This window comes from Odocoileus virginianus, chromosome 7 (genome assembly GCF_023699985.2).
Source record: "Odocoileus virginianus isolate 20LAN1187 ecotype Illinois chromosome 7, Ovbor_1.2, whole genome shotgun sequence".
In the NCBI taxonomy this organism is placed as follows: domain Eukaryota; kingdom Metazoa; phylum Chordata; class Mammalia; order Artiodactyla; family Cervidae; genus Odocoileus; species Odocoileus virginianus.
This window is the reverse complement of record NC_069680.1, coordinates 27,049,688-27,120,737: the sequence shown is the minus strand read 5'-3', so window position 1 is coordinate 27,120,737 and position 71,050 is coordinate 27,049,688. Positions and strand designations below refer to the sequence as shown.

The following is a 71,050-nucleotide window of genomic DNA, read 5'->3' as shown; positions in this document are numbered from 1 at the left end:
CCATCGCGTCGGCAATGCCATCCAACCGTCTTATCCTCTGTCACTCACTTCTCCTGCCACTTAGTGACATACTTCTCAGAACCCCCAGATGAGGAGGTATGTCAGCCAGGGTCCAGCAGAGAGAACGGTAGGGGGTATGATCAGGAGACTTGGTGCAAGGAATCGCCTTGCGCAACTGTGGGGGCTGGCGAGGAAAGGCTGGAATCCACGGTGCGAGCCAACGGGAAGGGCAGGCCGGGCTCGGGCACGACCTGCAGCTGTGGCCACAGTGGAATTCCTTCTTCCTCGAGGAGACCTCAGTTCTGCTCTTTAGGCCTTCCATTGCCTGAAACAGGCCTTCCCTGATGACCTAGGATCATCTCTTTTACTAAAAGCCAATGAATGGTGAGTGGATCAGCTCTCCAGAGTGCCTGCCCAGCAACACCGAGGTTAGCATTTCTGAATAAATGGGGAAAGCAAGCCCGGCCAAGTTGACACCTAAGAGTGAGCATCCCCGGAAGGGGGATTTCTGATTTCTATGGGGGACGAAAGGTGAGTAACTTCAGGAAATGATAGACACGACGCTGCTGTTTCCCCAAGTCTCCCGGCTCTCCAGCTAACTGCTAGAAAGCAGCAGTAATTGAACTTGGCTTCATAATTATTATTAGTTCACCCAGAATTGCTTGCTTAGATACAAAGCAATTCACTTGGAACCAAAGTGTCCTAAGATATCCCATAGATGTTATAAGTTTCCAGAAATATGTTCAGTGATTATTTATTAGTAATGGCTCCCAGAGTTAACACATTTCTGCTCCAAACAATATACTCTTTGACTATTATCAACCACTGTATATTAATTAAGTAACTGGTAGTTTAATGCTACTTACGGGATGTAATTTGCGTTTCCAGCAGTTTGTTCTGCAGGTCTTCGGCGGCATTTGTTTTGAGACCTTTGGGATGGTTATAATGTGCTTTTTCCTCCTTTGATACAAGAGGAATTTAATGTTTATTGTAAAAATAAAATTGGATGATACAGAAAGAGGTAGAGAAGAAAATAATCACCCTAACCTAGCAGCAAAAATATTCTTTCATATATATGTAAATATAAAATGTATAAGATCACACGTTATGCAATTTTGTATCCTGCCTTTTTAAACTTAACATTATTTTGTGATTAAATAAGCCATGTAATTAAGTTGTTTATGGATATTTTAGTGATTTTTTGTAGATGTGTACCATGATCTACTTAGCCATTCTCTCCTTGTTGGACATTTACATTATCTCTAATTATTTGCAATTATAAAACATACCAGGATACAAACTTGCAGCTAAGTCTTGAGGATCTAATGAATAATGTGGTGATTGTAATCAACAATATTGTATTATCAACTTCAAAGCTGCCAAGAGACTAGATCTTAATTGTTTTTACCACAGAAGAGACATGATAATTTTATGAAGTGATAGAGGTGTTAGCTAATGTTACAGCAGTAATTGTATCGCAACATATAAATGTATTAAATCACACTGTACACCTTAAACTTGCCCGATGTTACATGTCTGTTAAAAAAAAGAATACCAGGATGTTAATCTTTGCACACATTTATGAGTATCACCTTAGAATTTATTCTAAAAGTGAAATTATAGGAAGAAAGGGTATGAAATATGTATGTCTTTTGATATATATCAACAAACTTTTCCAGATTTCTTAAAAATTTTTGAAAGATTATCTCTCGATACTTGACCACATTGTAAAACATATGAGAAGAGTCAATATAATGATTCCCTAAAGAGCTTATAACCAAATGAGTAGATTTATCTAGAAATGAAAGTAATTATTCGTTTTTTTAAAAGATACTCATTTCTCTTACTTATTATTGATTCAACCCAGAATTTGCATCACTTCTCTTCTGTGAGTTTCCAGTATTCAGCTAGGATACTGCCTTTCCCTAGTGGCTTTAATCTGCCTTTTCAAGTGATATCAAGTGCTGGCCTGCTGTCCACGGGCCTTATCGGTGACAGGGTCTTCAGAAGAACAAGCTCATAAACGCCAAGTCATTGTAGGTGTGGGAGAGGCCAGCCAAGCTGCCGCTGATTACCTGCGCCCCACGCCCGCCCGCCCAGCCGCTGACCCTGCTCAGAAAGAGCCTTGGAGATCGAGTTAGGATCCCCTCTCCCAGCCCTCTCACAGCACCCTGTAAGGACTGCCAGGCCATAATGAAGGTTCTTTTGCTGAAAGACCCCAAGGAGGACGACTGTGGCCAGGACCCCTACGTCAGGGTAAGTGCTTGGCACGCCCGGTCCCAGAACGCCTGGCCCTGCCTCGTGTTGAAGTCAATCAAGGGTGGGGTGATCTGCTAACAGTTGAGGAGTGGGCACAGTATAAGTTGTGAAATAGGCCCATTTTCCTTATTTCCCCCCCAAAACCCTGCCAGCTCAAAGCTGTATCCTTTCATTTGCAGGAGCTGGGATTATATGGGCTCGAAGCCACTTTGATCCCTGTTTTATCGTTTGAGTTTCTATCTCTCCCCAGTCTGTCGGAGAAGGTAAGTTTTTCAGCCTCTGAGCACCATGGTTTTCCAATGAGACACCTTTGGTTTCCTTGCATCCTTGCCAACCCGAGTGAGAAGGACCCATTGATGAGCACTTGTCTCACTGGCGGTGTTAACTCACCTGCATCTTCAGCCCAAGCTTCTAGCAGCCCCTCCAGAAAGCCACCTGACCCAGAGGCGGGCCCACGGCGAGGCCCTGCCTGCCTGCTCTCCGCCCCGCAGACCCTTCCCCTTCCTCCTCTCCTGCAGGCCGCCCCCCCCCCCCCCTCAGCTGTTGTTTCTCCCCAGGCCGGGCACCTTGGCCGGGTCCCCCAGCAGATAAGAGGGAGGGTTGGGGCTCCTGCCCCCGGGTTGGGGTGATAGATTACTGGCGGGGACGGCCCCAGGGAAGCGCCATGGGAACAGTTCCAGCTAAAGATTCCGTGCCCAGCCGCCTCCATCACTGCACGTGCCACCAGATGACCTCTCCAGGGGCTGGATTCTGGACTCGTGGGCTGCGAGCCGGGGGCTTCATGGGATGGGTGTGCCCACCCCTGCCTACTGGGCTCCCGAGCCACTGTGAACTCCAGGCCCCCCACCCCAACCCTCATGCTCTGCATATTGGAGTCCGCCCGTCACTCACGGAGCACCTCTCTGCTTTCTCCCTTCCATTCGAGCTGAATGTTGAATTATTCGTTCAACAATTGTCATCTGCCCTGACTGTGTGTTGTAAGGACTATGTAAGGGACCCCCATTGGCACCTCTACCATAAGCAGCTTTTACGGAAGCAGAGCTCATCATCTGAGCTCATTGCTAGAACCCCAGTGGTCAGGAAAATGCTCGAAGCAGGGGCTTCTCCGTCACCCCCAGCTAGTCTGTTTCCTGAGGAGGTGTCTGAGCTCCGTCTGAAGCGCTGGTGGTGCGGTGAGTGAGTGCTCAGATCTCAGTTCCGCCCCTCACCTGGGCTGCTTCCTCATCCTCGCCAAGCCTCTTTGTCTTAATCCGAGCAGTTCGAGTCTTTCCACGCATCACAGGGTACCATCACGTGTTCGGTGCAGGAGTGTGTGTAAGAGCCGCTGTGTGGCTCAGAATCCATGGTCAATAGATTTTGTCCCCATTTTTACCCTCAAAAACCAGGGCCTCAGCATGGATATCACTCCTTGAATATTCCAGTTTATTACAGATGCAGGTCAAGTCTGCGGTCCTGCCTACACCCCAGCCACGCCCAGGCTGAGTCACATCCCCTCTCCCTTGTGCCTGCCACCCCGCCTCACACTGACCCGTCCCTCCCCAAAACTGTGCGGTGCCTGAGGGAAGTGCTATGAATTTACCTGTGTGTCCTTAAAGACCTGGAGTAGATCCAGGCATGTAGGGAGCTCTCATGTTTTGAGTGGGTGGATGGATGGGTGGATTTAGTTTGCCTACCACTTTTGTGAAGATGTGGAATCCTGGGCAGCGTTGAACTTGGCCATCGTGTAAAATGCCTCTGCCGTTGTTTGGTGTGCAGCTGTCTCATCCCGAAGGTTACGGGGGACTCATTTTCACCAGCCCCAGAGCGGTGGAAGCCGTGGAGCGGTGTTTGCAGAAAGACGCTAAAGCCGAAGGTGAGGGCGGGGTCTGCTGAGAATCCCTCTGGATGTCACTCTGGTTTATCCCATCAGTGATGCTCAGTCTGGAAAGAGCTAGACCTGGGTTTGAAACAGCGCGGTGACTTTTAGTTCAAAAAGTATTTAGGTCCCAACTTCCTCTGTGCCTGTGTTACCTTTGGAGGGAGCAGAAGATGAGATTCCCTCTTAGTGTCCCACGCAGAATAGCGTCACCTGGGAGCCTTCTGATGGGAGCGAGCACTTCGAGGTGCCGAGGCCCAGGAAACGGGACCGTGCTGCCTCCCAAGCGCCCAGATGGGTGTCACATCTTAGGAAGGAAAAGCTGGTGTTTCCTTATCTCCTAAAAGTGTGTTGAATGCCAAGTGGACTTATGATACTTTTCTTTTTTTCAGTATTACTTTAACCCATATTTTAAAATGTTTACTTTTGTCACAAAATGATAATGTCCTCTATAAAATTGTGTTTGTTTCTAAACCTGAGATGTATTATCTCTACTTTGACCTAATGGATAAATGAGCCTTCCTATCTGAGATGATAGTTTGTTGACTGCTTTGGTTTATGGCCCAGAAAAAAATCAGTTGTATCAGACGGCAGAGGATGGGGTGGTTAGATAGCATCCCCAACTCAGTGGACATGAATCTGAGCAAATTCCAAGAGATAGTGAAGGACAGAGGAGCCTGGCGTGCTGCAGTCCATGGGGTCGCAAAGAATCGGACACAACTTAGCGAGTAAACAGCAGTTGCCTTATTAGAGATTTAAATTGCCTCTTTCTCATAAGCAGTAACTTTTGTCTCTAAAAGTCTAATCTTGGGGGGAATTCCCTGGTTGTCCAGCGGTTAGGACTCAGTGCTTTTACTCCCGTGGCCGTGGGTTCAATCCCTGGTCTGGGAGCCAAGATCCCACAAGTCTCATGGCGTGGCCAAAGGAAAAAGGGTAGATTTTTACATTTTAATATCACCGAACAAATTAATTTTTCACTATGTTTGTTTACTAGTATTCATTAAAAATGCTTCCAATGCCAGCTGTGGAAATGACTTAATATTTCAAGCAAGGCATACTGAAACGTTTGGCTAAAGTGATTTGTAAAAACTTGCCTGTAGACTATGAATAGAATATAAAAATGGATTTTAGTTTGAGATGCTGTTCTTTATATCTGGTCATTAATAGTTTGCCTTGCTCACAAGTCTTTTAGGATGAACAAACAGCCGCAGGCAGCAGTCCAAATGGCCACCGTGGTATTTGCAACTCACATCGAATTTCATGTCTTACAGTCTGGAAAAAGTCTCTGAAAGAAAAATGGAACGCTAAGTCGGTGTATGTGGTGGGAAATGCTACTGCTTCTCTAGGTAAGCAGTCAAGGCCCAAATAAAACACCAAAGAATGACTGTGATATTGTGATTATAATGAAAAATGTATATTTGGTCTTTATCCCTATTCCTGGCCCAGGCCTCCTAAAACCCTTGGAATTTCCTAAGTGATAAGAAAAAAAAAAAGAGGTGTCTTTCGTTATTCCTAACAGACCTCTTTCAACTCCATCTGAGTTGACTTCACTGCAGTGACTTTTGGGAAGCCCTTAAACTGGGGGCTACTTGCCATGGGAACCAATCCCATGATTCCAGGGGGAACTTTCAGATCCTGACCTCCCTGCCCCCCACCTCCAGGGAGAAGAATGGTGGGGTGCCCAGAGGTTGAATTAATCACCAGTGACCATTGATTAGTCGATTGTGCCCGTGTAATGAAGCCGCCATAAAAATCCAAAGGGCAGTTTCACCGAGGAGCTGGGAGGCCCAGGCCCCCTGAACCATCTCTGCCTGATGCAACTCCTCCATCTGGCTGTTCATTGACGCCCTTTGAAATCTCCTCTATAAGAGGCCAGCAACAGTAAATTACACCTTTTCCCTGAGTTCTGTGAGCTGTTCTAGCAAATGATCCAACTCAAGGAGTGGACCGGGAGACCCTCTGACTCAGAGCTGGTCTTGTCAGAAGCACAAGCGACGACCTAGGTCTGAAGTGGGGGCGGTGTGATCTAGGAGACTGAGCCCCAGATCCTTGGGTTGTGAGTTAACATTGTCAAACACTCAGCTCAGAGCCGGAGAACTTCTGGGTGTGGAAAACCCACAGCCAAGGCAACCAGTATGCAGAGGTGTGAGTGCGGTGGAGAGCAGGGGAGAGAGGGAAACGGGAGATGTCCTTCCCCACTGACCTGACTTAGTTCATGGAACCACATGGTTCAGCTTAAAACAGATTCTTTTCCTTACTCAGTTGATAACAAGTAGTTAGTCAACCACTTAATGATGCCAATAAGGGTGTGGTGAAATAAATATATTCAGATATGGCTAAATGGCATTGAAAATTGGTTCCCATCTTTTGAGAAATACTTGGTCAGCCTGTATTCAAAGGCTTTGCTAAGTTATTTGTACCCTTCGGCCCATTAATCCCTTCTCTGATAATCTATCCAAAGGTAGTAATCCCAAATAGGAGAAATGTTTTTATCAGTTCAGTTCAGTTGCTTAGTCATGTCCAACTCTTTGTGACCCCATGGACTGCAGAACGCCAGGCTTCCCTGTCCATCACCAACTCCCAGAGCTTGCTCAAACTCTTGTTCATCAAGTCGGTGATGCCATCCAACCATCTCATCTTCTGTCGTCCCCTTCTCCTCCTGCCTTCAATCTTTCCCAGCATCAGGGTCTTTTCAGTGAGTCAGTTCTTTGTATCAGGTGGCCAAAGTATTCAGTATCAGTCCTTCCAATGAATATTCAGGACTGATTTTCTTTAGGATGGACTGGTTGGATCTCCTTGCTGTCCAAGGGACTCTCAAAGAGTCTTTGGGGTGATGGTGGTGGTTGGGATACACAACTATATCATAGTGTTACTTATAATGTAAAAAAATGAAAAATCCCAAGTGTCCACTAACAGGGGAAGAGTTCAATTTAAGTTATAATAGATCTGTGTGATGATTATGTAGTTTCTTCTTTTACATACACACATCTTTATTTTGAAGGAAGCTTACAGGAAAGGTATAAATACAAGGCAAAGAACTTAATTTTTCCTGAACCTTTTGAGAGTAAGTTGCTAACTTGGTCCCACATCACCCAGAGCCACAGGTCTGGGGGCTGTGGGGGTTGGGGAGGCCACGGGCTGGAACCCAGCTCCCTCTCGAGCACACAGTGCCTCCTCCCACCTCCCACACTAGCTTCTAAGGGGAGACACTCGTGTCATTGTAAAGTACCTGCCTTCGTCTCTGCACCTTTAAGATACCACCCTGGAACAGAGGGACTTTAATAACCATGTAAAGAAATAAATGATGTTGTTGTTTTCCAGTGAATAGAATTGGCCTGCATACAGAAGGAGAGACCTGTGGAAATGCAGAAAAGCTTGCAGAATACATTTGCTCCAGTAAGTAGAGTAGGGCCCCGGTGAAGCCTGGTATTGCTGTTGGGGTCTCCCAGCCAGTGCCTCGGGGAAGGGCCGTCTCCTCGGTGCCTTCTTGGCAGTGACACGGCTGATTTGAGTGCGTGCACCCCTCTGGGTTCACGGCGCCTTGTATCTGCTTCTGTCTTGTATCAGGCGCCTTGTATCTGCTTCCATCTGTGCTTGTCTGAGGTTCAGCCCACTCCCCTCTACCCCCTCCACCCAAGGACTGGAGACAACTCGAACTTGACACTGAATGAAAGGGCTGGAGACAAAACCAGGAGCAGGACTTTCTGGGGATTGTAAGGGGCGGATGGAGGCAGCAGGAGCTACTGGGCACCGTCTGTCTGTCTCTGCCAGCTCCCCCGCCTGCCCTTCCTTGTAGGAGCCGCTTCCTGCTCTGAATTCCCTCCAACCCCAAAGCCCACTCCTCCGTGAAGAGCACCCCCCACCCCCTCATAAGCTTATCATTGGGCAGCACATGGGCTGAGACATAAAACAGCACAGGTTCCAGGGAAGTTTGTATTTCAGTAGGGATTAGGCTTTGCACTAATTATGACATTCTCGGCTTCTGACATGAGCCAAGCTTTTTGGAGCAGAACTCTGGAAGAGAGAGAACAGAGAGGCTCAGTGGGTCCATACGGGAGCCCCACTCAAGTTGTGTATCCCGATCCCTGCCCCGTGCCTGCTCCCACTGCACACAGACGTGTCCTTGTCACGTTGACCCCTCCCTGATGGATGCGTGGCATCAGACACCCACGTGGAAGAGGACAGAGAACCAGCTTGCCTTCTGTCCCTGAGGGGATCGGGGCCGCGCCCCTCGAGATCAGGGGTTGTGGGACTGTCTGTTGAGGACCGGATGCAGGCAGCTCTGCGGGCCCGTCCTCTGCCCACCAAAACGTGAGTGCAGCCGTAGACCACGTGCCGGGCTCTGACCCGGGGCCGCGGTGCACAGACCCTTTCTAGAACTTCCCTTCGGAGACAGGGTCGGTTGGGTGCTGACGCCCAAGGTGTGGCTGTGAGTTTGTCCAGGAGAGAGTGTTGTCTTCTCGGGCAACACCTTGACTGGGAGCTTTTACGGCTTCTGGGCCATTTTGTGTGGGGCGTGGTGTGTTGGAACGTTTGTCCTCAAGGTGGCGGTGGCCTGTCTCTATCTTTCTGAAGTCTTAGGGGGCCCTCCTATCAGGAGCCACTGCTGTTGGTAAAGGGGGGCGGGCTCGTGTGTTTCTGTTGACGCCTGGGAGCCACTCCTGCAAGAGTTCGGGGTCCTCCCCTTCCCCGTCGGCCAGGCCTCCTGGCGCTCAGGCAGCGGACAGTGGACTTTGCAGGTTCCCATTCACTCTCCTTTTCCCACTTTTCTTTTACAAATAATCTTATTTCCTCTCTCCTGGGTCACTGTCACTGTTGGTATCGAGGGCTGGGCATTACTGGGTGGTCAGCGTGGCCCTGGCGCCTCTCCTGCGTCGTCTCATTTGGTCTCCACCACCATCCACTGTGGTCCACTGTGGGAGCCACATGGGCCTATTTAAATTTAAATTAATCGAAATGAAAAATCAAAACGTGTTTCCCCCATCACATGGAGCACAGGCCACAGCTCAGCCACCCCTCTCGGCTCAGGGCCCCACAGGGACAGCCTGGCTGCCCCAGGGTTGCCCGGCGCGCTGTTTGGCAGCCTTGTCGAAGCTCCGGGAGCTTGTGACCATCCAGGGTCCCAGAGCTCCGAGGGGACAAGCGGGACGGACTCAGCACAGCTCGACCAGGGTTCGCCTGTGGGTCCTGATGAACCTTCAGTTCCCAACTAGAATAACATTCAAGCAAGCATCCATCCTGACTGGTAAGGACTTGCCCCTGGTTTCACCTGGATGTTAATGAGTTTCTTGCAAGCCAACTCTGAAGCTTGATCTTAAAAAGCAAGAATGACTTCCAGTGCTTGGAGTAGAAAGGCCAGTTCGTAGTTACTGCTTATTTGTTTGACTTAAACACTTCTTTCCTCTGTGACGGGCACTGTTACAAGCACTTAAAGCCATCACCTTATGAATCTGGTAGTTTCTTGTTCTGATGGACAGGTCTTCCCTCCCAGGGTGTCTCTGCTGGTGGAAAAGAAAGGACAAGTTAAGTGGTCAGAGGTAGAAGATAACTCTTAACAGCATCTTCTGAGAGAAAGAAGAGGGGAGGGTGTCAGAGGCAGGCATTGTGCGGGTTATTTATTGATTTTTAATCTCCCTGGATTATAGTTGATTGATTACCCAGGTTATTTGAACTGACCCCCTGGACTTGCAGCTGAGCTGACCAACAACTTGTTCCTGCGGACCTGCCCACTTCCTGGGCTCTCCTTCGTGCCCCGCCCCCCCCCACCAACCAGCCTCATCGTCCTGATTATCCACCGTTGAGTGCCTGCCGCTAGCAGGCCTGAGAGGGCGCAGTGACTGCAGACCTGGAGGCCCTTAGAGTTTTATAGACACACGTGTCTCCTCCAGCGAAATGACATTGACCTGCTCCCTCTCGCCACCTGCATCGCCTGCAGAGACTGAAGCCCCCGCCCCAGCCACTTAGCGCGCTCTTAGGACTTTCGGCGCAGCTGCCGTCTTCAGCCCAGCAGGCCGGGCCCCCTTCCTGTTAAAGGAGCGCAGAGCACCTGAGCCCCGAGGTTCAGCGTCCCGTGTGGGGTTAGACTCCTGCCTGGCCCTGGTCTCTCCCTGTCATCCCAGGGAGACCTCACCGCTCACCTCTGTGGAACACAACCAGCTTTCACACTGGCCTGTTTAGCTGAGCTCATCCCAGAAAGGAATTTTTTTCATTCATTCATTCATTCATTTTCCATAAACGATCTTATGACAAAGAGGAAAAGTGGTGTGGTCAAGCAGTGCCCTGGTGGGAGATGCTGTCAGTTTCCATGGTGATGAGATGGGCTGTGGGTGTCCTTCCCCCCGGAGGCTGTTTCCCATCAAGCTTCCTCTCTTGGGAAGGATTCTGACACCTAATGGCCCATCAGTTCTGTTGGGAGCTGGTGTCTCCCATGGTGTCTCCATGATTCTGCAAAGAGAGGCCTCCAGCTGACTCTCCCAGAGAGGAGAGGTACACGGGGGCAGGAGGCAGGGCCGTTCTCAGCAGGCTGGGCCCCCTGCAGCATCTCTCAGGCTCTCGGGCACCTGGCCTGGCGGCCGCCATCCCCACCATGACAGAAGTACCCCCACAGCTGGTCTCTGTTGGGGCGGCTGCACCTCCACCGTCCACGCTTGGCTCCCATTTGCTGCCTGCCCCTGGAGCCTAGGTTCCAGCCACCTCTCTCCCAGCCAGTCCCCTCTGGAGGCAGACTGTTACTCTGGGGCCAATACCAGGCCTGACCTCTGACCCAGCTCTGCACGCCCACTGCTGCCTGGGGCCACCAGGGTGGGAGGGGCTTCGGAAGCTGGGGAGACCGCAGCCCCAGGCACGCGTGGGTGTCAGTGTTCCACATGCTGTCCCCCCCCCAACCATGACCCCAAGAGCTTCCTCCACTCCGGCCTGGAACCGACCTGACCCCGGGCGGGGCCTGGGGTCGGCCTCCCTCACCGCTGACTCGTTACCTCCAGCACGTCCTCAACGCCCACCTGTTTGTTCACAGGGGAGTCCTCCACGCTGCCTCTTCTGTTTCCCTGCGGAACCCTCAGAAGAGAGATCCTGCCGACAATGCTCACGGACAAAGGTGACCGGATGCACTGGCCCTCGGGGCCATGCCTGCCCCAGCCTTCCCGGGGTCCCAAGGGCCCGCCCACGTGGTGACACTTCGTCACCCCACAGCCCTCGTGGGAGAGCAAGGCTGGGCCGGGAGGCGGGTGCCCCTCAGGTTAGGTTCGGGGTGCAGGCACCTTCCTGCTTCAGACCCACCCACTCAGCTCCGCGGGGAGCCCGGAGCCCTCACTGGGACCACAGTGGCGGTGGAGTGGCCAGGACTCCTGGTGGGCACACGGGGAAGCCAGTCTTCGGGGAGCTTTGGCCGCCCCTCAGCCAGATCAGTGCAGTCTAGACCCCCGATCTCATCAAGCACGTGGCAGCCTCCAGCTCAGCTGACCTCGACCTGCTCCCTCTCCAACCCTGGGCCCCAGGCCAGGGTGCCAGGGACCAAGCTGTCCGGGCCCCCGAAGGCTCATGGCTGCTGACGTCCCAGGCTTACAGACCCCGGTGCAGTCTGCCTCTAGCCCTGGCCTGCAGGATGGGAGTCCACGCAGACAGCAGCCACGGCAGAGTGGCCAGGGCCAGGCCTGTGGGTGGTTCACACAGACGTGGGGACAAAAGGAATCATCGTCCCGGGTGGGGCTGAGGCTTCGGGACCCCGTCCTTCCCCTGTCACCTCCGCCTCCTGCACCGTGTGACCACTCCGCAGCAGCATCAGGCGCAGTGTGGAGGGCCAGCCCAGTGCACGCCGCTGGGTGCCTGGCCGCTTGTTCCGGGAGGGCCATGTAGCCCTGGGGGGGCCTCAGCTAACGGTGCCCTGTGGTCCTTTCCTGGCATGGTAAAGTCTGTCTCCTGGTCTCCATTGTGTCCAGGGATCCTCTTGGAGAGCATAACCATCTACCAGACTATCCCGCACCCAGGGATCCAGGGGAACCTCAGCAGCTACTATACCCAGCAGGTGCGTGCCGCTTTCTGGGAGCTCAGGCCGGGAACCCCCGGGTGGCACAGGCAGGGTTGAGGGACGCTGGCCTCCCGATGCTGGTTCTGCTGTCCGTCGCAGCTTGTGACTTGCGGTGGGGGTGGTGTCCCATCTTTTGGTTCCATCTCTGCATCTGGGAAGTAGGAACAGATCCATCTGGTAAGGTTTATCAAGCGTTAAAGGAGATAATTTACACAAAGCCCTCTGTGTGACATTTGAGACTGAGAAAGCCCAGGGTCAGCAGTGGCCTTGAGGCTGTTCCTTGCCGTGGGGTAGGGCGGTGGTGGAGCTGCAGGGCAGGGCTGGAGAGGCTGAGGGCCACACCAGGCGGCCCACAGGACTGGCCGCGGTCTGGGTCGACCTGGGGAGGCAGCGGGAGCCTTTGGAGGCTTCAGGCAGAAGAGTGCTCGGCTCTTGTGGGGTTGATGGGAGCGTTCCACATGCGCACCCAATAAGATGCCTCCCCTTCCTATCCCAGGACAGGCTTCTGAATGCCTTGCCAGCCTGGGAGGCCCTGTTAGCACCAACAGAGCAGAGAGGCCCAGTGGGCCCGTCCGCTGCCTGCTCCATTTCCAGAAGGCACAGAGAGGCCCAGGGAGCAGGCTCGCTACTCTGATCTGACTTGGTCGGTGCACTTTGGCCACCCGAGCTGGAGCCGCTCTCCACTCGCCTGCGTGCTGGCTCCCTGGTGCTTGTTGCCTCTGGCCGGGCAGGCGCAGACCCGAGGGCAGCAGAGCATCCGGGGAGCAGCGCCCAGCCCCCCCCCCCAAACTGTTCTCGACATGGAGATGGAGCCCAGGACCCAAACCAGTGGGGGCCCTCCTGCTGTGAATGCCCCGGCGTGCACCTGGGCTCCAGGGGTGACGGTGACCGGCTGGGCAGCATCTCCCAGTGGGGGCCCTCCTGCTGTGAATGCCCGTGTGCACCCTGGGCTCCAGGGCTGATGGTCACTGTCTGGGGACCATCTTTCTCCTCGGCCCCCGGCAAGGGACTCACCCTGTTCTCCCCTCTCCAGGGTGTTCCCGCCAGCATCACGTTTTTCAGTCCCTCTGGCCTGACACACAGTCTCAAGCATATTCAAGAATTATCTGGTGACAGCATTGGCCAAATTAAGGTGAGCTATTCAGGGGGCTTTTGATCTTTTTCTTTCAGGTTCTTTTGTCTGTCTGTTTGTTCTAACTTTGACTAATTACCCTAGAATTTCCATGCGAAGTCAAAGCTCCCCTGACCTCACAGGGTCTCTGATGGCAGCTCTGGAGAAAAGGCAGGGCTGGACTTCCCTGCGGTCCAGGGCTCAGGACTGCACTTCCACCGCAGGGGGCTGGAGTTCCACCCCTGATCCAGGAAGGCCTCGTGCTCTGCGTGCGGGCTTTAGGACTCCCAGGCCCCTGCTCACAGCTCACAGTGCCACCTCCTGGCTGGTGCTCTTGGACAAGTTACTTAACCTCTCTGAGCCTGTGCAACATGAGGATGATTATCCCTTTGTGGTCTTCACAGACCTGTGTATGGTCTTCGCTGATAGGTTCATTGAAAGAACTCAAGTCAAGCCCTTAGCTCAAGGCCTGGCTCGGTTATTAGCATACTTCCCCTTGTTTCCCGTCTGTCTTGAAATTATGTTGTAAAATTCTTTCTCCTTTTCGTGGTTTTTAACTCAAAGGATTTCCATTCGTACTCTTTAGGAGTCGGCAGCTAATCACAGCTCTGTAATGGGGATGCTCTTAAAGGCCCCAAGGGGGACTGGGGAAGGGGTACCGGTGTGACTGGGAGCCCCCAGCACAGGCCCCAGCACTCCTGGGGGTCAGGACTGTCTCTGCCTTATAGACTGGTTCCCCACTCCCACCCCACCCCCAGGGAGGTGCCCAGAGCCGGAACACTGGCCTTAGCGCTGGGCTGTTGGGGGCCCAGTGCAGAGTGGGCTGCCCTGCTCCAGGGGCCCCGTCCGCAGCCTGGGTCCATCCCCGCGGGCTATGCGGGTCCAGCCCCGCGGGCTCTGTGGGTCCATCCCCGCGGGCTGTGTGGGTCCAGCTCCGTGGACTCTGTGGGTCCAGCCAGGCCCCTGGTGGTGAGTCTGACAGCAGGGCTCTCTAGACGCCCCCCTGCTCCTGTGACCAGCCCATTTCAGGGGGAATAAAAGGCTCATGTGGAAACGTCATCTTGTGACCAGATTGCTTCTGCTGAGATTATGCTTGCTATTGGCTGGTTCCCAACTTCAGGGTGTTTCTTTCTTTTTTTAATGTTTGTTTGTTTAAAGAAAAAAACAGCTTTATTGAGATATGTCACACACCATGAAATTCACTTTTTGTGACTTAAATATGTACCTTTTAAAGTGTGCAATTCAGTGGGTTTTGGTAAATTCACAGGGCTGTGCCACCATCACCCTCTCGTTCGGGAACACTTTAATATCATGAAAGAAACCACGTGCCCACGAGAGTCACTCCGCAGCCCCCCAGCCGCCACTGGCCTTCTCCCTGTCTCTGCGGATTGCCCCGTGTTCTGGACTTCTCGAACAAACGGAGTCACACCGTATACAGTCTGCGGTGACTGGCTCGTTTCACTTGGCCTGATCATTTCAGGGCTCACCTGTGTCATCATATATCGGTTCTTCATCCTCTGTGTTACCAGATGACAGTCCATTCTGTGAATATAGCACCTTTTATTTATCCATTCATCAGCTGATGGACATTTGGATTGTGTCCTCTTTTGAGCCATCATGAGTAACAGCTGAACGTTTAAGTACACGTGTGTGAACACATGTTTTCATTTCTCTTGAGTGTATACCTATGAGGAGAGTTGCTAGCTCGTATGGTGATGTTATGTTTAACATTCTGAACAGTTGCCGAACTGTGTTCCAAAGTGGCTGTACCATTTTGCAGTCCCACCAGCAATATATGAGGATTCTAATTTCTCCATATCCTTGCCAACCCTTGTTATATTTTTGTCTTTATGATTACAGCCGTTCTAGTGGGTATGAAGTAGTTTCTTAGTGGTTTTGGTTTGGATTTCCCTAATGACTAAAGATGCTGAGCATCTTTTCATGGGCATGATGGCCGTTTTGATACCTTCTTTTAAAAAATTTTTATTTATTTTTAAAATTTATTTTTATTTATTTTATTATTTAATAAATAAATATTATTATTTATTTTTTTATCTTTGCTTTACAATATTGGTTTGATTTCTGTCATACATCAACATGAATTAACCTTAGTGAAAGTGAAAGTCACTCAGTCGTGTCCGACTCTTTGCAACCCCATGGATCATACAGTCCATGGAATTCTCCAGGTCAGAATACTGGACTGGGTAGCCTTTCCCTCCTCCAGGGGACCTTCCCAACCCAGGAATCGAACCCAGGTCTCCCGCATTGCAGGCGGATTCTCTACCAGCTGAGCCACAAGGGAAGCAGTCTCCACCAACACATATGTCCCCTCCCTCTTGAATCTCCCTCCCACCTCCCGCCCCTTCCCACCCCTGTAGGTTATCACAGAGCACCAGTTTGAGTTCCCTGAGTCATACCATTTTGATATCTTCTTAAGAGAAACATCTGTTCACATCCTTGCCACTTTTTAACTAGGTTATTTGTCCTTTTGGTGTTGAGTTGTAAGAGTTCTTTTTTTTTTGGAGGCGAGTCCCTTATTAGATACATGGTTTGCACAAACTTCTTCCCATTCCATGAGTTGTCTTTTTGCTGTGTGGATGGTGTTCTTTGAAGCACAGCAGTTTTTTAATCAGTGTTTTATTTGCTGCTTGTGGTTTTCATCATGTATCTGCATTGCCTCATCCACGGTCATGAAGATTCACTGCTATGTTTTCTGTTGTAGTTTTAGCTCTGACATTGAGGTCTCTGATCCATTTTGATTTGAGTTAATGTTTGTGCATGGTGTGAGGTAGGGGTCCAACTTCATTTTTTTGCCTTAGGGAGGTCTCCTAAGGGGTAGCTGCTTTGTGGGACGGGTGGGAGTGTGGGGGCTCCAGGAGCCCCAGCTTCTGTGCGAGCAGCCTCCTTCCTCACCCCCCGCACGCCCCTGGAGAGGAGCGTCAGGCCACTGCATCCTAAGACTGTATGAAGGAGGTATCTCGTCCTCTCTCCTGCCAGCCTGCCTGGGGAGGGGCGGATGGGGGTGCCGGGCAGGGGCTGCCATCATCAGGGGCTCACTGTCACAGACCACTCCCAGGCAGGTCCCTGTCCGTGGTGTGAGTGCAGAGGTGGGTGGGAGGAGCACCTTCTCTCTGCCTGAAGTTGACAATCTTCCCATTTCACCACCCCCGCCCCGCCCCGAGCTAGCACTGAGAGGCAGGGTGATTGAGCCCCTTTCACAGATGAGAAAACTGAGGATCGAAAAGGCTAAGTGACTTGTAATGACAGCTGGCAGGGGCCAGAGTCACAGCAAAACGTGGCCCAGGCCCCTGAAGCTTCTCACCTAGGATAACGATGGTCCTGTGACCACCGACGGTCACGAGGCGTGGCTCTGTGCCAGGCATAGGCCAGGTGGTTACGCGTGTTGCTCATCTAATCACTGGAGCAGCCAAACGAGCAAAGCTGTTAACCTTTCTGCTTCATGGAGGGGGCCGGAGACCCAGAGAGGGTGGGTCACCCTGAGGCCCCTGCCCTGTGGGGCTGCCGTTTGCACCTGACTCCCCGGCTCCAGGCCCCGGTCTGGACTGCTCTGCCCCTGCCGCACGGAGAGCCCCTTCCCAGGCTTCGTTCTGTGCTCCCACCACGGCGGTCCCGACTGATTCCAGACATCGTCCTAACAGGATGTCCGACGGGCCCTGCACCCGCTGCCCCCTGCGTCCCCCCGCGAGGCCTGTGGCTCCGCTGAGACCCCTCTGTCTTCTCCCTGCAGTTCGTGGCCATTGGCCCCACCACGGCCCACGCCCTGGCTGCACAGGGCCTGCCCGTGAGCTGCACCGCCGAGAGCCCCACACCTCGCGCCCTGGCCGCCGGCATCAGGGCGGCACTCCAGCCCCATGCATGCTGAGTGCAAGGCCCTGGCGCCCTGCCCGGGCTGGGCTGCTGCCTCCAGGCAGAGCCAGGCGTTGGCAGGGCCTCCCGGGAGGCCGCCGCCCTCCTGCTCCTGCCTCCTGCCTGAGGAGAACACCCCCGGCCCCACCCAGCACCCAGGACCAGACAGGCCATGGGGTCAGCATCAGGCCTGCAGGCACCTGGCGGCCCCCCAGGGAGGCCAGCGCGGACCCTCGCCCGGCGCACACGGCTCCTCCAGCGGCGGGAAGGAAGCCAAATAAAGCTCGCTGGCCACTCGGGCGGACCGTGTGTTCTTGTCACTTGGCTGTGTCTGGGGAAGAAGCAGATAAGTCTTCGAGCTGAGAACTGACAAACCTGGCATGAAGAATAAAGTTTGCTGTGTGTGAAGGAGTTTTATTCATCTTGTAAAAAAGAACCTCTGGGCTTCCCAGGTGGCGCTAGTGGTAAAGAATCCTCCTACCCGTGCAGGAGATGCAGGAGATGTGGGTTCCATCACTGCGTTGGGAAGATCCCCTGGAGTAGGAATGGCAACCCACTCCAGCATTCTTGCCTGGAGAGTCCCATGGACAGAGGAGCCTGGCAGGCTACAGTCCATGGGGTCGCAAGGGTAAGACACGACTTAGCAACTCAACCACCACCGCCAAGGGCTAGTGGAGACATTCAGGCAAGGCTTTACTGGGGCTCCCGGGGCTATAGGAGGGAGCAAAAAAAACAACAGTTTCACTTGCTCGTTCCCCGAGGTGGGGACAAGCTGTTGCTTATATGAGGGTAGGGGTGCGTCCAGGGGTCAGGCTGCAGGGGTGGCTTAGGTGACCTGCCCACCCCTTTGGGGGTGTCCAGGGCAGGGGGCATGCTCAGTACCATGTTCTTGCTCCTGACACCTTGTTTTCTGTTCCTGGCTCTTCAGAAGTGGCAGTTGGGTTGGGTTTTTTGCATCTCGTCCATAATTTGCCCCAACTGTGCATGCATGCAGTTGTTTTTAGTGCTTAGAGTTTCTTTGTATTTTGTTGCCCAAGGACACGTTTGTCTAGGTGCAGGCACTGCAGGAAAGAGTCCCGCATCACAGGCCCCAGCCTCAGTGCCACAAAAGATGGTCGTGAGGGCTCAACAGTACCTGGACTGGGTCAGCTGGTCCTCTGATCACATGCTTGAGGGACAGAGCAAGGTCCAGTTGCTATAGAAGTCTCTTTAACGATTCTGTACTTTTAGCTAAGGCAGGGTTGCAAGCATAAGCCCTTAGGGTTATAAGCAGAATTTTGAAAATTATACCTAAAACTCCTTTTAATATTGCTGAACCACAGGAGTCTGCCTTAGTACCTGAATAACTGCAATGAACAATTGCTTCCCGTCTTAATTTTCCTTCCCGTCTTAATTTTCTCTTCTCTTTGTATGTTCTCGAGGGTGGAAGCCACTGCCATGGCCCTCGGAGTCTCTCTGAGACCAGAGGTGCAAACAGTGGAGGAGGCAGAAGGGAGTCTGTTGTGACCTGGGCGGAACCCCATAAACACCTCACTTCTAAGTGAATTTGTGCAGGACAGTGAGGTGGGGCGGGAGTGGAGGGGTGGTGGTCGCTGCCTTTCCATAGAAACCAGGGAAGAATTAGACCAATCTGTTACCAACAATCACTTCAGGGTTCTAGAAACTGACCTGAGTCAGGCAACAAATTGAGAAGCCTTTATTCTTTAAATTTTTAAAAAACTATTTATTTTTTCGTTATTTTGGCCGCGCTGGGTCTTCATTGTTCTGCAGCATACGGGGTTTTAGTTGGCCACCAGGGATCACGCCCACACCCCTTGCATCGGAAAATGGGTTTTTAACCACTGGACCACCAGGGAAGTCCCAAGAAGCAATTGATGCTTGAAAACCTGCTCTTTGGGTCAGACCAGCAGGAATGGTCTTAGGCAGCGGCCGAGAGATGCTGCCTGCTCCTGTGCGCCCCTGTGGGGACCAGCAGCCTCGCCGCCCTAGGCTGGGGCGGCAGGCAGAAATCCAGGCTTTTTCAGCAGCAGGCAGTGGACCCTGTAGGCAGTGGATGGGGAAGCCTGCTGCTTTGCTGGTCTGAGCTCTAGGTCCCAGTTGGGAATCGAGCCTGGGTCTCCTGCATTGCAGGCAGGTGATTTGCCAGCTGAGCTATGAGGGGAGCCCAGGATGAGCAGCAGACCTGTCAGAATGTAATGGGGGCCTCGTGGGGACCAGAGCGCCCCAGGAGGGCTGGCTTAACCCACTGGGGTCGGGGGCGTGCCCATGTGCCCCTGACACAGACCAGGGGGACTCGCAGGGTGAAGGGCGTGTCCTAAGACTGATCCTGGCGTTGGTCGCACAAGACTGAACACTTGTCCCTGAGGACTGAGTATAATAATTTAGAGGATACTGCCTCATACACACGTTTTTCTCTATAATGTCAAAGTGAAATAGATCAGACCCTGAATCCGGAACCGTGGCTGCATGTCAGAACCACGCACGGTGCTTCTGAAAAGGGAGCTGCTCCCTGCCCCCTGCCCACTTCTACTTAATCATTTCCTGGGGGAAGGGCCAAGTCACAGGCGGTTTAGAGCCCTCCAGGTGAGTCCCACCTGCAAGCATGTCTGAAAACCATCACACCTGGTCGGGGTGCGGTCCCTGGCAGACCCTAGAAGCTGGGGGAGTCTGAGACGGGCGCTGAGCGATGGAGGAAGAGAGGAGACAGGCATCTGAAGGCAGACGGGGAGACAAAGGCAAGAAAGTTCCGGGTGAGGGGGCGAGGGTGCTGCCAAAGAAGGGCCGCGGAGCGGGGAGGGTCGGGGGAGGGTGAGAGTGGGGGTGGGGGCAGAAGACAAGGATTTGCTAAATGCCTTCTGTCCACATGAGAGCCTGATGTGACCTTTTGGAGAGGAGGTGACCAAGGTTTAAGGTGAGGCAGGACAGGTTGGGTTAAAGATGGAGATGGGTTCAGGGTTAGGAAGGGTTGCAGCCGACCTGATCCATCAGACACATGGGAGCCAGGCAGCGAGGGTGCGGGTTCCCGGCTGGGGCTGTGAGCGGGGAACCCACGTGTTGGCCACTGGGCTGGAGTGGGTCTCCTGTTCACAGGTTAGAAGGTGAGGGCTGAGTAGGCAAACGTGAATTTGTAAATGGGGGGGAAGGACCCGGATTCCACAGATATTGGGGGCGGCAGAAGTAGAAACCCAATAACTTTCAACTCAGGACTGTGAAACCCAGAGAGGCCACACACGGTCCCACTGCCCCTTGCCCAGGGGGTGACCGCTCCTCTTGAGAGTGACTGCACCCAGGCAGGCCCAGCGTTACGCTGGGTCATCATCTGTGGTCTGGTGGCTGGGAGAGACAGAATGGCAGCCTCAGGACAGGAGCTCGCCAGGCACAGGTCTCATCTGGGAAGGGTCAACATTGAGGCTGGGGATGTGCGGGGCTCCTCCCAGGCTCAAAGTGGCAGCCGGGAACGGGCATGAGGCCTGCGTCCCACACAACCCTGATAGAGTTCCCGCCTCTAAGTTGTGCCCACCCCAGCCAACTCCGAGTGTTGGTGAAGGAAGCCCTTTGAGAAGAGAATACAGCATTGGGCAGGAATCTATGTGCTGAACTAGGGCTGGGCCCCCAGCCCCAGTGGTCAGCAGTGAGTTGAGGATGTTTCCTTTGGACCTATTAGCCGAGCTCCTAATTTCAGGATGTGTTCTCAGGCACCATTCCACATTTTAGGGGCTTTAACGCATTCGTTACATATAATAACTCACTTAATGAGTTAAAATAATAGCCCCATGTCAGCTATTACGTTAAATGATGATGCAATTATGTTCAATGTGAGTGGGTGGTAAAATAAAGACATTGTGATATTATATGGGTTTTCAGAAAATAAACTAGCAGGAAATTATTTTACTAAACATTCTAAGGTGTAACATACTGTTACCAGTAAGCAAAATTAATGTTATTCATGATTTACTGCTATGCCTGAGAGGTTTATCTGGCGCAAAGGTGACAGGTGATTACCCCTGACACCTAAGGTTCTGGGCTGTGTGCTGGGACCCTGGGATGTAAGGCGGCTCCTACCCAGAGGGAGTGCAGACACTGAAGGGACCAAGCCAGGAGGCAGCCGGGCTGACTGTACTTCCCGAGGCAGGACTGTGGCCCGGGAGATGCCGGGGTCGCACCTGCCTGGACTGAGGGTCCCCAGGGCATCTCTCTCCGAGACTCTGTCACCGGGGCTTTGACGCTGGAGTTGGCGGAACCTCAGGTTGACCTGCTTCCAAACTGGGTTTCTTGTCTTTTGTGTCAGCGTCATTGCTTGTTACATTTCCCTTCAGAGATTTTATAAGAAACATTTGATTACTTAAAGAAATCCATTTCTTGGAATCATCAGAGGTCCTCAGCTAGGCGGTGGCGACGTGTGACGCCAGCCCTCCATCGTACGTCTCTGTTCCTCTCCCGAATCCTTACCCCACCCTGTCCTCCTCCAGCATTTTACCAATGAGAAGGGGCGTGGCACAGGTCTGACGGGTCTGACCCGACAGTGTCTACATGGGCTCCAGGCAGGAGATGCAGGCATGATGCACGGGGACCGCCACGCAGACACCCAGCCTGGGCTCTGGGGTCCTCCCGTCCTCACAGGGGTAACCTCCCCACACTGGAGACGTTCCTTTTACCTGCTGCAAAAGTGCTCCTTGACTCCAGATAAAGTGAAAACCGTTTTGCAAAGACCTGCACCCCACGGTCAGATCAGCTGGCATCTCCGCAGAGCTCAACACCCCCAGAGTCCTGTAGGCCCATCTCACCATCCCCAGGGCTCACCGACTCAGGCAGGAGGAGATCAACTCAGCCCGTCCTCCCAGTAAGCAGAGGCAGAGAACTCATCACAGCCACCCGACAGCCCCTAGTCTGCAGGGCCCGGACAGAAAGGGTGGGGCGGAGCCAGCCAGTGTGGAATCAACCCGCTGAGGGTGAACCTGGCGAGGCCAAGGGACGGCAAAGCAGCGCAGACCCAGCAACTGAGAACATTCTCCTTGTGAGCTCACAGCCCCAGATGGGAAGGGGCAGAAAGCCAGATTCTACCCTCCCCACCTCGGTCCTCTCAAACCCTCCTGCCGTTCCTGACCTCACCCAGGGTGCGGCCACAGGGCCGGGGATGACCCCGCTCAAGCACGAGCCCCAGGATCCCATCTGAGGGTTGGTGGGGGTGGGGGTGGGGGTGTTAGCCATTCTTACCGTCTTCTCTTCCTTCACTGACTTTGCCACTTTGTAGCTAAGACAGATGATAAAGCACATCAGCAGGCTCGCGGCCATCAGGAGGCCGCCTGCAACAGTGATCATAATCTTGAAGTCAAGCCTCTCAAGTATCATCTTGTGGCCAAGCGCACACCTGGGCAGGAAAGTGCCAGGAAGCGCGTGAATGTCCCCCCTCCCCCAGCCACTTAGCAACCTCCATGGGCTTCCTTCAGTGGAGGGAGAGTTATCCCAAGCCACAGAGCCTTCTGCGTGTAAAACGTGGTTGGATCTCCCTAAGCTGGTCCAGGGTGGGTGGAAGGTTTACTCTAGACAGAAGGAAGGACCCCCGTGGGAAGAATCTCTCTCTCATGAGCAGTAATGTGCAGCTCCACATGAGTAACAGGCCTGTACTTGGCCCATGGCTTTGCTCCCAAACACTGCATGCATCCTAAGTCGCTTCAGTCGTATCCAGCCCTCTCTGACCCTATGGACTGTGGGCTCCTCTCTCCATGGGATTCTCCAGGCATGAATACTGGAGTGGGTTGCCATTCCCTTCTCTGGGGGATCTTTTCAACCAAGGGATTGAACCTGAGTCTCTTAAGTCTCCTGCATTGGCAGGCGGGTTCTTTACCTAGGAAGCCCCTGAAATTCATTGAACTTTCAGAATCAGGCTTACAAATCTCCTGTGGGAATAACTAAGGGAATGTCTCTCCTCCGCCCAAATGTTATGTGTACACTGCTGAGAATACGTGAACCCATTTTGTAAACGAATTTTAGCGGGGGGGGAATGTCCATTTTTCCCACCGACAAATGGGTCATGCCACCTCAGTATTTAAGGAGATTCTAGAAACTCCCTTCCAAACCCTTCTGTCCTGCACAGAGGAGCCTGCCTCTCCAGGAACCAGGAGCCCCCATCCCTTGTTCTGTCTTTATTGTTGATTACACACCTCGCTTGGCTATCTTTCCTCCGAAATACAACTGAGTTCCTCAAAATCGAGTTTACCTGGAACGAGCAATTTAATCAAATGCTCTGAGCCTTGAGAAGAGGGTCCCTTCAAAGGCTTGGTAATCCCTGGAGAGAAGAGAAGTGACTCCCGGAGAAAAGCCAATGATTCGAATGGTAGCAACGCCTCCCTGAGTCCAGGCGTCCTGAGCTGTGTGAAACCAAATAAAAGCAAAATGAATCGTCTGGAACAAGATGCTTCAGTGATGAATCCCCCCACCCCCACTTCTGTGATTCTTGGAGGGAGCTTCCTGTCACCACAAGGAATACCTGACTTCCAGATGCACCGTCTTGTGCCAGACCTCAAGGGAGGGACAGGTATGTTCTGGGGCTTTGAGACCCGCTGGGCTGTGTGACATCAGCCCTCAGAACACCAGCTTCTGGTCACAGAGTTCTCAGTTCTGTCCCAGGTTTAGGTTTATTTTCGCCTCCCAGGAAATGCAGACTCTCTGGATAACAGTTTTCATCATTTTGTTCCAAGTCCAGAAGCTTTGCACATTCTTGTTTCCCCTAGAGAAAACGTTTAGGGTTTCTCTTCTAATCAAGACACAGTTTGAGATTTCAATAAAAAGCTGGAAGAAAACCTACCATGTATGGAGGTGAACAGTGTCCTCAGACCCGAAGAGTTCTGGCCACATGGTGGACACAGTGTAGCCACTTAACTCAGATCTGTGTTCACTGACATATATTGATCTAGTTAAATCAGTTGATAAATGTAACTGACATAGATGCTTGACACATATAACTATATACATAGTTTTATAAATGGCTGTATATAAATAAAACATACATGTCAGAGTTTTATGTATGGTTATGTATGTTGTACAGAGAGCATACAACAGACAGTATAGTTAAGAACTGTGTACTGACGTTAACAATGTGCTATGCGGTGAGAAGACACTAAGAGTTTGGTTCTGGTCCTGATCGCATTTCTCTGATCACAAGGTAGGGAGAGCCTGCCAAACCAGTTCCGCCTGAAGAGAGGGTTCATTTAGCTACAGGAGGCATCTCGCAGAAGCCCAAGGGACAAGAAGGGAGTGGGGTGGGCCTCCTGGGCACAGCTCCAAGGCCGTCTCTCTGGCCTGTCTCTGTGTGAACGTTACTTGTCATAGTCATGTGGGAAGCATGTGAATATGAGATGCCTGCACGCATGACACTTTATGTAGCTTCATTCCACCTTTCATCTTCGTACTTTTTGTTTTACCGCAAGTTTTTAGCTTTCAGGCAAAAGCTAATTTCAAATTTAATAAAGAACGAGGCCACAGTTGAAAATGTGAATGCCATCTGGGTAAATGTGATGATGATAAAGGGTTTGAATTATGGTGCTGGGGAAGACTCTTGAGAGTCCCTTGGACGGCAAGGAGATCAAACCAGCCAATCCTAAAAGAAATAAACCCTGAGTATTCATTGGAAGGACTGATGCTGAAGGTCCCATACTTTGGCCACCTGATGCGAAGAGCTGACTCATAGAAGTCTCTGATGCTGGGAAAGATTGAGGGCAAGAGGAGGAGGGACGACAGAGGATGAGATGGTTGGATGGCATCACTGACTCAATGGACATGAGTCTGAGCAAGCTCTGGGAGATGGTGAAGGACAGGGAAGCCTGGCATGCTGCAGTCCATGGGGTTGCAAAGAGTCGGAGATGACTTAGCAGCCGAGCAGCAACAATAGTTATCGCTCAGTTTTAAGGCACAGTAGTAGGTCAGACGCTTTTCTTTTTCTTCATGGGTCTGTGAGGGAGGTGGGGAGGGGGTTGGCTGAGGTTGCGGACTCAGCAATCAGAAGGAAGGCCTCAGGGTTGGCTGCCAGAAGCTGAGTCCTGGGTAGGGACGCCAAGGCCCTCACCCTGGGTGAGGCGGGTTGGAGATACAGGTCAGCTGGGGCTTGTGGAACTCCAGGGTCGGGGGGTGGTGGGCTTCATGGAGCAGGATCTGCTGCAGCTGCCAAGCAGGGAGGAGCAGGGTTTTTTGCAGGGAGGCAGAAGGGAGGGAGGTGGGGGACTGCAGTGACGGAGAGAAGGCAGCGGAGCCTTCCTAAGCGTCAGTCCTCAGGGCAGAGGCAGGCTACGTGTGCAAACCAAGGGCCCAAAGTCTAATCGCCACCACGATTTTGTGGTCGCCGCTTTTACCCCCCGGACACCCAGAAAAAAGTTGTGGGCCCATCCTTGTTCTGAAGCCTAGTAATAGAACCACATTGCTTTATTTTTAAGTAACTTTATTTACGTATCGGGTGTGCTGGGGGTTTGTTGCTGTGTGGACTTTTCTCTGGCTGCAGCAAGCAGGGCCTACTCTCTAGTTGCGGTCTGCAGGCCTCTCACTGCAGCGGCTTCTCTCGTCATGGAGCACCAGCTCTAGGGGCTGGGGCTCAGCAGCTGAGGCTCCTGGACTCGGAGCACAGGCTCAGTACTTGTGGCCCACGGGCTTAGTTGCTCCATGGCCCTTGGGATCTTCTCAGATCAGGGATCGAACTCATGTCTCTTGCATTGGCAGATGGATTCTTTACCACTGCGCCACCAGGGAAGCCCCTATATATTTTTTTTAATATTTAATATATTAATACTAATGTTTATACATAATATATTGATTACATAAATTTATATGTTTAAATTAAATTAAATACATTTATATATAAATTTATATACTATATAAATTTGAATATAAATTTATACAATTTATTATATATCATATATCATAATATATATTATATATTTATTAGTTTAGTTATTATTATATTTAATAATATATCATCATGTTATATAATATTGTCTTAACATTTATATTAATATTTAATATCTATTTTAATATTTATCTATCTGCTACATCAGGTCTCAGCTGCGGCTCCAGGGGCCTCTCACTGTGGCACACAGACTCTCTAGTTGCCGTGTGTGAGCTTAATCTCTCCCCAGGGCATGGGATTTTAGCTTCCTGACCTGGAATCCAAACCTCGAGCCCTGCATTGCAAGGTGGATTCTTAACCCCTGGACCACCAGGGTAGTCCCAGAATGACATTGCTTTAAAGTGCTCAAAAGAGTTTAGAGGCAGGAGCCAAAACTGAAAGAACTTTGCATGCAGCTGTTAGCCCAAAGAGCCATATGTGTAAATCTGGTCTTCCTTTTCCTTCACAACACACAAAGGAAGAATTCTATTAGTTCAGTGACATAGAGGAATGGTCTCAGGGTGGACTTTTATGGTTTGGATCTTTCAAAGTTGGGAGCAAATCTTTGGGCACCTTAATAAGTCCAGAATTTATATTGGCAGCACTCAAAGAACCTCAAATATAGAATTAGGGATCATGGGGGATTTCTGTAGTACAGCTGTTTCACTCTTGGAGCTTTGGAACCATGTTAAATTTAACTTGTTGTGAATATTCTAAATTCAAAAGTCATCCCAGTTGGAGCGAATTATACCTTTAGCCAGACACGTGTCACACTCTTCTCAGTGGTAAACTGTTCCAAATACATTGCATATTTCGTTGCGGAGGGATGTAACTGCTTTTGATGTTTTGTGAGTTGTGAACTCAAAAGTGTTAGTCTCTCAGTTGTGTCTGACTCTTTGTGACCCCATGGATTGTAGCTTGCTAGGTTCCTCTGTCCAAGGGATTCTCCAGGCAAGAAAACTGGAGTGGGTAGCCATTCCCTTCTCCGGGGGATCTTCCTGATCCAAGAACTGAACTCAGGTCTCCCACATTGCAGGCAGATTCTTTATCGTCTGAGCCACCAGGAAGGCCCCCAAACTCAGGTGGGTTTATTCCATTGGTGCTGACATTATACCAAATATTCAGGATGAGGAACTAGTAAGCACAGCTTAAAACAATCCTGTGCTGTTTCCGAGCATGAAATTAGCATTTGGATCTTGAAATGAAATGAAGCAAAATTACAAAATATTAATTCATAGGACTGTCACTTGGGTGGAATTCCAGAGTCCCAGTCCAGATCCGTTGTTCAACCTAGGCTATCTGAATCGGGGTGAATTGCTTCAACTCTATTCTGGTTTCCTCATTTGTAAAAATGGGGCTAGTGGTGGATCTAGGTGATTCTAAAACTCTGGATTAAAGAAGAATCCAATAATAAGCATCATGATTTTTTTTTCTTTAAAAAGAGAGGTTATATTGATCAGGATAGGAAAGTGATTCATGACAACCCATGGGCTCCTAACATATAAAAGAAAAATCTTTAGACTACAAAGGAAGCAGAAGAAAAATAAGATGTTTATGTGAAAAAGACTGCATGCTTTTTGTTGTTTTTGCTTTTGATAAGCCCTCATGGGCTTGGAACCAATCACACTATAACTTCACTGAGGACACACAGTAGAATTGATTCCTGGGGCCAAATCTAGAGGTGAGTCAAGACCTGAGGGACCATTCCTGTGAGCAGAGGCTTCACTCAGCCAGGTGCTGCAAGTCCTGCTTTCTCTTGGAATCATGGCAGAGCATCACGGTTGGCTGGGAGCTGTATTGAAAGTTGTCTCTGTTGTTTAAAGTTGTCTCTGTGACTTAACAGTAATAAACCACATTAAAACTTGTTTGGCTCTCAGAAAACCAACACTGGAGATATGACAGTGATAAGGATCAGGTCCACTCAGAAGATGAACAAGGGAGAAGCTACTCCAGATTGATTTCAGAAGGATTCTCTCACATCCCAAATCCCTGGATGTTGCCTTTTATGACTGAAGAAATCAGTTCATTTACTTCTTCAAAGGGTTCTTCATAATAAAAGACTTTCCAGTCTGGTGTTTTCTGTTGTCCTTGACTGGAATTTGTCAGATGACCACATTCTTAGTTAGAAGCTGTCCTCAATTACGACGATTCTATCTATACGGCCAGCTTCCCAGGTGGTGCCGTGGTAAAGAATCTGCCTGCCAGGAAGGAGACATTAGAGACACGGGTTTGATCCCTGGGTCAGAACAGTCCCCGCAGAAAGAAATGGCAACCCACTCCAGTGTTCTTGCCTGGGAACTCCCAAGGACAGAGGAGCCTGGCGGGCTGCAGTCCATGGGGTCACCGAGTCGGACATGACTTGGTGACTGAGCACATATATACATGGCCATGGCGGATGATCCCATCATAAGGAAACTTGTTAGGAACTTCAAGCCCCCAAATTTGGTGCAGCCACAGGTGCAGCAGTGCTCACCTCCCTGCTATAAATTAACCTAAACACCAGTGGTTTCCAGAAAAGCCAGCCTTAACTTTCTTTCTAGGTGTCTGCATTGATGTGAATAGGAATCGTGTCCTTGATCCTTATCCAGTGAAGATTACTGAGGTTTTCCCCAGGAACAGAGACACAAAACCATGCTATTAATCTGGATTCAGTGGACTACTCCTACAAGACTCACCACTCAGTCTTCTTCCTCAAAAGCAACACTTAACTGAAGAGTTGAGGACAAATAACAGATTCCTGATTCCCTTCAAATGGCTTATTTCTGTTTCAGAGCAGTGGCTTGACGTTTGTTATGTCAACCCCTCCAACCTGAACTCGTAAGGAGAAAAACAGGCAAATGGAGAGACAGGGGATTTCTAGGAGAATAAGTCTGATTTATTCTACAAAGAAAACAAACCAGATTTTTACTAACTGAAACAAATATGGCTCCTTAAAACTCAATGGGAAAAGCATTACAGGCTTTTCTGTCTATAGGATTTCCCAGCCAAGAATACTGGAGTGGGTAGCCATTCTCTTCTCCAGGGGATCTTCTTGACCCTAGGATTGAACTTAAGTCTCCTGCACTGCAGGTATATTCTTTACCACTATGCCACCCGGGAACTCATTAGCCCCCAAATTAGGTATAATCAATGTATGTGTCCAGGTTTAATTAAGAGTCTTATTCCATGGGTGCTTATCACCAGGGGAGACAAAGTGACAGCTGTCCTGCTATGAGACACTGTAGATTTTGTACAACTGCTTTACAACTTAGGCCGAATTTTCAATGCTTCAATAATTCATTTTTGAAAAACTGATGTGTAAATCTGTCCTAAGGACAAAGCAAACTAAATAACTACAAGGGAGCTTCCCTGGTAACCCAGGGGCTAAGAATCTGCCTGCCCGTGCAGGAGACATGGGTTCAATCCCTGCCGGGAAGATTCCACACGCCACAGGGCAGCTAAGCCCCCAGAGCTACTGAGCCTGTGCTCTAGAGCCCAGGAGCCCTAGAGCCCGCGCTCTGGGACAAGAGAAGACACTGCCGTGAGAAGCCTGAGGACAGAAACTGGAGAAAACGCCGCGCAGCAATGCAGACCCAGCAGGGCCAAAAGTAAATAAATACAACTGTAATAAATAATTACAAGGAAGTGGGAAAACAGCCAGCGATAATTCTACCAAGTTATGACAGATGTCAACTCACCAGTGAAAACACCTGGAAATCTCAGTGCATGAAAAAGCAGTCTACAAAATTCAGCTTGAAAGTCACTCAGTCGTTCCTGACTTTGCGACCCCGTGGCCCACACAGTCCATGGCATTCTCCAGGCCAGAACACTGGAGTGGGTAGCCTTTCCCTTCTCCAGGGGATCTTCCCAGCCCAGGAACCAAACTGGGGTCTGCTGCACTGCAGGTGGATTCTCTACCAACTGAGCCACCGGGGAAGCCCTAAACACAAGCTTATTCCAGTTTTCTAGCCCAGTTCGGATTTCCTCAGAGGGGTGTGGGTGGGGAGCATAGGGGCGGCATGGTGAGACGCACACGCATATGCCGCCCAGGGCGGTGGGGAAGTTGGCAGCAGCACCTCTTCCTGCCCTTGGGCCAGGCCAGCAGAGACGTGGTGGCCGGGTAAGCTCTCGTCTATAGGGGCATCATACACATGAACCCAGACCGTCAGCCCCACAAGAAGGAGCATATGCCTGACTCATGTATCACATTCTCTTTCTCGAAGCTGAGCTCAGTTAACTATGACAAGGAAAGCCTTGCACGCTCCAGGCACTGGAAAAAAAAAGTGTTTTAAGCAACTGGACAAGAGCCACGTAGCAGCAAATAATGAGTATAATATTCTAGTGAGAATTCAGGGGGTGGCAGAAATTTTACTTATTGTTTTAATCGTCACTTTACTTTAATCGTAAAATGTATTAAGTAAACCAGTTCAAGTCAAAACTCGGTGTGAAGAATGTGAAATGGAAAACTACAGAGACATTTTAAATAAATAATTTATTTATTCAAAATAGTTTTCTTAACCTTATTCACAGTTTCAAGTTTAAAGTGAGAAAAAAAGGGGGGGTGGGGGGAAAGGGGGAGGTACCTATCCTTGATCAACTGTCATACAAAGTCAAAGTAAAGCAGACGTGTTCAGAACATGCACTAAAGACAGACTTGCACAATGGCTGGTCTAAAAATCCTGTACTGAAGCTTAAAAAGAGGAGGCTTTTTCTCTGTGACTGAGAAGGAAACATTGTGGATGCACCGGAAGTTTCTTTAACCCACCTGAACCACTGAAATCATTTGGATAAAAGTTCCCTTGACCAAAGCAACATTTATCCAAGATAATTATCTCTTAAACCCACATAGCTTAATATACTTAAAAAATAGTTAAGTGTTAACTGCCTCACAGCAAGTCTATTAATACTGAGGTACCACGTACTTCCTAAAGAAACGAACGCGGGAGCTCTAAGTCTGACTGTGATGCTGGTGCCTCCGACGAGGAAGCCAAAGAACTCTGATGGTTGTTTGTCGTGGGAAATGAGCACTCTGTGACTCCACCGCTGTGCCTGTTTTAAGTGGGTATTTCCCTCATATTTAATGACACGGAGCACCGAATGGAAACGCTAGTACCCGAGTGCAGAAGGCACGGACAGCACCTCTGTGGATGCGGCCCCAGGCGGGAGTCACTGGACGACGGCGCTGCTGCCTCCGCCGCGGGCCAGCTGGTCCAGCAAATGGATGAGGAGGTCAACTCTTTCCAAGAGAGAGGCGTTTTTGTTCGCAGTGGCTCTCAGGAGCTGGGAGTAAACCTGCTTGTTGGTTTTGAGGACTACGTCTTCATCAAGGTTACTACTGGGTTAAAAAAAAAAAAACAGAGAGAGAGCAAGAGATGAAGGAAAGAGTGACGCCCACCAGGAGCTGTAAGAGAGACCCAAGAACTAAACACTGACGGCCCTGTCGTCACTTTTCATGGAAGCAGGGATCCTGTTAATGCCGACCTCATACCTACTTTCCCAAATCAACTGCTCATAGGCCTGTTCTTAAACATTCTTATTTCAAAACATCAATTAAAGCCAATGATTATTCTTTTCATAAATATTCGGGTGTCTACCATGTACCAGGAACTGCTCCTGGTCATGAGCAAAGCAGACCTGGATTCCCAGCCTTCATGGAATCCACATTCTACTGAGGAAAAGCTGGGCTGGTATCCAAGTATCTGGGTAAGGTGCGGGGAAAGAAACTTTCACAAGTCATTTACTTTACCTTGTTTTCTTTTTAGTTGAAGATAGCAGCTTGATGGACTGAAGGAGAAGGAATGACAAGCGAGATTCAAATATACTGAGCAGTTTTGTCACTTCTTCTCGATTAAGACTAGGAGAAGAATCAGCAGCTGGAGGGGTCTCTTCACTCTTAGGCTAAAAACAACAAAAAGTGATTTCAGCTCAGCCACCCCACAGTTACTGCTTCATACTAAAGTGGTGGGGGCCACAGTGGAATAATCCAGCAAACGTTTTAACCAAAAACAAAGAGCAAACCCGAGAGGACTTTTGTCTAGGGACAGCCCTGTTGGCCTCCTTGTCTCGGCCTCCTCTGCCCCCCTCCCGTGGGAACCTTCTAATAAGACTAAATCACGTGAAACAACTGCCTCAAACCTAACAGCACTTATGTAGAAGAAACTAAGCCTGAACAAAACCCTCCTGACTTTCCAACACCACATGCTCAAGGAGCAGATGGAAACCGGTCCCGTGTGGTTTGAGAACCAGAATCTGGAAGGTCATAGGATGGAGGCATCATCCTATGGAAGCTTTCAGCCAGAGAAGGTAGCATGAATTCACGGATGCTGGGCAAACCGAAAAAGCCTTTCTAGAGAGCCTGCTTAAGCCCACTCACCGTTCAGCTGCAGGCAGTTTAGTGGAAATTATAAAAAAAAAGGTACAGAATTTTTTTTCTCTTTCTTCCCAGGGCCTTATTATTAACAAAGGTCTATGTGGTTATTTAAAGAAACAATTTTAAAATATAAAAGATATACTTGCAAATTAAAGAAGTGTTTAATAATTCCACCAAAAAAAAAATAAATCAGTCAATGTGGTTTTATGCAAGCGTTAGTCACTCAGTTGTGTCCAACTCTTTGCAACCCCATGGACTGTATCCTGCCAGGCTCCTCTGTCCATGGGGATTCTCCAGGCAAGAATACTGGAGTGGGTTGCCATGCCCTTTCCCAGGGGATCTCTCGACCCAGGGATCGAACCTGGGTCTCCTGCATTGCAGGCAGATTCTTTACCATCTGAGCCACCAGGGAAGCCCCATGCAAAGCATATATATTTATGTGTTTGTATACATATACACTATACACACATGTGCATGCATATGCCCACTGTACACACTCACCATGTAGCATTTACTTTAAGACACACAGAAAACTGATAAATCTTTTTTTCCATTTACCTGATCAAATTCCTCCGCAAGCTCCTTTCTGATAAGCTGGAATGCATGCTTAGTTCTCACCATTATATCAAGCGCCCCAGATAGTGTTTTCAATTTTCCAACATTGCTATTCTGACCTAGAGTGGCAAACACAAAATGATCATTCCTTTAAATATAAATAGAGAAACCCATCCAATGTATTAATGAAAATTCTGATTTTCCAAACACTGTGAAGGTAGCTCATGAAAATCCCAAGAAATCTAAATCCAACTTCTGCTTAGTAATTATCCCTAGAGAAAAATAGTAGAACTAGTGAAAGCAATAAACAATCTTTGTTTTCTTATCTATCTGGTTTCATACTCAAGAGTAGTAAACATTTTTTTAAAAAAGGAATTAACTATACTTATCATCACAGCAAATTTGTTCCCAGTATCTACTTTTAAAAAAAAATAAAAATGAAGCAAACGTGGAATTCAAACGTGGAAAATTCAAAGATGCAAACTAGAAGAGAAGACCTCCCCAGACCACCCCCAGAAAGAGCTATCTGACGTTCAGCTATGCATATACTGCCAAAAATTTTAAAAGATGCTTTTAGTAAAAGGCATTTCTTTTTTTTAAAATTTCTTCCTTTTTTAAGATCTTTTTGATGTGGGCCATTTTTAAAGTCTTTATTGAATTTGTTACAATATGGCTTCTGTTTTACGTTTTGCTTTCTTTAGCTGTAAGGCATGTGAAACCTTAGCTCCCCAACCAAGGACTGAACCTGCACTCTGCACTGGCATGGGAAGGCGAAGTCTTAACCGCTGGACTGCCCGGGAAGTCCCCCTAGTAAAAAGTATTCCTAAAAACTGTTTTGAATACGTAAAACATTCTCAAAATGTGTAACGTTCACGTGGGCATACACGGAAAGCCACCCTGCCGGCCTCCCCAGAAGGGACAGCGCCATCAGTTTCGCGTCCATCCTTCCAGAGATACCGTATAAACAGGTACATATACGTTATGTATTAAATTCATTTTAAGTTTATAGAAGAAAATAACTGAAATGAAACCAATAGAATTGCTGTATTTCAAATAAATGTTTTGTTTCTTTACCACACAAAAGATACTTCTCACAAGATGCTTCTGCAGAAAGGGAATGGCTGAACAAGGTAGAGGAGTGAGTTTAGAAAAAACAGTGGTGGAGACCTAGCCCACTCCAAGCTGGGGAAAATGACAGAACAAAACGTCTCAGTTTACCCCCCCTGCCCTCCCACCTCATCTTCTCCTCGTTCAGGCTCCGCGGTTACCATGCAGAGGGACTCAGTGAGGCCACCACGCCTCCACCGCTGCTTCTCCACTCCTTCCTTGTTCATGATGATTAAAATCTTTGTCTAAAGTAACTTGTCACAGTTTGTTTTTTCCAAATAAGACATCCTGGCTGTATTCCAGTATTTCTAGTCATTAAACATAATCTAACACATTTATGTTTTTAAAAAGCATTAAAAAAAAAAACTCCCTACCCAAAGACATTAACTATGGGCAAATTCAAAAGAAGACAGCATTACTTACATCCAAGAGCGATCCACAGGTCTGCCTCACTCTAAGACAATCCAACACTAAGCCAATGCACACAAATCTGAGAAATAAAGGAGACTTACTGGCCATCTGAAATTCTGCAAAGGCTACTCTTTCTAACTGTACTCTAAGGAGTTCACACGGAGCGTCTTTCAGAAGCTGAAAAAGCTTTCCAGCTTTGCTGTAATGAAGGTCTGCCAGCACCCGGTGCTGCTTCCTAAGCTGCTCATCACCAACCTAGAACCAAAAATAAAATAAATCCTAAGGCTTGGGCTTCACAGTAACTACTTCACCGAATCTCTGGATCACTAACTGCTTTTCAGCGTTTTGTTAAGTCCCAGAGCTGTAGCTCTTACATCTGGGTCTTTCTTTGGCTTTTGTGTGTTACGTGAGGGAGGAAGCCCAGCTCCATCCTTCTGCGTGCATGTGTCCAGCTGTCCCAGCACCAGGGAGCTGCCCTGGAACCCTCTCATGCTGGCATCTGCCGTGGGGATATTAGGCCGTCTGGACAAATGTAAGTTTAGGTTGGGGGCCTCCTGTGGCAAGTGAAGAGCCTAGGGCCAGCTCAGAGTAGAGAGAAAAACCCTCTCCAGGTTAAGCTGGGCCTCAAAGGACAATATTCTCAGGATAAAGGCAACCCAGAAGCAAACCCACGCCCAAGGGACTGCAAGGTAAGCTGTCTTGGTGCTAAGGAAGGGAAAACAACAAAACCATTAAAAAAAATCCCTGAGAAACTATATAGGCACAAGACTCCTGGCAGAAGCAAGTCACGCTCTTTGAAGGAAGCCACCTCAACCTCAGGCCTCAGATTATTCCCAGAAATACATGGGTTTGAGCACCAGGATTCATGTACAAGACTGTTCATAGTATTGTTTCTACTTAGCCTCAAACGAGAACAACCCCAAAGTTCAGCTATCATAGAATGGATAAATAAACTGATATATTCATTTAATGAATCCTACTGAGCTAAGTAAATGAATAGTTACACATCCACCTGGAAGAATCTCCAAAATGTGATGTTAACTAAACAGCAGTAAGTCACGGAAGAATATATACAGTATAGTTTGTTCTATCAAGGTCAAAACCAGATAAACTGTAAACATACTGCTTAAGTGATAAAACACAGAAAAAGTACAGACATAATAGAAAACCCAGGACAGCAGTTAATCTGGGCGGGTCCTGGGAGAGGCTCAACAGCGGGAGGGGCACACAGAATGTCCTCGAAGGGCTCTTCCACTCCTTAACCTCGAGCCGAGGCACACAGGGCTTTCCTCTGTGATTCCTTAAACTGTACGAGTGCTTCACAGGTGTCTTCTGTGTCCTCTGATATGCATGCTCTATTTCACAGTGTAATTTTTAAAAACTGGGTGATGGATACTTCAAAACTGGCATAGAACCATTTCTATAAAGAGTAACTACATTAAAAAAAAAAGATTAAATAATACACTCAGTCAAATATCAAATTTTGCAAACTAAGGCCTAATCAACTGTAATGGAAAAAAAATACGCACATGGGGAGAGGGGAAATACCTACCCTCCAAGCTTTTCTGAAATGGCGACAAGAACAGATGGCGTTTAACATCTATACAGAGATGTAAGAAAAGCAGCACCCTTAAGTGGACTGGAATCAGAATGGCAATACCTGGTTCCTCAGGCAGCTGTGGTACATGGACGCCAGCCTGTGATGGATGGTTGCGGCTCGGTACTGACAGAGGGGCTGTCGGGCGGACACCGATTCCACATCGCAGTATTTCAGCGACTTCATCATCGCCTCGCTGACTTCTTTCTCAATCTATGTGTTTTTTTTTAAGGGAAAGGGAAAAAATGACCATTTCATAATCTTATGTAGTAATTTTTAAAAACAAATACTGCTCGTCAAGGAAAAGACTGTAACAGATGCTGTGTATCTGTTAAACAAAGGAATATATAAGGTTAATACTTCTTCATAATCCAGCAAATATTATTACCTGCTCTTGAGCTTTTCTAGATAATGGAGCATAATCTTGCTGCAGAGTTGCCATCGTAAAATAAGTGGTGGACAGCTCCCAATTCACCGAGTCCCAGACGGCTGGGTGTATGTCCCGTGTTCCCAAGGACCTTAGAGCTTTCAGATAGTAATCAACTGCCTGTGAGGGAGCAAAGAGGGCCGCTGTGACTCAGCTTAAGTACACACCTTAAACTAAACACGCCTCAGTCACCCCAACAGCAACTTCACTTGACAGAATTTATAGGACAGTGTCATGATGAAAGCGAAAAAAGTAAATCAATGACACTTTTCAATGAAGGAGGTGATTTCAAGTGGACTGCATGCTGCCCACCTTTCCTCTCAAGTCTATCATCAGCCAAGCTGTTTTACGACTTGTGTGAACCATGAGGATGCATATCTTCCTTCGTTTTTTTTTTCTCCTTTCTAAATGAAAATTATAGCTTGTATAATTAGCAAACTAGATAAAATATTTTTTGACAAGTCTATAGATAGAACAATTTGTTGGGTTTGACTGTATAAAGAAGCAACCTTTCCCACCTCTGTGACCACAACGCTGAAATGCACGGTCATTATATTTACCCAAATAAAATCTCACTGAATTCCATCACCCACCAATAATTTCTATATTTCTGGTGTGTGTTTATCCACTTTTTCTATGAATATGTAAACTTAAGAAAAATAAGATCACTTTGTTTTAAAGCTCAATGAACATTACTCACTAAATATAATTTAAACATTTAAAGTTCTTGACTAAATGGGTGTTCTTGAGTTCTTATACCTCCTCCAATACTAGATATCACCATTTGCCAAAAAATTTTACAATTTGATAAAAGATACTCAGTTTAAAATTTCATAAAACTTTAAAATTTTAAATTTTTCTTACATATTAACCAGTTTTTTTGTTCCACGTTATTTGTTTTTTCTTCTACTTGGGCAGTTTATTTTCAATGATTCTTAGTTGTTCTTTATATAATAAGGGTCTATTAACCTCTGATCTGTCACGTGTGCTTTATTTTCCCTAGATTTACACTACTTTGCAACTATGTTTTCTATTGTGCATTTAAAAAACAATTTTTATGCATCTGAATACCCATCTTTTACTTTGTGATTTTTGCTCATTGTGTTATGAAGGGACAGTCCCATCTCATCAGATAAACATCTACCTGTATTTTCCTTTGAGATTTCGACAGTTTCACCTCTCCATGTCGATCTTTCATCCATCTGACATTTACTCTGGTGGTGGCTGTTGTTCAGTTGCTAAGTCATGTCCGACTCTTTGCAACCCCATGGACTGTAGTCAACCAGGCTCCTCTGTCCACGGGATTCTCCAGGCAAGAATACTGGAGTGGGTTGCCTTTTCCTTCTCCAGGGGATCTTCCCAACCCAGGGATCAGACCAATATGTCCTGTATCTCCTCACTGGCAGGCAGATTCTTTACCACTGCGCCACATAGACTGGGGTGGCTTTAATCTGATTACACCAATGCAATTAACTGAACGATCGTGTTTTCCCTATCAATTCAACCTGTTGTCTTTGCACTACTGACTTCTTAGTATTCTTAGGCCTGTTGCTGATGTCTCATCCTGTGCCATCACCACAGTTAATTATTTTAATTTTATAGCCTTTTAGAGGAGCTACAGCAAAGTGTAAATGACAATCAAGTGTGAACAGACGAAGCCCAACATGTAGGCAAGTGTGTTACCTTATTGTAATACAAGCCTTCCTCCGGTGAAAATTCACGTTTAAACTCATCACCTGCGCCACAGTGCGCCTGTGCACAAATCCGCATGAGTCGCCCCGTGTTACACAATAAAAGGGCCGCATTTGTGGCATCGTCGATTGACTCAAAGTTGTGAATTCCCTTTTCAAAACAAGAAAAGCTTTTTTTCCACAACTGTTGCTCTGCAGTGGACACAGTTTTGCTCACTTCACCAAAAAAGAAAGAAAACAATTGCGTAAGCAGGTATCACCGTAAGCCCACCAGCGTGTCTCGATGAGAGGAGTGTGGCAGTGACAGGATGTCCAGGGTAGCACCAGCCGCCTGGATCAACTGCAGCGCACTGTTCTCATCACACCTGTTATATTCTCTCACACCGGTTATATTCTCATCACATCTGTGTTCCCCACCCCTGAAACTTATGTTGAGTTCCTAAACACAAATGCAATTCATTTAAGGTCATCTGTTGCTGTTGTTCAGTTGCTAAGTTGTGTCCTCCTCTTTTGTGACGCCATGGACTATAGACCGCCAGGCTGCTCTGTCCATGGGATTTCCCAGGCAAGAATACTAGAGTGGGTTGTCATTTCATACTCCAGGGAATCTTCCCAACCCAGGGATTGAACTCGTGTCTCCTGCATTGGCAGGCAGGTTCTTTAGCACTGAGCCACCAGGGAGATCCATAAGGTGGGACTCTGATCCAAAAATGACTGTCCTCCTAAGAGAGACAGATGCCAGCAATGTGCACAGAGAGAAGGCCAGGTCAGAAAATAGCAAAAAGGGGGGCCCCTGCAAGCCAAGCGGAGAAGTCTCAGAGAAATCCAGCCTCAGACTTTTAGCTCCAGACTGTGAGACATAAACTTCTGTTGTTGAAACAACCTAGTCCGTTGCATGTTTTTTTTTTAACTTTTTATTTTGTATTGGAGTACAGCTGTGATAGTTTCAGGCTGACAGCAAAGGGCCTCCGTCATACATGCACATGTACCCATTCTCCCTCGAGCTCCCCTCCCACCCAGGCTGCCACAGAACGCTGAGCAGAGCCGCCTACTACCTCCCCACGCTGTGCAGGAGGTTAGTCTGTCCATTGTATTACGGCAGCCAAGCAGGCCAACACAGCACTCTGAGTCCTCTTCTCTGTTAATCAGCTGGTATTAAAGCAAGCAAATAAGAACATCTGAGCAAAGCGCCATTTTATAAAGATTCTAGAGACACGGCCCCATGAATTTTAAGAGGCACAATCTGCGTCTTCTCTAATTCTCCTTTCTTTTTCATATGCCTTTACTGACTTCCTCCTCCAGAGGTACCTTAAATCGCAATTTAAAAAAATATACTATATATGTATAAATAACAGTAACAAAAAAGCTCAGGTTCTCCCAGCAGCGGTGACCTCTTGTGCCTTGGTGTCAAGCAGAGCTCTCAGAGCACAGGCACACAGTAACTTACTCATGCAGCTTATGTACTGTCCCCAGTTCCCTCAGCCCCTTTTGCTTCCCTTGCTGTGTGGACAGCCTCTACAATTTCACCCATTCTCATGGGTTCAACTACCATCCCGATATGAATGGTTTCCAGCCTAAGCCTAGCTAACCCAAAGAGCTCTTGCTAACCCACACATTTCTGACTACTAAATCAGACCATTCACTCACATGTCCACTGGCCTCTCACACTCAACATGGGTCCAGAGGAATCCAACACCCTCTGCCTGAATCACAGAAGACCACTCGCTGCTACTCCCAACACCCACTGACACTGCATCTCTGGCTCCTTCTGCCTGCCTACTCTGGTCAGGACATCCCACCTTTCCCACATCTGCCTGCTGACACCCTACATGTCACGTGCAATCTGCCCAAACTAAACCTTCCTCCCACAAGTCTTCCAAAAGCACACAACTCGAAGAAATGTCTCCTTTCCCCACTCCTGTACTGTACTGCATTGGAACTTACAGCATTTTTCAGAGACTTGTATTCATATCTGGCTTCCCAACTCGGAGCACTATGTCGTAGCCGATTTTATATCAACCACATGGCTGACAGTCCAACTCACTTCTGAACTGATCAGGTGGAGGACAGAGGACACACAAATGATAACTCCCAAAGGAAAATAATGTCTCTTCCTACTTTTATTTCTTGAGGATTTAATAATAAGAGATAAACAGTGCATCCCTTTATGACATTAAACCAAACGTCATAGTTCTTCGCTTGAACTATGTAAAAACCAGCATGATTTACTAACAGGATAGGTGATAAAGAGAGGACTCCAAAAAGATACTCACCTAGTCTCTCACTCTGTAATGCAGCAGCCTGATTCATGTAAAAGACACCGATTTCATTTCTAATGTTTCCCATTCTCTTCAATACTTGTACATAGTGTTCTGGATTTTGACTTTTTAAGTCACTAAACTGCAAGATTTCATTAGCAGCCTCATAACATTTACAGCTAACTGAAAGCTGACTTTCTAAGTCTGTAGACAAATCAGTGGCCCATGCAAATCCTTGAAAGAAAAAGAGGAAACATTACCACGAGTCATATGAACCCTTCTTCCTTAGTATCTAAGTAATCTAATACTTTTAAGACAAAAGAACAAATACATGCCATATAGTATAAACATATTAAAATTCAATTAATATCACTAAAATTTTAAATTTCACAAGTAAAGGGTCTCTGAATTTATCTAAACAACTGTATTTTCTTGAAACATTAACATCAGATTAAAAGAAGTATTTTCCTGCCTAAAAATACCAAACAATTCCCAACACCCACATTTTACCAGATGCACGGCTTACTGGTACAGACCTAAAGTTGTCCACTGATACGAAGTAAATAAATTTTTCTTTTTAATTACTGAAAACTGTTCTTGAAATAAATTTCTGACTGCTACCAGAGGCTAGTTATGTACATTTCCTTCTCCAAAGGATCTTCCCGCCCCAGGGATCAAACCTTGGCCTTCTGCATTGCAAGCAGATTCTTTACCAATTTAGCTATGAGGGAAGCCCCATTATATTAGTAGTAAGTTTAAGTCGCAGAAGAAGCTAACTGATAAGCTCTAAAGACTTAAACCTGCCATCTAGTGGAGACTGGAGTAAACTCAGGGGCTGGGCCCAAAATCTCAAGGGAAAAATGGGCAGTACCCTGCTGCTAACTTTCAGGGAGCACATCACTCTTACAAAGAGGTACCTTAAGTGAAACTAACATGATGGGAGCTACAAAAACAAACTACAGATTTTCTCACCATGTCTATTAAAATAAAACGGTCATCTGAGAAATTCAGACAGGGAGGAAGGGAAAAAAGAGGGCCAGAAACCCCCAAGGAAATAATACATTTCCTCCCTCTGTGTACTCCCTAGATGTTAACAGTCCAGAACTTTTTGGGATGTGAGTATCAAGTGATATAAACTCAAGAGCATAATAAACGATTTCATGATACGTTACAAAAGCACCTTACGTCTCATTTACTGCCCTAATCACAGGTGCTTGTATCTACTGGATAGAGCTAAGAGGAGGAATACTGCTGCTGTGGACTAAATTCTCCCATCTCCCAGGTTTAAAATCTGACAACTCCAAAAACATACAGCTGTGAACTACATTTAAAAAATAATGACCTCTGTATCTCAGCCCCCAGGAACCATTCAGAAGGTAACACATTCATTTTTACCCACCACTAATTCCTTTTCAAAAGAAAATCATGGGTTGGTCAGTTGACGAAAGGGTTATTACAGAAAGACAAGTGTAAATGGTCAATATGATCATCTCCAGAGATTATTTTTAGTTACTTCCAGTTGTATAACGAGTAATTACAAAATACTTCAAAACCATTTTATACACAAATACACAGGACTGAGTTCCATGTTAACATTAAGAGATGATGAAACACTGCCATTTCTGGCACTTCTCCAAGCCAGAGCACAAGCCCCCTCCCACGCATACCCTGACAACTGGACTCCCTGTGGAGGCTGTGCAGTATCTCCTGGTCCTCTTTCGTTTGGTAATTAAACTCTTCAAGGTGTGCTGCCCTGTTGCTTGCGTTCTGGGCCAGCATTAGCTGGATATCACCGCAGAGCGTCAAATATTGAGAAAGAAACAGCAGTACTTCAGAAAGCATATTGGTGCAGAGGCAGCAGTAAGTATCTATGTGGAAAAAAGCAGGAAGGAGAAAAAACACATTAAACATGAAGGAACACAGTAAAACTTAAAATCTTTCATGTATTTCAAAATGAAGGGCTGTTAAACCAGAGTGGAAAATACTAGGAAACATATAAGGTTAAAAAAAATTTTTACATTAAAATTTCACTGAGTAAAATTTCACTGTGATTCAGATGTCTTCTCTGATCTCTCCTCCCAATGCTATTAAACACATTCATCTGCAGTGACTTACCATGGCTCTGCAAAGCTAATTTAATGTATCGTAATGCCCTTCCGTATTTCTGAAGACTCATGGCAGCATCAGACAAGACGTAGTAGGCCTTCGATGACTTGAGAATCAGCTGGAGCTTCATTTTATGTTGCCAAGAACCAGGGATCATTCCAGATTGACTGGAATAATTACCCTTCTGAAGGGAGCCCACTACGAAATGAGGGGGAAAAGACGCGCATTTTATTTGAATATAAGTCTCACTGTACAAAAAAAACCTGTTTCTTGATATAAACACACCAGGCTTCAGTACAATTAACAGCTACAACAAAACCGGTAAATACTACACTACTTAAACGCAGTGAAATATTAATAGAACAGCAGTGTTTCAATACTCTTGAGATCTCCAAAGCCCTGCTTCCATGCAGCTGTCAACTCTGTCACTCTCTTTGGGGGTCAAGAACATCACTGGGCTCATGACTGACATCTACTTCCCTTCTCTAGCCTATGTATGGGTCAATCTGCCCCAAAGTTCACCCTCCTAAAGTGCAGCTTTAATCACAGTAGAACTCCTGTTCTAAACATTAAAATGGTTCCTCACCACTTATTATGTCATGCTCAGCATCTCCCAGGTTCAAGATTTCTCGTTTTTTGATCAGCTCTAATGTTTGAGTCTTTCAAACTACAAATGAAAAGTATTTAAGTCTCTTTTATGGTTTTATTTGTGCCTGTATTTCTTTTTCCTCTGCTACTGTATGCATTTTCGATGTGTGAGGCATTGTCAGAGAACCAAAGCTGAAGATGAAATTTTGCTCACAAGCGTGTTTGTGTGTGTATATAAAACCATCAAGCACAGCTGAGGATGAATAAGGCAGGCTTCAAGAAGTGCTTATAGGACAAAGTGGTGAGGGAACCAAGGAACTGTGACTCAGACAGAGGTGGTGAACACAGAAGCCTTGAACAAGAGCAGGATATTCAACAGTTGAGAGGGGGAGGAAGGAACAGACAGAAAAGGCATTTCAGAAAAGACAACACCGTGAAAAAAAGCAGAGAGACAGGGGTCTCAATGCTGGTGTGTACAAGCTCAGGCCAGCACACAGGAGGCAAAACACAAATGCTGGGGAAGTGAGTCCTGCCATGCCCCAATTATGCTCATGAAGAGAAAATGTTTCAGAAAGCTCTTGGTACTATTTTAAACATACGGGCTTTCAAAATACTTTTAAAATTAACTGGAAACTGGTTTCAAAAAAGGGAGGGGGGTAGGATTGGGAAAAGAAATACAATTTAAGATTAAAATGAGAAACTCAGCAGGTTTACTGTGAAGCCCACATGTTCCCCGTGAAGTGACATCCTTGAGCAGATCCACGCTTTGTAAGTACACGTGCAGCTTATTCAAGTGCTGTGAGGGACAGGCTGCCCCTGCTCTGGCAGCACCGGTCATCACATGCACCGCTCCGAGCACACTGCCCGCACTAACGCACCCAATCCATACAGCACCCCTTTAAAGGAGGCACGGCTTTTTTCTCTACTTCGGGAGAGAAAACAAAGCTCAGCAAAGTCAAACAACCCGCCCCAGTGAAGCTGAGACCTGAAGCTGTGCGGTTTGGCTCCTAAGTCCTTGTATTTAAGCCCTGGACTGCTCCTACTGAAGCAGGGCCTTCTCAGGAGAAGCCTAAGGGCTGAGGGCATTAGTTCCTCACAGTGGGTGACAGGAGGAGGCAGGTTCCTTACGCTCTTGTTAGAAATATCTACCAAGAATCGAAATCACCCTGCTTTATTTTACACTTTGAATGAAAGGATATCTTCCCCTACTTTCCATTCATATGTACCCTTTATCTGAATTTCTTTCAATGAAGGCCTTAATTGACCCAAGTCTGCTGCTGATAAAGGCCCAGTATATTATTCCATTGAAATGGCCTTATTTGCACTTCAATTCAACTTACTTTTGTCCAAAAACAAGGCCATCTGCTTCTCTAGGCCCTCAGGACCCCCTCTTGTGGATTCATCCTCATATTTTAATGGGATTGGGGTGTTGGGGTCAGCGGCAGGGAGGTCACTTTCTTTTTTGATGCTGCTGTCCACAGACTTTAAACCCTTTAAAAAAAGGAGAAATGTTTACAGTACATGTCACTGAACATCAACTGGAAATGAAATATAATGCAGTGTCTGGACAACCAGATACACTTAGGAGAATTTATATTTTGGAAACAGACTTTAAAAACTCCATTTGGCCTGAAAGTTAGGAAAAACTGATTTTCAATTCATGCTTTAAGGGGGAAAAAAGTCACAGGAGCATGTCACTCAGAACAACGTGTGGCTGATTCGCTTTGCTCTGCAGCAGAAACTAGCACGTTGTACAGCAACTACACTCCCAATAAAGATTTATTTAAAAGAAGGATTAGCATTTAGGCACCAATACACAAGTGCCATGTGCATATCAAGCACAAGCTTTGCTGAAACAGTGAAGTCTGAATGGAAACTTACCTCCAGAACATAGCTCAGCACAAGTCTACAGCGCTCTTCTGTGTCATGACAAACCGGAAACGCACAACTGGGCTTCAGAAACAAACATTAAAAATTACTAACATGCTGCCAATACAACAAATTCCATCTCCCAGGAATTACTAAAATTCTGCAAATCAATAGTTCTTGAAATTTCCTGTGTATTTAGCTTAGTGAGGTATCTGTTTCAAGGTTAATGTATTGTTTCAATTACACATTAATCTTGTTTTAATTGCAGAGTAAATTGATATAAGCATCAACAAAAATCTTGTTTAAGAAGATTTTCCATTAAATGTTGCTTTAAGTACTTAAAATTTAAAAAAATAGTTCTATTACAACAAAAAAAGCAAGCAAGAAATGTTTTAAATAAATCTATGCCTAACCCGATGGGTCAGCTCACTCCCAACGAGCACTCGTACTTGCTAACACACAGTTCACAATATCATCAGTTTAGCAATAAGTTAACCAGTACTGCCCACGGTTCTCATGTATAATGTATACACTTAATTAGGAGCAGAGCCAGTTAATAGCCTCTGCCTACTAAGTGATGTGATGTGTAAGCAGTTCTGCGAGGCATCCCACTTGAGAATCTTACAGGCTGGAATTACCGTTCTCATTGTTCAGAGAAGTAAACACAGATGTTGGGTGCTGTGCTCAAGCTCACAGTGAGCGAGCGCTGAGTCCAGGGCTCTGGAGCCAGGCTGTCTGTACTTGAGAAAGTACTGAGATACAGCAGAGCTAACACAGAAGACATGTTTATACGAACGCCATTTCGGAGTGCTTTCAATATTGATAGAAAGTGCTCCGCTAAAAAAAAAAAATCTGTAAACACACCACTCACCAAATTTAACTGCATTCTGTTGACAAAGCAGTTTCCCAACTAAGGTACCTTTTACAACCAATGATTTTGTTTACAGTAAGAAACCTTTTTTTACTGTACTGGGAGTTGCTCAAGCTGCCAAGTGCACTAAAATTCAGGTGGACAGTTAATGACTTTTTCCTGTGGTCATTTAGTCAAATATTTACTGAACAGCATTTATGTGTTGTGGGTTTCCTAGGTGGTGCAATGGTGGTGAACCCGCCTGCCAATGCAGGAGATGCAGATCCTCTGGAGGAGGAAACAGCAACCCACTCCAATATTCTTGCCTGAAAAATCCCAGGGACAGAGGGGTTGCAGTCCATGGGGTTGCAAAGAGTGAGACATGACTGAGTGACTGGGCACACGTGCACATTATGGGTTGCCATGGAGACACGGGACAGCCCATACCTCCGGGGAGCCTACATTTCAGGCATGGGACACGGACACACGAGGGTTTCCGGTATAGACTACCAGCCCCGTGAAGGAGAAAAAAACACAGCATGTTTCATCTAAAGCAGTCAGGGAAGGTCTCCTAGAGGAGGGGACATTTCAATCAACTTAGAAAAAGCCAGTCACAGAAAGGTCTGGGGAAAGGGTAAGTTCCGAGCACAAGTGACAGCAGATGCACAGGCCCTCGGGTGGGCATGACTCTGAATATGAGAGACAGAGAAAAAGGCAGTGGGGCTAAGGTAAACGAGAGGAGAAAAGAAGAGGAGGTCAGAAGGACAGGCAATGTTTTGGAATGACAGAGAGATCCTCTAAAAACCTATTTGGATATAAATTTCCATCTGAAAGTTAACATCAGAGCTTAAAGTAAGAGATTATCTATAAATATGACTGGAAAGTAGTAATAATTTAGAAAAATGAAACACTGTCTAGAAAAAGATGGATGGTATGACAGTCAATGCAATCAACACCAACAGAAACCTAACGGGCAGGAAGCTGTTAGGGCCCACTGGGCCGTGACCAGTCAGGGACATGTCCAATCCAGCTGACATGGCCACAGTCACTGAAAGGCACCTCCCTACAGCACAGGGACAAGTGCAGGTCTCTCCACACGTGGATCAACAAGCCACCCATCCGCTCTGAGTCTATGTTCACCAAGCAACATGTACTGTCTCCCAGTAACACAGCAACTGGGAAGGGGTACCCTGGTAAGGAGAGAGGGCTGCACCCTGGTCACTGGAAAGAAAAATCTCCCACATGAAAATTAACATGCTAATGTGTCATTTACACATCTGCCCACCGTCAGTTTGCATGTGGGTCAGTGACCCTTGGACAATTATAAAACTGATTTTCAGATTTCATAGAGCTAATTAGACCCTATATCATGAAGGATTAGTTGAAGTAATGCCATCTTTTGAGAGGCTAACTGTACTCAATTAATGATTGTTTTTCCATTGATGAAATTTTAATACAAATGTCAACATGCTTACTCTGATTTGATGAATGGATTTGTATTTTTCTGGAACAGACAACTCTCCAACAGACTTAATTATCGCTACTGCTTTGTTATCATCTGATGGGTCAGAACCGGTGCTGTAGGATCCGTTTTCATCACTGTCTGGCATCTCCTCCTCCTCTTCACTGTAACTTTCATCAGAATTCTCATTTAATGGAGATTCTGAACTTTCTTCTTTTTTAGGTTCATCCAATTGAAAAAGTTCTGAAAGCATGTAATTGGCTGAAGCAATAATCTTACAAAAAGAAAAAAAATACATTAGTAACTCACCAAAACTGAGCATTCTAAAGCGTAATGAACTTTACTACTGTACTAACAAATCTGAGGAGATCTGCAGACAGGCATACACATAAGAAACATTCCTAAGTACCAATGCTCTGTACTCTGTAAAATCCTCATGGACTGATATGTTTATTTCCTGAAACTATCCATTCCCAACCTTCTCTCTTAAGAAAAAATTACAACTGTACTTCACTGGAGACAAGTTTTCACATGTAAAGTGTCACAACTAAAATATTAGCAAGCTATCACTCCATATCAACCAAGAAACTAGAATTGTAAATTACAGTTCTGGGGGAAAAACCTCCATGAGCTTAATGAGCAAAAAGTCCAGAAATTTCTGGTTACCCTTAAAATTAGCATTTACATATCAGCATTATTCTACTCTATTAAGTAATTCTTTATCACAGACATGCAACAGCCTTAACACTATTTTCTAACTTACTAACCACCACCTTAATCTGCAATTAGATATTTAAGCCAAAAAGTGTTCTGCCACTTTTCTTTGAAAGCAGTTTCTCTTGGTTTGGTCTCCAGGAAAATCTTTTTCTCCAAACTGAATAAAGCGACAATTAAAATTAACTCCAATCTTTAAAAAAATCATAATGCTATGTATCTTTTCTGACTTAAACAGGATACAACAACTAGCCTTACACTGAGACGTACAATTATCAAATTCAGACCACTGAGGTTTGTAATAAGGGTGATGTAAAACCACGGGGCGCAAGACTGAGGTTTTTTAAGAGATGCTTTTATATACTGAGGTACAGAATTGTGGACCTTATTTATACTGACACTCACGTAAATGGGTCTTTCAAGACAGACTATAAAATAGTTTTCCACCTTCTAACAATGAAAATACAAAGGAAAAATGGCACTACTTTGTTAAAATTATTCAAGTTCTAAATTTATACAACAAAATCTGGCGAAATCAATTTTAATATATTTGATTCAATAAACACAAAATATTTCAATATGTAACGTGTACACATGTGCACACACAGACTCTTCAAAATTCAGTGTGTGTTTTCCATTTAAAGCACATCTCAGTTCAGATTAGGCACAACGTGTGGTAACTGGTTAGCAAACCAGATCGGGCAGTTACAGACTATGCATTAGGTGGCTTTAATGTCTGGGCAACCATTCTCTATCAGAATGCCAGAATTCTTTTAGAGGGCGTGTATTAATCTTACTTGAGGATGTCTGCTTTTGTCCAACAATTTAACACAATTCAGAAGCAAGGTTCGAACTGTCCCGTAGTGTTTCTTATTTTGATTCTTCTTCATCATCATGTTGCAAGCAACCCTAAAAGGAGTTTATATCAGCTTTACTGCCCATTCATCATTTTCTCAAGACTCAAGTCTAGGCATGCTCTTCTTTCCTTCCAGCAGAATAAGGGCCGTAAGAAGCAACAAAACATTGCGTTTTTACACCCCTGCTCTTTTCCCTTTCCCTATTTATCTTGCAACAGTATACAGATGTATATACATACACATTTTTTAAACTATGAAAATCTAAAAGGTATTTAAAACCTTGGCATAGATAGTGAGGCCATACACTTAAAACTTTAAATAAGGCTGCTTCTTCATCTTAACTTCTCAAAGCACTCACTTATATAAAAGAATAGCCACTGGCATTGTGAATGGATTTTGGTATTTGTCTTCAGTTTCTTCACAAAGAGTAGTGAGATCATAGAGCTTCACTATATCACTGCCACTGGCTGGGAAGAAAACAAAACAAAAAACCAAATAAGCCTCTTTCACAGCTGCGGCTCACCTCAGAGACTGCCCGTGAACACCAGTTACCTTTAAACAGCCAGTAGGTGTGTCCTTCCTTGGTGCAGTTGGACTTCAAAAAGGACAGAATGTTTTGTGCGATGTCCTTTATGACTTTAGTAGAGAAATTAGAGTTTTCCAAGTTGGGAATCTCTTCCGTCTTTATCATCTCATACTTCTGTAAAGCGGAGGAAAGGCAGTCTGAGCAGGCCTGCGCAGCAGCACTCCTCTGACTAAACTGAGACCAGAACACAAGCCCTGCAGTGAGAGGCCCGGCAGCGTGAGCGCTTCAGGCGCTGGCTTCCGGTCTGTCTTCCGCTCTGATGCTCTGAAGGAATCTGACCCCTCCTTGCCAGCAACGTGCTGGTTCACCACAGGAATAATTCTTAAGGGAGAGTCATCACCAAACTTTGAACCACAGACTTAGGCACATCTCATTTCTGTCCCAACCACAGAATACGTTGCACTGTACACTTTCTTCCATTCTACCCTCACGGTTTTCAACTGGGAAGGTGATAGATAAATCAAGGTAGACTTCACCCAGTAAGCTTTCTCAAAATACGTTATTTTTTACTTTTTCTTTCCCCAGACACTGGAGGCACCTGGGCAGTACTCTCCAGAGCATACTACTTTCCCTTGGCGCTCTGGACTACTTCTTCACAGAAATGGAGCACCGGGGGTGGGGAGGGGTGGGGTGTGTGTGCGTGGAGGAAGCAGGAGAGAGTAGAGGCTGCAAGGCTATTACCATCACAATAAGTGCCTCCTCTTTTTTTTTCTAGCTTGTCTTCTGCTCACACTTCCCTAAATGCCCCTGAGCATATTCTCTGAAGTACTCTTAAGACTAGAAACGGCAATTCAATCGGAAAACAGACCAGATCCAAACAGAAGCAATCACACCCTTCTCTGATCATCCAGACTCTCCTGTGTACACTTCTAACCCTTCACCCGCCGTTCCCTATTTTCCTCTTATTTCCCATTAGATCACATCATTCTGAGTAGTGACCAATCTTACTGCTTTCCAAATTCCAACATTTCTGATGGGGACAAAGTCCCTCATAAATAGAAAACGCTCTATAACGATTTGCTATACAAGCTATCTACTTTATGCAATTACTGCTGGGGCCTTTCCTCAACATTCTGCATTAAGTATTCATATCTGTTTACTGAATAACAGTATACAATACTGAATAAACACCTTCACTGTTCAGACACTTTGAAGTAATTACTATAGGTACTTGCCTTAAAATTATAGTTCTCTGCCTACAAATGTAGATTTTAGTATATTTATGACCTGCTCACAAATTACCTATAAATTCAACTCCTGTAACATCTAGAATTCTGACAGCACCAGCTCAAATGTAATAGCACTCTAATTTCAGCTTAGTCATAGTTATCTTCCTTGCCAAAATACACCTTACTCAAGGGTGTTAAAAACTTTAGTGAGGTACTTTCTGCCCCAATCTGTAGTTGAGAGATTATTTCAAAAGTCACGTTGTATTAGGCTTACCTGTACAATTCCATTTACATGAAAACACATGACAAGCTCTGGCACGTTGCATATCAAGTTGTCCAACCAATAGTCAATTCCAGTTAGCACATTAATTGGTTTGTTGTTATCCCTAAAAACACATTTCTGGTGTTATTGATTAATGAAGATGTTCCATTACAAATCAGCTGAGACTTACTTCCCTCATTAGAATATTTTAATCTGTTCTCCCTAGTTGGAGAGTACCATTTATGCTTCTCTTCTGATGAGACATGCATACACAGCTCATGGGGTATGTTGTACTTAACATCTTCCCATAAGGTTTGCGTGGACTCTTAATGGGTGTCCATAAGAGCTTTCAGGAGCAAAAGAAGGAACTATGACACAGATGGCCGATAGCCTACTGCACGCTCCTCATACAACCTGAGGTGAAGACTGACCAGCATACATCACAGTGCTCAAGTCAGAATTCACACAGGATAGACGATGTGAACATACACAGCTGGGACATTAAAAAACGCTTACACGTAGTTAACAGGAGGCTGGTAAACCACTTTTTCAACTGGTTAAATAAACTGTACTATATTCTCCCAAGTTGTAGATTCAGACCTAAGACACATTCAGTAGAGCAGGTCTCTGACTCCACTACCAAGGACTAGAATGAAAAGCCAGCCATAGGGTTTTCAGCACTTGCTGAAACACTCCTTCCGTACTGCGGCCATTTCAACTGGTGGAGGAAGGAGGGAAGTGAAAAAAAAAAAAAAAACTAGAAAAAGGAAAGGATGCCAAAATAAGCAGGTGAAAGCAAACTGGAACAGGATTCTGAAGGAATATAAGTCTAGTTACCTGAGACGTAAGCTGACTGCTGGATATCGGCCGCCTCCAAAGATAGGCATGTTGGAGCCAACTAACATGTGTATGTCTTCAAACGTCCATAAAATATTCCGAACAAAATCATTTTTAAGACCCTTTGATTTGAAATAAAATAGAGAGATTATATAATAAACAGGGGATCTGTAATCTCCCCCCATGATCCACAAAAAGACTAGAAGAAAGAAAAGACAAAGGAGAAGAGATAAATGAAGCCACAGAGCTAGAAGATCAGAGAGATGTTTAGAAAGACATTTTTAGGATCAAGTGCATTTTTTTTTTCCCTATGAATTCCAATTTAAGACTAGCTCTTAGATGACGAAGTAGACTGGGGATGTGGTGTCTCGACTTGGATCCCACAGAGAGCATACCTGACTGTTCTCCCCGTCATTGAATAAAGGAGTCAGGTTTTGTTCTTTAGGCGCTGAGGCCACATGCCCCACTATGTATGAGGGTTCAAGAGGCTCACTTCCCTGTGAAAAGTGCAAGGACAGGAGTGATTCTGCTGTCATAACTTCTTACAAACGGCCTACTGTTAAAGAGTATCACCTACACATCAAGGCACACAGCTCAAACCTGCTCTTGTAAATTACAGCTGGTACGAATCATTACTTCTCATGGGGTGCATACTTCAGTTCCTAATTATAAGTCACTATAATAAGCTAAACACATTCAGATCTTACTCAAATCAAGACTAAAGATTTATTTTAAGCTTTCCAAGCTTTTTCTCTCTTTTTTTGGGGTGAATTGCAACAGCACTACTCTTTCAAAGCCTATTCCATACCTACTGAATTAAAAATTTCCTAAGAAACCTCAGCCATATTTTTGTGACACTGGTCATCGGAACAGTCCTCAGCTTCACACATTCTAATGTGTTTTTCACAGAAGTCTCGTCTCTGGGGTACTTGGTGAAAAATTCCCAGAGTCAGATCTGAAAAACACTGTTTACAAGGATTTGCTTTTGGAGAGTAACAATGCTTATTACCATAAAAGGTTCCTGAGAGATCCTACACTGGAAAAACCTACATGATCTCTATATAATCCATTACTCCCAAATTTATTTATCTTGTAACACTTTTTATTCTTATTACAGATTATTTTTATTATTCTTTTAATTATTCTTATTATTAACTGTGGAATATATTTTGGAAAACACATAAGAAGAGGAATCTTTGACACAGTAAATGCAGTCCACTGATTTTCCAACCATTAGGGTAGCTGCCATTAAAAACCATTAAGAAACATTAAATCAAGAAAGAAAGCATATGTGTGTGTACACGTGAGCACCTAGGTGTGTTGCTTATTCCTATTTGTGTGCTAATAAGCTTAGCACCAGTTTTCAAAGAAAGTAGGTATGAAGTAAGTAGTGGGAGATCTCCAGTGCATTTGCATGTCTTCTTTGCAAAGATCCTTAAAGAATTTCAAACATCTACTGTATTGTTTATTGATACAGACAAGTCATCGACCTATGGATCAATTCCCAAAATTATATTTGCCAGGTATTGCTTTAGTGGGATTTATAGGTTTCTAGGTTATAATGTTCTTAATAAAAGTTTGGCTCCAAGGCCAGACCAGAGAACTATTTAAACTTTATTATTGCTTAACATGGGACTCAAACTTGCCGATTTAGCCTTGGGAGCAAGAATTCATGAAGTGAAGTTTAGAGATTTATATATGTCACAGAAAGTATTCTGTAAAAGATTATTTGTAAGCAGGGTAGCTCTGCTTAGGGATATGCCATTGCCCAGACAACTTGACTGCTCATAAGGCCCTTCTAAATGTGTGGAATATACAGACACATTGGAGTACTGCTGTGAGAACAGGCCTCTAATCAGAAAGACCAGGGTTTAAACCCTAGCTTGAACTTCACCAGCTGTGTGACCAAAGACAAACACCTACTTTTTATGAGCTTTATTTACTTATTTGTAAAATGATACCATCAACATAATACACATGCAGCTAAAAGGATGAAAAATACACACACCATACATGGCATAAAGTATGTGGCATAAGAAGCATTAAATAGATTCCAGGTCACTTCTTCCACAGGCAAGTCTATAGATTCTAAAAAGCCTCCAAAGTTTTTCAAAGTAAACTTTAAAGGACAGAATGATAAGGCTGATACAGGGGAGAAGGGCAGCAGGAGACTAGAATTTTCATTATGTGGTCTTTTTATAATGTGTGTGTTTTGAAGTCAAGGAATACTAAATAATTTTTTAAAAACTCCTTCAGTAAAGTATAATCACATACTGTTGCTGTTGGCCAGTCGCTAAGTCATGTCTAACTCTTTGCGAGCCCACGGACTATAGCTCACCAGACTCCTCAGTCCTCCACTATCTCCCAGAGTTTGCTCAAATTCATGTCCATTGAGTCAGTAAAGCTGTCTAACCATATAATCAAATACAGAAAAGTACATAAACTATACAGAATACAGTATAATTACTAATTAGAAAACAAATTATCCATGTAACCACCACCCAAGTTATGACATAGGACCCTGCCAGCACCCAGCACCCATGTCCCTTCTCATTTCAATGTTAATAACTTCCCCACCTCCTGGGTTATCACTACGTGGACTTGCATGCTAATTACTCCCTTACTCTTCCTTACAGTTTTCCCAACTCTGGAAAAAAAATTAAGTTCACTACACAGTTCAATGAGGCATCTCTATCTGAAAACCTACTAAACTAAAATCAGGTTAAAGGTGTTTTGTCTTCTATGACCTTATAATTCGCGAGCATAGAAACAATGTAATAATGAATGTTCAGTGTGTTCAGTGTGTGAGAGCACACAGTCAGAGGAGAAATGCAATTTACCAAGTTACCTCAAACTGGTCGATTTTCCTAAAAACCAACATGCACAACTTACATCTATGGAGTCACTTGACAGACACAATAAGGACAAAAACAAATGAACGGTAAGAAGAAACCAAGGATGTAACAGGTAAAAGGGGTCACAGACCATCCTCTCTTCCTGTCTGAAAGCTTTATAACACTAATGTAGGTTAAGTCTTAGCAACGCCACTGAGAAAATGTGCAGAGCTATTTCAGGCCTAACAAATCCGACTGAAAGTTAAGGTAGAAGGCGAGTATTTCAATTACAAACAGGACTGTGAAAGGTACTTAATATTTCCACAGTTTAAATACACCATATCTCCTTATGACTACAAGGAGATAAATCAGTATTGATAAACATATTAATAAGCTATTTTAAATGTGGTAAAACTTTAAAAAATATCTTTGAATTATTTCTTGAAAAAAAAAATCTGATCTAGCCATTCATAATAACCCTTATAAATTCCATACTGAAAAACTAAAACAAGGACTTTTTGTACCTGTGAAGACATAAATTGATAGAATATTTTTTATTTCTATTTGTCTCTATTTTTTATTGATAGGATAATTGGCTTTGTCTCCTTAAATGATTTTGCTGAATTAGCATCTAAGCAGTGTCTAACCTGACTGGAAGCACTGGGGTCTTCAGAGACTGAAGAAGGCATTTCAAAGGGGGCGGGCCACGAAGCTCCATCTGAATCATTGGTCTGATCAGAACTGGATGACTCCTGCTGTTCTGTGGCAGATGGGACAGGCTGAGCAGCTCCATCGCCATTGATACTGGCCAAATCAGAAGCAAAAAAACCCCACATTGTTACTTAAGTTAACTTTATGTAACAGCCCACCAGTTTTAAAAAACTAGATTCTATAACCAAGCATAAATCTCATTTAAAAAAGGAATACAGGACAAATGTCAACAATAACAGTAGCCAAACTTAAATTACTTTTACTGGCTTCAAATTTTTGGAATACAGGACAAATGTCAACAATAACAGTAGCCAAACTTAAATTACTTTTACTGGCTTCAAATTTTCATATCAGAATTTCATTTTTTCTCTTCAGATAAAAATAAACAAATAGCTAAGTACCTGTAATACAAAAACTTTGAAAGAATAGCCTTCTGATACCAGTGTTCTTTGCTTTTTTTCTTCCTCTGCCACTTCTGATCAATAAGTCTTTGATAAAACTCTTTCAACCATGTCCAGTCACCAGTCTGGTAACATAAGAAATTGATAATTAGTGCCTGGGATAAGTCCCACTATTCACAAAGCATTAAAATTATCTGTGTGTTTATAAGCTGCAAGGAAGCAGGACTGTGATTCTCAAGACCTTGCCCAGTGGCTAACACAATCCAGACTGAACTGAACTGTGATCTTTACAAATAGAAAAACATTTACTATAAATGTCAGTTTAAATCACTGTAAATTCTTTCCTTTATCAAAGCATTGCAAGAATATTCTTTAAGAGTAGCCTATGGGAGTGAGTGGCAAGACCATGAACTATTTGCAATCAAGAACTATTTGTAACAACAAGGTAAATACAGAAATGTAGAGTCAGCTTTCAGAAGCTGCAGCATTATTATATTTTACAAAATAATGGTGACTTCCCTTGTAGTTTAGTTAGTAAAGAATCCACCTGCAATGCAGGAGACCCAGGTTCGATTCCTGGGTTGGGAAGATCCCCTGGAGAAGGAAATGGCAACCCACTCCAGTATTCTTGCCTGGGAAATCCCATGGACAGAGGACCTGGCAGGTTACAGTCCATGGGGTCACAAGAGTCAGACACGACTTAGCGACTAAACCACCACCACAAAAAAGTGGTGGAGGAGAATAGTCATTTACCACATACAGTTTGAGAAGCTCTGCTTAAAGAGAACCAATTAATTCTAATATAACTATATATTCAGAGGAATAATTTTTTAAATATTTTTCACATTTCCTGGCAGCCATGTTTCATGACAATCTCTTTAATACAGACATGAAAGGATTTTTCAAAAATTTAACCAGTCCCTTAAACTTCATATTTTTCATAACTTTCTTCACTTCACCCTTCTCCTTATAAGAATTCTGGCTACTAGTATCAATAAAATAAGTTTCTCTTTTTCTTTTTCAAGCTTTTTAATCTTCAGTTAAACTTTTCATTTCTTGGTTGAAGCACTCAACCACGTTTTCACTTTGTCCTTTCTTTGAAACAAAATCACATTTCTAGTGCCCATAAGTTGTTAAAACAGTGCTTTTCTTGTTATTTCTCAAGAATTACCTGAGATGATCTCATAAAGAGTTCCTGGATATCTAACTCATCTAACAAGAGAGTCCTTCCTATGCGGTGCACGGCCATGCTCACATGTGATTTGCTGTAGGGAATCTTCAGAAGCTTTTTTATGTTCTTAAAAAATACAAAAGGAAAAACAGTTTAGAAACACTTTTGCGGTATGATCTGGAATCTTTCAAATTTAACTCCACTCAGTTATAAAGCATAATAAACCTTATTTCCTTACGTTCATACAAACTGTACCTTAAGGAGCTACCTACAAACACATGTAAGACAGAGCTTCAAACCAGAATCACCTACACTTTACCAGTCTCCCTGTGTTAATGTAAATAACAAAGATTTACTTTTACATGATGGAATTTCATAAAATATATACAGGTCACACTGCTGCACTGACCCAAGCTTTCAGTTTCTCAGAAAAAAACAGGTCAACTAAGCATCAATAGATTTTACTACAAGTATCGTATCTAATTCTCAACCAGCAACATTATATAACCCAACACTGTAACTGCTTCCTCAAAACTGCCATCATTAAAATACAGCCATCAATACCACTGCCAGTATTTGGTGAGTTTGCTCCCTCCTCTTTGAGGAATGATGCAGTGAACAGTGTTACTTTAATAAAAAAGGTGCTCAATAATCAGAATGTTGTAGCTTATTTCATCAATAATTTTTCCAGACTGCAGAATACAGCAGGCTATAAATCCCCAGCACAAACATCCCAATTATAGTCGCAAAGAGGACACTTACTTCAGAGTCAGAGACAACATCCACATCGTTTCCCACTGAATCAATAAAGTCGTATGCCATCCCAAAACTAACGGAGAAAACAAAGGCCACAAAAATCAAGTTCATGGTGGGGCAGGTGTTGTTATAACAGAATACTATATTTCAGCACTTCTTAGATACACATTTTCCACACTCTAGCATCTCTGAAAACAGTATGCCTATCACCATTACAGTTGGCTAGTTTTTCCTTCTTAGTGGTACATAAAATAATGGGGTCACTTAACAGATACAGAAAACAAGACTTGTGGCTGCCATGGGGGAGTGCAGTTGCGGAGGGACAGATGGAAGTTCAGGACTAACATACAAACTATTATATACAGGATGGACAAGCAACAAGGTCCTCCTGTATGGCACAAGGGACTATACTCAATACTCTGTGATGAACCATAATGGAAAAGCATATGAGAAAGAACATATATATGCATGTGTATGTGTAACTGGGTCACCGCTGCACTCCAGAAACCAGCACATTATAAGACAGCCATGCTTTAAAAAGTTTGTTAAACAAATAAAAATAATGGGACAACTTAAAATCAGTGGCATCTTAAATTTGATACAAGACAGAAATACTATAATAATAGCAGCAATAATAGAAAATATTTAGAATAAAGACAATTACAATCATTTTTATTTTTGTAGTCATGCAATCTAAAAAAATATGTAACAGAAAACAGTTTGGGTTTTTCTTTTTAGATGGGGAGACAAGAAAAACAACAGAAACTTTCCTAAGGATTTTAGTCTCTGGGATCATGTTGCCAGTGATATACACTTGTACCATTTTAAAAAATGTATGAGAAAAAAAATGCACACAACACCAATTCAACCAGAAGGAGAAGAAATAGCTCAATGAGCACCACCAAACTTGTGCCAGGTACCACATGAGGCACATCTATAATCTGCAAGTATGAAAAGCAGCTGCTGTCACCGTTTTTCAGTGAGGAGGTGGCAGAGTCAGAACACTTATTTAGGACTGCCTCACTTCAAAGTGTGCTGATGATTTACCACATGGGCTAGGCAAGCTCTTAACCTTTCCAAGCCTCACTTTTCTGCAGGAAAGTTAACAGCACCCAACTCAAAAGGTTGACAGAATGCAACGAGATAAGCACATAAAGTACTCAGCAGTGTCTGTACACTGTCAATATAATCATCAGCCAAAATCACTTTATAACATTTAATTCTGCTTTATTAAGCCATTTTTCTAAAAGAAGACATGTGAACTATTTGCAAATTTTTTCTACTAGTATAAATAATGCTACATACAAGCAACATTTTTGCAAACATAACTTTTACCTCCTGAGGCATTAGGGTAATTTCCAAATCACTGGCACGTAAGGTATTAATCTATTTATTGCTCCTGCTGTATGTTATGTGGAAATACTTTAGGTTCAATCACTGAGAGGGAAAAAGGGAACCCCCCACATTAAAAGGTCAACCAGAATATGGACATCAGTACATTCTTCTCTGTAAGACCCAGGCCTCTCTCTAAACCTTAAACACCACCAGTGGAATTTCCAGCAAGTGTCAAAGTCAAGGGTATATATCTAAACATGCTGTGTTTTTACATCACTGTTGTTTCAGACCAGACAATCCACCACCATTTAATGAAAAATTCCACAGGACAGGTTAGGCAGTTTTAAGGATTCCGCCCCCCACCCCCCCCCCAACTCCATATTCACATAATCAAAAGGTATGAAAATTGGCTAAAATGAAAATAGCTAATTGAATTTTAGTCGTCAAAATTCATCTTTGTTAATAACATGATGCAGACTTGAAAGAAGCATATGTAATTGATATCTTCATATTTTAACAGAATCCTATTATTGTGAAAAAGCACAATGAAAGTCAAATATAAATCTTTTTCTAAAGCGAAGTCTTGGCATGTTGATGAGCATTACAAATCACACTGAAAAGCAAGTCTTAAGAGTTTTAAGGTGGAAGGTTGAGGAACAGGTCAAAATGCCATTAATTAATATTTACCTGGAAAATGGCTTGCTTTTCCTACTATTGCCAAGAATGGTAGTTCCTGCCGGTCCTAGCTTGGCACTCTCTCGTAACCAGTTGGCAGGTGGGAGTTTCAAGTCTGTTTTCTCTTCAAGGCGTGCAAATGCTGTCCGAGGAGGGGCAGAAGAGTATTTCACCACAGCTCGGCTTTTCACTTCATTGCCTCCGAGAAATAAAGCTGATCCCTGGTTAACATGTTAAATGAAACTTTAATGTACATTACTAGGAATAAAAAAATTAAAATCCCATCTTAATAATAATAATAATAAAACTCTACCACATCAGGCTTACAAGAATATGCTACACGTTACTAGCAGCAGTTGATAAATGAGAGCGTAAATTTGTACAATTTACATAGCTCCTTTTCACATAATTTCAAAGAAAAAAGATAAGTCAAGGAGTATCATGGTTATGGTTATTAGCCAGGAAACAGGCCAATCAAACTGTCTTTTAAAACATTCATCAGGGCAGAAGCAGAAACCAGGGAGTAAACAGTACCACAGTAACTAAACGCAAAATGTAATAAAACCTCTGTTCAATATTAAACTTGTATTTTAATTTCAATAGCATGCATCATTTAGGAAGTGGCTTGTGGTAATATCCAGGCCTTCTTCATTTTTAAGTGTTTAGTAATTGATCAGTCAGTCTATTACACAAACACCCTGAATTTCTAACTTCACAGCAAGGCAAGTCACTGGGGGATCAGAACAGATTTCACCCGCACACCCTCAAGAAGGCTTGGGGTCTGAGTTAACTCTTCCAACCTTCTCGCACACAGACCCTTTCAGCCAGGCAAACAGTTTGCACCCTTCAAATATTAGCTCAGTCCCATCTCAATGAGCACTCTCTCTGTTCCCCTCCAGCTCTGCAAGGCTGGGTCAGTTTTGGAGCCACCTGTGGTGTTGGAAACTCTTAAGAGTCCCTTGGGGCTGGAAATCAGTTCTGAATATTCATTGAAAGGACTGATGCTGAAGCTGAAACTCCAATACTCTGGCCACCTGATGAAAAGAACTGACTCATTGGAAAAGACCCTGATGCTGGGAAAGAATAAAGGTGGGAGGAGAAGGGGACGACTGAGGATGAGGTGGTTGGATGGCATCACCAACTCCATGGACATGTGTTTGAGCAAACTCGGGAGTTGGTGATAGACAGGGAGGCCTGGCGTGCTGCATGCAGTCCATGGGGTCGCAGAATCGGACACGACTGAGCGACTACACTGAACTGATTCCTACCAGCGCTCCTCGAGAGAAGGGATCGTGTCAAACTCACCTGTGGGGTACCATGGACCCCACAAAAGCCAGTGTCGCTTTTGACACGCAAGACTTGCATGGTAAATATGTGAGTCCACAGGCACACGGATTTTGTTTCCTCAGGGGGCTCGTTGGGATGACTTGCATGGTAAATACCTGAGTACCTGTCCACAGGGAGACGGACTTTTTTTCCTCAGGGGGGCCGTCAAGGCGTGGAGAAGGCTCCACCAGCCGCCGGGCACCATGACATCCCTCCCGGGCCGAGCCGATCCGCAGCCCCCCGCGGGAGCCCTGCTGGTCCCGCCCCCACGGAGGACTCACCTGTGCAGAAGGTTCCTCAGACTCCCCTTGGGATAGGAGGCTGAGCCCTCCCCGAGCAGCGGCCCCGGCCGGCGGAGCCTCGGCCCCCGCCTCCTTAGAGTCCGCCATCACCTCGTTCCAGGGGAGGCCAGGCGAAGCTCGACCCTAGGAGCCGAGACGGGCACCCGGAGCCCAGCGGCGCCGCCGCAGACAGCTGAGCGAGCGCTAGCGAGGCCCCGCACTTCCGGCCTCTGACAGGAAGAACGAGCGCGGACGCGTTCAAATCTCGCGAGCTTTGTGCCAGAGGCCCGGCCCCGCCCCCCCCCCCCCCGCCAAGTGGCGGCCACCTTCGCGAAGGCGGTAGGGATGGGGGCGGGAACTGTAGTGCGCCTGCGTCTGTCAGAGGCTCTTAGGAAACTTCGTCTCGCGGTAATCTGACTCCCAGGCTCCACCCCTTGCACGCAGGTCCTCTTTGTTGGCAAACAGTCTTTAGGACTTGAGCTCGGGGTAGAGTCCGGGGTCTCCCCGGTCCCTTTCTGCGTTTGGGCGGGGAAAAGCTGCCGTAGGTGTAACCCGCGGCTCTTGTTACGTAAAGCAGCGAAGCGGTAGCCCTGTTCCCTCCCCAGCTTACAGGGCGCCCCACCCCTCGGCTTCCCGGCGGGCTCGCAGGCCCAGGAAGGGAAAGACGTAACCCAGGTGAGGGGCCGTCCACAGAGTCAGGCCCTCCTGGATTCGGCGTCCTGTCCGCGCATCACAATGCGTGCATGGGCCTCTTGGGCCCCCTTGCGGGGAGAGGGACGTAGAGGAGGCCCTCCGCCTTTGCTGAGGGGAGGGGATGGGTTTCAGAGGAGGTGGCGCCCCCCGGCCCCTACCCCCTACCCCCCACATCCCACCCCCGCCAAAGGTGCAGTTTGCTGCTTAGTGACTTAGTGGAGCATTTTCGGAGAGCCCCCCTTATTTATCGCGCCCCAGGGATCTCAGTTCAGTTCAGTCCCTCAGTCCTGTCCGACTCTTTGCCACCCTGTAGACTGCAGCACGCCAGGCTTCCCTGTCCATCACCAACTCCCGGAGTCTACTCAAACTCATGTCCATGGAGTCGGTGATGCCATCCAACCATCTCATCCTCTGTCGTCCCCTTCTCCCACCTTCAGTCTTTCCCAGCATCAGGGTCTTTTCCAATGAGTCAGGTCTTCTCATCATGTGGCCAAAGTATTGGAGTTTGGAGTGGCCAGAGGAGTTCCAGCATCAGTCCTTCCAATAAATATTCAGGACTGATTTCCTTTAGGATCTAGGGATCTAGCAAAGGGTATTGCGGTGGTTCGGGGCCTTCTCCAGTATGAAAAGGCCCAGGAAACACCTGGGGATTTAGTTGGCATGCAGATCCTGATTCAGTTGGTCTGGAAGGAGCCTGAGATTCTGAATCTCTACCAGACACCCAGGAGATAATGCCAGTACCTTGAACCGCAAATAGGTGGAGAAACAGCAAAACCAAGTTTGAAAGTGCGGGCCCTCTTAGCTTCTGAGCCAACACTCAATATGGTGATAGTTTAGTCGTTTTAGTTTTGTCTGACTCTGCGACCCCATGGACTGTAGTCTGCCAGTCTCCTGTGTCTATGGGATTCTCCAGAGGAGGACACGAGTGGGTTGCTGTTTCCTCCTCCAGAGAGTCTTCCCAACCGAGGAATGGAACCCAGGTCTCCTGCACTGTGGGCAGACTCTTTACCAACTGAGCTATGAGGGAACACTCAATGTCTATCCTATCAAATGTAGTTAAATGGAGCTACAGTCTTCCTTAAAAGTGTCTGTTGTATTTTGCAGTAAAATGTTGGAACTGGTTTTAAAAAATTAGTTTTGCCTTTGCAATTATTTGTTTCAATTTGTAATTTACATCAGGTGTTGATACGGCACTAATCCTCTGCAGATTTAGAAGTCCTTGTGTCAGCAAACAATTTACAAATTGTTTTCAATTACAACAAAGCATTTTTATGAATTAAATATAACAATTTTATAGTACATTTTGTAGACCCTTAAATCAACGAGTATTGGTTTTGATATTTACAATTTTCTGTTTGGATTTTGCAGTCACTGCTTTGTGTTTTTGCAGGTAATGCATTGTTATTTTACATTGTAGTAAGTTGAATACAAATGTTTAACATTAGGAGAATGGTTAAGTCTACTTTTGGTACATAATACCATTAACTTGTGCAATAATTCACTTATTTTTCAAGAACATGTAAATTCCACAGACTCTGTTAAAGTTGCCTGTACTATAAAATTGTGTATGATGTTAAGTGAGAAAAAGACTTAAAGCACACCTGTGATAAGATCTTGATTTTACAAACATCTATTTCTGTGTCAGTGTCAATTTAAATGTATCTCTGGGGTGTAAAATGAAATGATTTAATATTCTTTAAAGCTTCATTTTCCTATTTTTCTTTCCTATTATGCATTATTTTATAGTAAAACATCATTAAACTTTTATACATACATATTTATCTTCTAATGATTCTTAAGTTCTGTTATTTTATTATATAGTTCTGTGTTTGTAAGAAGGGATTTCCTGAGGTAACTGTCTTTAAGACTCACATATATTGCATGCCTCTTGAGAACTACCCTGGAGAAGGGAAAGGCTACCCACTCCAGTATTCTTGCTGGACAATCCCCATGGACAGAGGAGCTTGGCGGACTTCGGTCCATGGGGTCACAAAGAGTTGGACATGACTGAGCAACTAAGTACTTGAGAGCTAAGTGCCTGAACCCTTGTTGATGATGCCTAGGGAGAAAATGTGCTGGAAACAGCCTGTGAAAAGGCAAAGAATCAAACAGAGAGAGCCAGGAACTCAGCACAGAGAGAGTCAGCAGCAGAGGGGAACGTGAGAGCCGGCTTCGGGCTGGGGGAACTGAGGACGCCCAGGGAACTGTTTGTGGAGGGAAACCTGAGGAGGGAACCAGGTTTCTGGGGTCTTTAACAGGGCAGGACTAGAGAGGTTTAGGTACTAAAGGAGGAGGATCCCCGATGGCAGGAGAAACCGAGTGTATCAGGTTACATAAAGTTTATACATTCTGCTGGTTGTAAGTGCTTATTATTTTCTTTTCCCTCTTCAAAAACGTTTATGTGTTTTGGATTTAAGTTATTATCATTTTTAATGCGTGTGATTGAAATATAATGTGGGAAAACCTGGACCATTACTTCCAGAACTTGACATTTTGAGACATGTATGTTCATTTTCCCAGTGTCTGCCTTCCCCTCCTTCCCCGCCCCCAGCGGCCAGCTCCTCCAAGTATGCTTCATCCTCTGTGGCCCGCTCTGCCCTGCAGGAGCTGCATCCTGGACCTTGTAACCAGTCAGCACTCTCACCTGTTTACCTGGCTCCCCAGTGCCTGATACCATCACCACTTAAGAGACATTGCTGCTTCAGCGACCTGTCCCGTAAATCTGTGTCTGCTGGTGATTTTCCTTTGCCTGGAATACCTTTCCCTTCCTCACCTGGATAATTTATTCCTAAAGACTCACCCATCGCATGTGTCATCCCTAATAAGTCTCTCCTGACACCTGGCTCCCTCCCCTTACCTCATGGGGTTTGTTCCTGAAGCTTGTGTGCAGCTTTATCCAGCACTTGCCCCTTTACAGAAAAATGGTTATTTTTGGTCATTTCTTTAGTCACTAAGTCGTGTCCAACTCTTTGCAACCCCATGGACTGTAGCCCACCAGGCTCCTCTGTCCATGGAATTCTCCAGGCAAGAATGCTGGAGTGGGGTGCCATTTTCTCCTCCAGGGGATCTTCCCAACCCAGGGATCAAACCCTGTGTTGGCAGACAGATTCTATACCTCTGAACCACCAGGGAAGCCTATAGAAAAGTTACTTATTTATGTCTGTCTCCCTTGCTGACTGAGCTCCTCAATAATGTCCTGTCTGATCATCTGTTTTACCACTACCAGAGCAGCATCAGCCCACGAAAGTGTTTTAGCCCTTAAGCTAATGCAGATCAAGTGACTGGTGCCAACAGGCTTTTAAAATGCTTATTGAAATGTTTCAGACATAAAAACCTTGTTGGCCTCCAAGATATATATAATCTCGCAGAAAAAAAGCTAAAAATGTTAATGAATGTGTGTCTCCAATATATTGCAGTGTCAATGTCCTTAATTACTAAAGTTAGTATTCACACAGTTTGTTCCATTCTAGAATAATTGGTACATTAGATTTTCTCTGCTTACAAAAATCCTCCCGGCCCATATGATGATTTTGGAGATATGTCAATCAATCATAAACTCATTTAGTTACTTGTAGGACACAGTATTTACCGAAGCAAAATTAGAACTCTTTCACCAGGTTTTTACAGTTATATGTAAGGCAGGTATGCCTAGGGCCCTAGGAATTCCTGAGCAGCCACGCCTACACAGGAGACTTCCAGGGAGCGCTGAGACTGGGGCTTGGGCCCTTCTGTTTGGCAAAGGTCCCACCGTGACCTAGTGCTTACACCTCCCCACCCCCACGGTGTCTGTTGCCTGCTGGACCTTGGAAAGCCCTGATTTTCGGACTTCTACTTCCTGGACTTTGAACTGGAGGAGAGATTTGAGATGTCTGAGTCAGTCTCGTTCCTCTTTAGATGAGAGCAATGCCATCCAGAAAGGAGAATAGAATTGACCCAATGAACATCATACAAAGCTAGTGTAAATAGCAAAAGCAGGACTAGTACCCAGGTCTCTGAGTACTGGTTAGTACTGTTAGCCTTTAAAAAAGTTAAATTGCAAACACCAGCCAGTGGAACATTAATTTGCTTTAGAATCACCTGAGGAACTTAAGTGAGCAGATCCTCTACCGTCTCCAGATTCTAAGATGGTATCACTGGGGCAGTGCTGAGGCTGTGTGTTTTTAGTGAGTTACCAGCGTCTAACTGTCTTGTCCTACAGACCACACCTTAGAACAGTGATCTCGTAAGATAATTTCCTGGGGTGCAGGAAAACCTATGGCTTCTGCAATGTTTTTTTTATCTGAAAAGTAAGGGCAAACCTAATTCCAAGGACAGAGGAGCCTGGCAAGCTACAGTCCATGGGGTCGCAAAGAGTCAGACACGACTGAGCGGCTATCACTCACTCACAAGCCTTGCTATTTTGGGCTTCCCTGGTGGCTCAGTGGTAAAGAATCCACTTGCCAATGCAGGTGATGAAAGTTTGATCCCTGGATGGGGAAGATCTCCTGAAGAAGGAAATGGCAACCCAGTCCAGTATTCTCGCCTGGGAAATCCCGTGGACAGAGGAGCCTGGCAGGCTACGGTCCTTGGGGTCACAAAAGAGTCAAACACGACTTAGTAACTGGATAACAACAACAAAGCCTTACTATTAATATATTTAATATACAAATTGACACAGTTGGCCTTCCTTGGGCTGTGGTCAGCTGCTGTATCAGTCCAGTAAAATTTGGTCTGTAGCCAAAACAAACAATATCCAAACATCAGTGACTTGCAACCCAGGATGCCAGATAAAACAAATTTCAGATAAACAGTGAAAAAAAATTAGGGGTGAGAATGCCCAAATATTTGGTAGAGGCATCCTATGTGATGTTTGGGACATACTTTCTCTAGTCCAGGTAGTTTTTGCTCCAGGACCCCGGCTGATGAAGCAACCTGGACCTGGAACCCTGCCAGCGGGAGTGCTAGAGGGACAGAGAGATTGGTGAACCATTAGCTAGCGCCTGCTCAGGAGTCACAAACATCACCGCCACTCACTTTTTTTGGCCAAAATGATACATTTTGGCAAGCTTAGCATCTGGGTGGTGGTAAAGACTAACGGTCCACTAAGGAGGGCCACTGGGTGTCCGTGGACCATTGTGCAGTCTACCATGGCGTACGGTGGCTTGGGCGGGCCACTTGATGCCATCCACATGGTAAAATCTGGTGACAAACAAGGCCTTTAGGAGAGGCTTTTCAGAGTTTTGTGATAAGGTGAGGGGTGACCTTGAAAATCTCATGTACCACACAGAGATCACAGAATTTATTGTGGCAAAACACTTAAAAATTTAATTTGACTGTGCTTTTTTTGGCAAAAACTATCACATTTCCTCATCTTTTCCGTGATGACTGGTAGCTGTCATGAGGGTGCTATAGGAGAGCTTCACAAAAATAAACAGACTTAACCTGTTCCTTCAAGATAACAGTGATGTTTTAACAATGAGTGAGAAAGTCATTGGTTTTCAAAAGAACTGAATCTCGTGGAGAGAGCATTTCTGAAAATAGAGGTTTGCAAATCTTTCCGATGTTTGTGATTTTGTTGCTGAAAATGGCATGTATCGCTTATTAAAAAAAGCTAATACCTGCACAAAACTTACAAACTGAAATTTCTCACATCTTTTAAAAAATCTCCCAGATGGAGAGTTTTTGGATCCACATTTTAATTGTTTTCTTTGATACTGCTAGTCGGCCTACTCACAACACGCAGACTGATCTCCTTGTCAGTCTCCAACTGATCTGTTTACCCCAAAATGTGCCTGTAAGATTCACTATTCTCAGCTGCCAGCAGGGTTTTCCCTCTCTCCTCTCTTTTATACATCCTGTTTTTAATTGTGTTCCATGACAACAGTCAATTGACCTTTCTTCTTATGCACAAGTAAATGAAGTGCACGTGAAACAACTAGCTAAGTATATCTGAATTATTCCTTGACATTATATAATTGGTTTTTAAAAGGAAGATTGATAGACTTCAGAGAAGCTGGAAATTTAGCCAGATTTCAGTTAAAACCTTTGCATAACTTGTGGATACAACTGAAATGAGCAGTTTGACTTGGTAAGCCATGTGATTCTTCCTAGTTTATCTCCTGAGATATTTTAAGCGATGACAGCCATTAAAGCCAAGTTTCAAAATAAACTGAGCTTTAGGACACTTCAAATTGTTATGTCACAAAGTTTTCAGCCAAGAGTCACAAAAATAAACCTATCTGACCACTTCACTCTCTTTAAACAAATGTTAGGGAGAACAGAACTATTAAACAGTTTGCAGTCACTAAATAAAATTAAAAATTTTTTTTAGACTTTAAACATTTTCTACTTTTGTATTATGCTAATATACTATTGCTAGTATATTACTTACAAATAAATTTACATGCATATATGGGGGCTACATGTTCAGAATTTTTTTCAACTAATATAGTGTGTGATAAGAAAATTTAGAGCCTTCCCTGATGGTCTAGTGCTTAGGACTCCACACTTGCACTACAGGGGGCGCAGGTTCAACCCTTGGTCAGGGAAATAAGATCTCACATACTGCCTGGCATGGCAAAAAAAAAAAAAAAAAAAAAGGTGAGAGAGAGAGAGAAATCTACATTTAAAAAAGCTAATAGACCACTGCTTTTAGAACCAAAAGTTGCATACTAGCTACTCTTTAGTTCAAGAAACAGTTATCAATCAAGCAATGATCTGTATTTTCCTTTACACTTCAATTTGACTAGAGTAGAAAATTTTTAGAGTATAAGATAATGCAAACCTTGTGCAATTGATCAGTGTAATAGCAAGGCTAGCTCTTGGTTACAACTACAGGATACCTTATGTCATTATTCTTGATAATTATTTAATGGTTGTTCTGTAGACTAATAACGTTCTTGAAACTATTTGGAAATCATTTCGACTGCATTTGGAGGAGTTCCTTTTCCAGATACTCAATGCACTCAGATTCGTTCCCGAGCTGTTAGCCTTGACTTCCAGAATCCAGGGCAAGTGATCAGAGGGCCAGGTTGTCTCTGCAAGGTGTTACTTTCCCAGCAGAAATTCCCCAGGGTATTGGTGAGTTTTATCCTCTGAAGATTATATTACCTGAAATGAATCCTAGGAACAGTTCCGAAGTTACTAACAACTGCTCTCCAGGCCCCTCGTTGGTGGCCGGAGCACTGTTGGTGATCCATGCTGTGTGCGCACCTTGTGTGTGCTAAGTCGCTTCAGTTGTGTCAGACTCTGTGAGCCTGTGGACTGTAGCCTGCCAGGCTCCTCTGTCCATGGGATTCTCCAGGCAAGAATACTGGAGTGGGTTGCCATGCCCTCCGCCAGGCGATCTTCCTGATTCAGGGAATCAAACCTGTGTCTCATATGTCTCCTGCATTGGCAGGCAGGTTCTTTACCACTAGTGCCACCTGGGAAGCACCTTAAATAGAGGATAAGAAGGGAATTCTTAAATGAACCTTCAAATCAATCCCTCGGACAGGCCCCCGCCTTTCCAGTTAAGGGCTTGGCCTTTGCAGACCCTATTGAATCATTTAGCCATTACACATTTCCAAGCAAGCGTCCAGTGGAGAGAACAAAAGAAAGGTATTACTTAGTGCAGAAGTGTCTGGGGTCAAACCCACTGACTGGGTGTTTTTACTAAACATTTCTATATTGGTCTGCCTGTAGGCATATTGAAGAAATCTATTTTACCTTCTCAGTGTAATGCAGTCACAAGGCTGTACCCAGGAATGGTATCCATTGCAGGAGAATGTTGAGCAGCATGGTAACTACTGGGTGGACCAGGGGTGTTATCTACATATGACAACTTTTTACATATTTATTTACATTTTCTCTCTGGGAAATGAAGCCAGAATCCACAGATGTCATTATCCATCTGCCCACTTTTGTTTACTACCCAGAAGGCGAGAATATTGCATTTTAAAAGTGTCTGGACTCTTGTTCTTTCTTATCACAAATGACTTGAGAAGCTCTGACCATTCACAGTTACCTTGAGTGGGAGTGCCTGTCAAGCCTTGCTTCCTGGAGCGCTCTGAGATTCGGGTACAAAAGGCATTTTGTAAGCCCAGAGTGGAAAAGTATCATTTATATTCATTTGCTGCTGTGGCATCTCTGTGGAATCTTCCTCTTGTCTGTCAACTCTGTGCAAAGGAACTGGCCTCATCTACATTACAAATATCTCTAATGGTCTGGAAGTAGCAGAGGGACTGCATAAGAGTGAGTTCTCCTGTTGGAGGGTCTCAGGCTGGTTTCTCCCCAATTATGGTTGGACATAATTGCTGTGGGTGTCGTGAATTATTTTGGAAAGACCTAAGTATGAGATCAACACAGAGCTTTGTGCGTATTGGCTGCAATGAATGTATCTTATCTGATTGCAGTGACTCACAGGAGAATCACAGCCACAGGGAAGACCTTCTGAGGGGTCATTTAGAGTGGAGCCGTTCTGGCCAGAGGGCGGTCAGTTCTCTATTGGCTTCTGGAGTGGAGAATTTCCACCAACAAGATGGCCCTTGTGACTCATGGCATTTCCTTTCTTTAGGGGCTCTGTTTGCTGTGATTTAAGAAAAATCAAGGGCTTCCCTGGTGGCTCAGATGGTGAAGAATCTGCCTGCAATGCGGGAGACCCACGTTAGATCCCTGGAGTGGGAAGATCCCCTCGAGGAGGAAATGGCAACCCACGCCAGTGTTCTGGCCTAGAGAATCCCATGGACAGAGGAGCCTGGTGGGCTACAGTCCATGGGATCGCAAAGAGTCAGACATGACTGAGTGACTAACACACACATGAAACATCAAGAACTTTCTGCCCCAGAAGATCCCAGTGTGTGACATCACACACATGCGTGAGGGTTTGCCAACCATAGCAGTTGAAGTAGGGCCTGGCTCTGAGGGGCTCTCATGCCTACCTCGGGATGTTCTAGAACAGGGAGCATTAGCCAAGACACTGAGCCTGGGTTAGTGTTACTTGAGTCAAAGGTCTGTGTATGGGGGGGGTGGTGTAAATGAGTAGTGGGGGCCATGTTTAGATACAGGGGGAAAGGTGCTTGGAGGGCAGGAATGCTACCACCAGGAGGGATGGTTCTGAAACAGAGAGAGACCCATATCCCAGACCCTTCTCTTATACCTCCGCCCAGGGTCCCCTCTGAGTCTGCAAATCAGCTGCTGCCTCTCCTCCCCCTTTGCCGCCTTCT

The 71,050-nt window shown here is 45.6% G+C and overlaps 2 protein-coding genes and 1 long non-coding RNA gene across 10 annotated transcripts in view; 1 reads left to right on the top strand and 2 right to left on the bottom strand.

The window, feature by feature from the left end:
- Positions 1–17,526, top strand: part of UROS (uroporphyrinogen III synthase) — a 22,501-nt gene extending 4,975 nt beyond the window's left edge. The window contains exons 2-10 of one of the 5 annotated variants that reach the window (XM_070470400.1): positions 2,041–2,256; positions 2,439–2,522; positions 4,015–4,111; positions 5,386–5,460; positions 7,436–7,510; positions 11,130–11,210; positions 12,052–12,137; positions 13,174–13,272; positions 17,000–17,526. In XM_070470400.1, coding sequence (XP_070326501.1) covers positions 2,194–2,256; positions 2,439–2,522; positions 4,015–4,111; positions 5,386–5,460; positions 7,436–7,510; positions 11,130–11,210; positions 12,052–12,137; positions 13,174–13,272; positions 17,000–17,134 — 795 coding nt within the window. In that variant the 5' untranslated portion in view covers positions 2,041–2,193 and the 3' untranslated portion in view covers positions 17,135–17,526. The other 4 variants (XM_020900425.2, XM_070470401.1, XM_070470402.1 and 1 more) reach the window with 4 other exon arrangements.
- Positions 17,527–18,966: 1,440 nt separating this feature from the next.
- Positions 18,967–23,857, bottom strand: LOC110141518 (uncharacterized). Its single transcript, XR_002315068.2, has 4 exons — positions 23,606–23,857; positions 23,336–23,486; positions 22,333–22,486; positions 18,967–21,428 (listed from the first exon to the last, which is right to left on the bottom strand). It is a non-coding gene; the product is annotated as an uncharacterized lncRNA (long non-coding RNA).
- Positions 23,858–30,442: 6,585 nt separating this feature from the next.
- On the bottom strand, positions 30,443–61,391 carry EDRF1 (erythroid differentiation regulatory factor 1). Of its 4 annotated transcripts, none has more exons than XM_020900421.2 (25): positions 61,176–61,391; positions 59,581–59,789; positions 57,565–57,631; positions 56,803–56,928; positions 55,632–55,756; positions 55,167–55,323; positions 52,081–52,182; positions 51,686–51,807; positions 50,861–50,972; positions 49,384–49,531; positions 49,190–49,298; positions 48,772–48,883; positions 47,274–47,534; positions 44,961–45,032; positions 44,420–44,570; positions 42,501–42,689; positions 42,053–42,253; positions 40,401–40,619; positions 38,120–38,343; positions 36,398–36,556; positions 36,073–36,222; positions 34,514–34,667; positions 32,898–33,013; positions 31,716–31,867; positions 30,443–31,304 (listed from the first exon to the last, which is right to left on the bottom strand). In XM_020900421.2, exons 1-25 carry the CDS (start codon positions 61,281–61,283, stop codon positions 31,136–31,138), a joined length of 3,714 nt encoding a protein of 1,237 aa, XP_020756080.1. In that variant the 5' UTR covers positions 61,284–61,391; the 3' UTR covers positions 30,443–31,135. The 4 variants fall into 4 exon arrangements, with proteins under 4 accessions (XP_020756080.1, XP_020756081.1, XP_020756082.1 ...); XM_020900422.2 differs by having other exon boundaries at positions 30,443–31,301; XM_020900423.2 differs by lacking the exon at positions 52,081–52,182.
- Between the last annotated feature and the right edge of the window lie 9,659 nt (positions 61,392–71,050).

Excerpts from the sequence above, each read along its gene's own strand:
- EDRF1 (XM_020900421.2), bottom strand. The coding sequence starts at position 61,283 with ATGGCGGACTCTAAGGAGGCGGGGGCCGAGGCTCCGCCGGCCGGGGCC. Across the intron at positions 50,973-51,685 it reads GCAGTCAGCTTACGTCTCAG|GGATAACAACAAACCAATTA; the intron begins GTAACTAGACTT and ends ATGTGTTTTTAG. Across the intron at positions 40,620-42,052 it reads CAGGGAGTCCAGTTGTCAGG|GATTTGCATGGGCCACTGAT; the intron begins GTATGCGTGGGA and ends TTTTCTTTCAAG.